The following is a 72,089-nucleotide window of genomic DNA, read 5'->3' as shown; positions in this document are numbered from 1 at the left end:
GAGGAGCCTGATGTGGGGCTAGATCCCAGAACACCGGGATCACGCCCTGAGCCGAAGGCAGACGCTTAATGACTGCACCACCCAGGCGCCCCTAATTTTTTTTTAAGCAGTCTCCTGCCTAGCATGGACCCCAACACAGGGCTTGAACTCATGACCCTGCAATCAAGAGTCAGATGCTTAGCTAGCTCACCACCCAGGAACCCCACGGAAGCTTTCAATGGAGGGAATCTTCAGGCTCTTGGGGATGTAATTCCTTCTTTTCAAGAGACTGAATAAACGCAAAGTTATTTTTCATGTTTTCTCTTTCTTATTTATTTTAAGAGATGTATTTATGTGTCTTTTTTGAGGAGATAGCAAAAAAGCGCAGTTAACATTAATAAATGTTAACATTTAAATCCTCTTCGTCCTATTTAATTCCTCTGCATTGACATCTACTTGGTCTGAAATGTGATTCTTTTCATGGAAGCCCTGTGTTCTTGTAGTCTCTTGACAGCTCCAGACCCTTTTCTGGGTGATGTCTCTGTTTCAGAGAGCTGCCGTTACCCCGGAGATTCAGGATGCTGTTCAATTTCTGCTGCAATCTAACATTTCTTATTGCACTGGTGTCTTGTTTCACTTGGCTCAATCTCACATGAAAGGAAATCTATCCACACTCTGGACACAGGTGAAACTTTCACTGCTGCCTGGTTCGGTGACTCCATAAGCGGATAGAGGTCTTAAAAATTACAAGCCTGCATCACAGTGCTGCCGCCCACTACACAGACTCTAGCTCTGGCATGGGGTAAACCGCAGCCACTTAGCCTTTTCCCCAGCTGTGTTTTGGCAAATGCATGTGCCACATGTTTTTTAAAAGAGGTGCACAGGAGTGCGGCAAGGGACACTGTCTGAACAAGGGACAAGTGTTTGAAGTTCTGTAATTGCTATGGACCTCAGTGTGCTATAGCACATCAATGGATGGTCTTTCTAAACATTTTTTTTTCAATCTAGAAAGTTCAAGGTATTGCAAATGAAAAGCCGCGTGGCCCTCCAATCTCACTGATGAATCAGCTCTAGTGAGGTTATAGTTGATTGAAAAACTTCCATGATTCTAAAAATAGTTTGACTGTGATTCTTCATTGTTTGATATTATGAATTCTCTGTGCCTTCCTAAGTAGTTCAGTGGGTCTTCAGAAGAGAATACACTGGGTCCACCGAGACAGCATTTGAAGTGGTCTCCTTGATGATTTGTTTACATATCACCCTCCCGCCAAATAGAAAACAAATCTATGGAGGGCAGACATTGTGTCTTAATTTTCCTGGTGTTCCAGCACCTATAACAATACGTGGCATAGAGAACATATTTGATAAATGTCATTTTAAGTATACACACAATGTACTCACCAGCAGATTTCAGAACCAAACTTTTTGTTCTCATTTCCTCATCTTCCTCTTCTCGCTACTGCCTGACCTTGTCTTTGCCTCCCAAATGCCAGGGCTCTGAAAGCACCAAACACCTCCCTCCTTGCCAAACCGAGTACCCTCTTTTCAGTTCTCGGCCACATGAACTGTGATGACTGCAGTTGATGGCCCTTCCCTCTTCCTTCCAATGACCTTCCTTTGGTTTCTGACACCACTTTTGCTTGGTTCTTTTTTTGCCTCCTCCTCTTTCCTCAACAGTATCTCCACTGTTCAATCAATTAATTTGAGGGCTTCCCAGGGTTCCATGCACAGTGCTCTGCTCCTCCCGCTCTCCTTTCTGTCCAACACTCTTTGCCCAAGTGTTTTCTTCCCATCACTTCTGCTCTTATTTAAGAGAGATCCCAATGGATCCTGATGTTCCTTCCGATCTTTATGACCTCTGCCTCTATCCAGAACTCCAAGTTTGTATTTCCCACAGATTTTTTTTAACCTGGATGCTTCATTGGAACGGCATGCTCGATATGTCCAAAACCAAATGTAATCACTCTCCCCAGGACCCCCAACTTTTCCAGGGCACCCTTTCCTCCAATGTTTAAAATGTAGTTCACATCATTTCTCAATTCCCATAGGTTTATGAATCAGACCTCAAGATTATCCTTGGTTCTTCTGTCTTCTACTATCATCGCCACATCCAATTTCTTACTAAACTTAGTTAAGTACACCAGACTCTCCTCCGATGTGCCCTCTCATTTCCATTCCAACACCGCTGCTTTCCTTCAAACCCACATCCTTTCTCTTTCTGTATAATATGTGGCTCTCTCCATCACATCCACTTTATATGCCATCAAAATCATAATTCTGATCACGGTGTATTCGCTCCTATAGCATATAGTCCAAAACTTCTAGCATGACACCAAAAACTCTTTATAACCTTTTGCAGATCTTACCAACTGACCCACACCATCCACGCTGTTGGTGTGCAGCCTTACCCTTCTCTGACCATTTTGTGGTCAGCTACCTAATGCTGTTCCCTCTACCTAAAATGACTTGTTCTTGCCCTTCCCTCCCTCTACTAACTCACATACCCAATCTGAAATTCTTCTATAACTTTAGCCTTGGACCTTCCTCATAATTCATGATTTCACCACATCCCACTATCTTTTTTTAAAGTTGCTGACTAAGATTTCAACATAAGTCTGTATATCCAGCGTGGCATTGCAACAGTCATCATTCTGTGGCTATCCCTCAAATGCTGTGGGTACGTGAGAAAGTGAAGGAAGCATTCTCAAGATTTCAACACAGTTGAGTTTTTCTAATAAGATTTGCCAAAGCTCTGCACCTTAATTTGCTGATTGGACCTCCTTTCAGCAAATGGGTAGAGGATAAAATAATGTTTAATGGAAATCACAACAGTTATTTCCTTAGAATTTTTAGCCTAACAACTCTTATGCAAAGTGAGAAAGTAAGCTCCATTGGAAACACTGGAATCCAGACCAAGATTTGCCCTAATGTGGGCTCAGGGTCTTCATCTAAAGAAAGAATGATAATGAATCTCTTGTTTGCCTCCACATGGAATTGTTTGAGGAAATATTTAGCTTACATACAAAAGGGTTTTTTCTTATAATATACATATGGGTACTATAATTCATTAATTCAAATACAAAGGGAATTACATTTCATATCTATATCTGATATACCAAAATTACAAACACATACTCATAAGGTTTTCAAGAAGCTATTCAAAACTCCCCAAATCGATCATAAATCCTAAAATCAATTGTAAGGGTACCTATGACATATAAGTATTGAAGATTTTTTAAAGGTAGGATAATTTCAAAAAGACTTTAAATGCAACTAACCTGGAAATAATAGTTTATTAATTTCATGTTAACTTTCACATAGCTGGTTTTAGATATTTCAAGTGACACATATTAATACAAAATGACCAAGAATGTGGGAGAGATTAGGGTCTTTGATATGGGTAGCGCTTATCCCATGGAAGGGAAATCAGGAGATTTAGTAAAAAGTAAAAGTAAAAAATTACTTTTTAAATTTAATTTTTAATTTTTATTTTTTTAAAGAGAGAGAGAGCGTATGAGGACATGCACACACAGCAAGGAGCGGGGGAAGAAGGAGAGGGAGAGAGAGAATCTGAAGCAGGCTCCATGCCTAGCTGGGAACTGACTCAGGGCTCAAATCTCACCACCCTGAGATCATGACCTGAGCCGAAATCAAGAGTCAGACGCTCAACTGACTGAGCCACCCAGGTGCCCCAGGGGAGTATACTTTTATGTGAAGAACTTCTGCCGCAGACCTAGCTACGACACAGAGCCACAGGTTTGACCCACAGGGCATAAACTCTAGGTGACTGGAAAGATTCCGCTGCATTCCAGGCCTTGACCACATCATCATATGCTAAGTTGAGGCTTGTGAGTAAGAATTCCTTCCTTGTACAGACTTATTGTGCTCACAACTTCACATGCGTGGCTAATGGGACTCTGCAATTCTGACACTGGCTGGACCACACCAGTATCGCTCAATTGAATTCCAAGTGGAAATCTAGAAAGTATCCACTAAGGAAGGAAAAGACTCCAATCTTTTAAGTGTTTTATCATATTATATAATATTCAGTACATATTATATCCTGATCGACTTACGGCTGAGCTCCAGGCTTAGATAATACTTTGATTCAAATATCTTTAAATTTTTGCTCAGACTCAAAGTTCTAGTTTTGGAACTCTTAATAGTAGTACAAAAGTGTCCTCTTTGCCCATAAAAAGGTGACTCTAAAACTAAAATGGGGGACTTATATGATAACTCATTATCCACAAGGAAAATCTAACTTTTCTTACCTTAGGATTTAATTTGAATTCTGACTCCTGCAGAGAGTTAAAATAAGGGAGGGTCTCGAGGTTTGATCAGAGTTCACTCCATACCTTCAGTTATTTGCTCAACACTGATTTTGGAAGCACTGAAGCAATTTGCAATCAGAGGGCATCAAATTAGTAAATTGGCTAAAATTTCAGATCAGTCCATGTGTGTCATAGATCTGTTGGTGAACTCCACGCTTGAAACATCTGTCTTGTCTCTACATTAAAGTTATTTACTCCACTTGCCTTATGTTAAGTAAGGAGAGCAAAGAAGACCTGGGCTTAAGAAAATCTCCCCTGAAAAATCTCACCATGTGAGGCTGATTTAATCCGTATTTAACTGAAATCTTAGTGGTAATAGTTCCTATCCCGCAAAGGTAAAGTGCATGCAGGTAATCTTTCTACCACTTTCCTTGTATCTGTACATGTTGGTGAGGACTCAGCCAGCACCTTTGCTTAGAGTTTTATGGGATTTCAATCACTTCTTCATCTCCTTTCAATGACACAGTTGACTCGTAACTAGGATTTCATACACTCAAAGACATCTGTGGCACTTCGTTAAGGTTGTAAAATGGTTCACTCATTTTCCTAAATTTTAAAAACAGTTCCAAAGAGCTATAGTCCAACAGCCATCAGTCAAATAACATGAATACATTCTATATTGAAAAAAAAAAAAGCAAAGTCAAATTGATGCTACACTTTTGAAGTAAAAACTACAAAAGCACAACTCATCAACAGAATGTTCTTTTTTTTCTGTCTTCGTACTAGCACAAAGGAAACAGTTCTCCATGAACTGAAACCAATGCATAATTTTTGTAAAGAAACACTTTTACACAAATCATTAAAAATGAGTTCGTGGGTAATCCTCTGCGTTCGGTTGCAAAATAATATAAAGAATAAGGTACTTTCATGACTACTGAATACTCATTTTCTCCTCACAGTTTCTTTTCCCATCAGCCATCTATGGAAATCCCTCATCTAGTCACCAGAATGACTAAACATAAGTAAAGTGTGACTCATCTCAGATCTAGTCAATAGCTATGTGACAGAGTAACTCATTAGTCAGTAAGTGTAATCCACGCTCAATTGAGACACATGAGTCTCAGGTTCTAGTGGGCTTCCCCACTGATTACCTGGATGATCTCTGATAAGCCACTTAAATTCTCTGGGCTTCATCATAAAATAAAGAGTTAAGTCTAATCAGTGACTGTATCATCCTATGTATTACTCAGGGAGATTTTAAATATATGCATATCCAAAAATAAACACATCGATAGAATAAATAAAGGGTACATGAACAGACCCAAATAACTGCATGCATTTATTTTATGAAACAAAGTAGTACTGCAAAACAATGGGGAAAAGACAATATTTAATACATTATGTTTGGGTGATCAATACTCTTAAAAAAAACTTAATTGCATCCCTAACTTACTTATTAGGTCAAAATAAATTTCCTGATGATCCACAAATGTCAATTTTTAAAAAACATAAAATTTAAGGAGAAAATATAGAAAATGGTTTCATCATATCTGTGTGGGGAAACCTTTTCTAAGTAAGCCACAAAATTTTTTGGCTTTATAGAAGGACATATTGATGCATTTGATACATAATAATTCAGCAATGCCTGAATAAAACCACAGATAAAGTCAGAAGACAAATAGAAAACCAACATAAATATTTGCAATACTTATCTCATAGGGTTATTACCACATAAGATTCCTTTAAAAGTCTTTTTTTTTAAATTTAAGTAATGTCTCCGCCCAACCCCGAGATGAAGAGACACATGGTCCTTCAATTGAGTCAGCCGGATTCCTGTAGGGTTTTCTTTAACATGTAAAGAGAGTGACAAATCAATAAGTAAAAGATGTTATTTTTAAGCAGTTAATTAAAAAGGTTCAGTACACAGAAAAGACCATATGAATGGCTTTTAAAATATGAGATATACCCAATCTCCCTCAAATTTCAGATAACACTTATGGAGTTAAGAATTGAAACACTGTCATCTGAGTCCTTTTGGTTTTTAAAGAAATTCTGTTAATTGATAGTAGGTTGAAAACCTCTGAATTAGCTATTGCCTAAAATCCACTAATCTCAGAAGTGATGTGTGGTTCGGCTTTGCCTGTCTGTGATCTGACCGATTCTACTCTGCCCTTCTCCCCACCTGACCTACAAACATCCAACACTATAGCCATCACATAAGCACCCCTCTCGATTTCTTTAACCAGGGAAGGACATGGCTGGAGGAAAAACAGTCATGAATTGGGATTAAGGTTCATTCAAATTGGTGCTTTCCAAATCTGTGGCCTCAATTACACTCTTCAAGATTTTTTTTTTTCTTTTTGGACTTTCCCTCTCACATTCACTTCAGCTTTTTAGCCTGAAAGATTTCCACTTCCTTATTCCTCCTACTCAGACTGCGGCTTCTTCGTTTTTACTGGATGACCTTATCTCCTTAACTCGCAAAGGAAACGGAGTCATCCCTTCATCTCCTGACCAGCATTCCTTCTCCGAATGCAAATTTCCTAACATCCTTATGCTCTTTTTCTCCTTCATTGGTGTCAGAGGAAAATGTGTCTCTTCTGCACAAAGGACACATCTTTATCTATGTTCTAAAGCCCAGAGCCTCCTTCTATCTCAGTGGATTCTGCATTATTTTTTTTCTCTTCTCTCCATTATATGGCCAATCTTCTCCACTGCCTTCTCTTCTAACCCAGTGGTTCTCAGCAGGGAATAATTTTGCCTCCCGGCATCCAGCATGCAGAGATCATGGACACGGCTGAACATCCTACGACACGCAGAACCTTCCACCCCTACCCCCACCACACCTGCACTCAGTGCAGTGTTACCTGGCCCAAGATAGTGTCAAAACTGATAGATCCTGTAGCCTCTAGATGTATTTGCTCTCCCTTCCTTCCTTCCTTCCTTCCTTCCTTCCTTCCTTCCTTCCTCTTCGCTTCCTTATGTCCTTCCTTCCTTCTTTTCTTCCTCTCTCACACACATATGCACACAACTACATTTTATTTTTTTAAAGCATATATTTTTTTAAATTTTTTATTTATTCGACAGAGAGAGAGACAGCCAGCGAGAGAGGGAACACAAGCAGGGGGAGTGGGAGAGGAAGAAGCAGGCTCATAGCGGAGGAGCCTGTTGTGGGGCTCGATCCCAGAACTCCAGGATCACGCCCTGAGCCGAAGGCAGACGCTTAACCGCTGTGCCACCCAGGCGCCCCTTCACACACAACTACATTTTAAACACATTCCTACTTCACTCTTCACCCCCCTCTAACTATTTTTATCTTTCTCTTCCTTTTTTCTCAGCCAAACAGTTTTGAAAAAAAATGGCCAAAATCCATTGATGCCACCTGCTTATATATCCACCACTTGAGGCAATCTGGCTTCACTGCAATCATTCTAGCAAAGGTCACTGATGACTCAGCGTTGCCAAATCCTAAAACAAGTCTCAACTTATCTCCGAATACTTCTCTGAGGCCCTCAGCTTTTGTTCTCTCTCTCTTTTTGACATCTCCCTCTAAAATTCTCTTATTATTCTATGTGTTGTCATACCTTACATTCCCAGGTCTTGGTATGAGAACATTTTCATTCTCCTTTTTTGATTCTACATCTTGTTTTTGGCACAAAGATAGTCTTTATTCTTCTGTCTCTTATAGTCTTCTCTTCTAAGGCTGTATTTTCTATTTCAAGCATATTGTATCTACCACCAAAAAGCTGATGGCATGTAAATATGCAACTATAAACAAAGCATTTCTATGGAACTCAGGCAATCATCTGTTAGGGTCTCATCCTGTATATCCCAAGGCACTTCAAATTTTATATATGAAAATATATATATAGAAGAAATACATATTTTTACACTTACAAAAAATGTCCATTTTCCTATACATCCTATCTCATTATAAACATCACTATCCAACCAATTTTCCGAGCAAGAAGCCATACACCTGGGAGTCATCAATGACTTCATTCACTATCACTCCTTACAATCTAATCAGTGACAAGTATTATTGAATTTACATCATCAATGTCTCAGATATGTCCTTCAAAACATGCCATTGCTAGTGCCTTGGTTTAGGCTTCTATCATTTCTCACTTGGATAATTGTAATAGCTATTAATTGATCTCCTTACCTCTGGCCTCTCTACATTGCTCCAAAGGTCAGGTATTAAGTGTTTGTTTTATCATGGCTCTCTCCTTTCTGAAACCTTCTCGTCGTTCTCCACTGCCTGAACCAGACTCTGGAGTCATTTTATAACGGACATAGAGTGTTACTAATCTGAGCCTTGCCAAGCTCTTAAACCTTATATCTTTCAACTTGGCTCCTTCTACTTCATGTTCCAACAATACCAACTGCTTACACTCTCCCACACTCATGAAATTGTTTCCCATCTCCTTGCCTTTGAAATTTTTCTTCTTGGTGCTAGAATCAAGTGGCATGTTCCATCTAGAAAACTTCTATTCTGCTTTGAAGACTCAGGTGTCTTTCTAGAAAACATTCTTTTGCATTCTTTGAGAATTAATTGCCGTCTGTCCTTCTCATTGCCTTTTTCTCTGTACTTGGTTTAAATGTTACATTTGTCACAGTTGTATTCCAGTTTTAAAATACACGTTTGCTTCTACTAAATCATGGTTTGTTTAGGAAGGATCTGAGTCTTAGTGGTCACTGATGTAGCACGAGAACTTGGAAAAGTACTGAGGACTGGGCATTCTCTGAATGTTTGTTCAAGAAAGGAAGACAAGTGGTAAGGAATACAATTTTTATGAACAAGCTACAACACACAGTCTAAAAATTGTTTAACTTCGGCTTCAGAAGCATTTATGAAATGTCTACATGCCCTTGGTGGTACGTTAAGCACCATACAAGGCAATTGAACGTAACTAATGAAGTGTGTTTCAGGTAAATATAAAACGAATAACTAATCCTTGATGTTGCTCAGTGTGATGGAAGTCTGTCTCCATGGTAGCACACACAGCGAACCCCACAGCCATAAGCTTTCCCTCTCTCTAGAGTCTCAGCGGACCTTTACTTTCTTCACTGGATTTTGGCTCTTTAAAAACAAATGTCTTAAAGTTTGTTCCAGGGAAACTTGTCCTATGAGACTTCCTCACATAAAAGGATCTTGTGGTCACTCACCTTTGTGCAACACGCATGCCGTATCTTTCTGTCAGAGATGGAGAATATAGCACAACAAAAGCTTGGAGAAAATTTTGTAGGGAGAAAATCTGTGATTTTTTTTAATACAATGTTTTACAAACTTATTTAATTATGGAAACTTTTTCATGCCTTGTCTATAACCAGCTCATGAAACTAGGATTCTGTGCAACAAGCTTTGGGGAACACGGGGTAGAAGGGTAACTGATGAAGTGTTTGAACTCTTTGCCCCATTCCCCAGCCACCATTCCTCCCCTGCTCCATGGGATCAGGTGGGCTCTGGGCTGGGAGTGATGGCTGGGGGGTTAGGGGAGGTGGTATGTATAGCAATTCCCGGAATCCCAAATAAATCCCATATTTATTCAGAATCGGTTAACCTATATTTGTTTAATCACAGCCGAAATTATTCCACACTTGAAAAAAATTAGATATCCCTTTTTCATAACATATCATAGAATGAAAATGATATCATTATTTTGCTATAAAGATTAGTAGGCAAAGGGACGTGTCTTGAAGTTACTTCAAAGGGTATTTTTTAATGTTTTTTTATTATATTATGTTAGTCACCATACAGTACATCCCTGGTAAAGTTCGATGATTCATTAGTTGCATATAACACCCAGTGCACCATGCAATACGTGCCCTCCTTACTACCCATCACCAGCCTATCCCATTCCCCCACCCCCTCCCCTCTGAAGCCCTCAGTTTGTTTCTCAGAGTCCATAGTCTCTCATGCTTCATTCCCCCTTCCGATTACCTCCCCTTTCTTTATCCCTTTCTTCCCCTACCGATCTTCCTAGTTCTTATGTTCCATAGATGAGAGAAATCATATGATAATTGTCTTTCTCTGCTTGACTTATTTCACTTAGCATTATCTCCTCCAGTGCCGTCCATGTTGTAGCAAATGCTGAGAACTCGTTCTTTCTGATAGCTGAGTAATATTCCATTGTATATATGGACCGCAATTTCTTAATCCAGTCATCTTTTGAAGGGCATCTCAGTTCCTTCCACGATTTAGCTATTATGGACAATGCTGCTATGAACATTGGGGTGCATATGGCCCTTCTCTTCACTACATCTGTATCTTTGGGGTAAATACCCAGTAGTGCAATGGCTGGGTCATAGGGTAGCTCAATTTTTAACTTTTTAAGGGACCTCCACACTGTTTTCCAGAGTGGCTGTACCAGCTTGCATTCCCACTAACAATGTAGGAGGGATCCCCTTTCTCCACGTCCTCTCCAACAATTGTTGTTTATTGCCTTGTCTATTTTTGCCATTCTAACTGGTGTAAGGTGGTATCTTAGTATGGTTTTGATTTGAATTTCCCTGATGGCTAATGATTTTGAACATTTTTTCATGTGTGTGTTAGCCATTTGTATGTCTTCATTGGAAAAGTGTCTGTTCATATCTTCTGCCCATTTTATGATTTGTTTATTTGTTCCTTGTGTATTGAGCTTGAGAAGTTCTTTGTAGATCTTGGATACCAGTCTTTTATCTGTAGCATCATTTGCAAATATATTCTCCCATTCCGGGGGCTGCCTTTTAGTTTTTTTGACTGTTTCCTTGGCTGTGCAGAAGATTTTTATCTTGATGAAGTCCCACAAGTTCATTTTATCTTTTGTTTCTCTTGCCTTTGGAGATGTGTCATGGAAAAAGGTTGCTTTGGGCCACGTCATAGAGGTTGCTGCCTATGCTCTCCTCTAGGATTTTGATGGATTCCTGTCTCACATCGAGGTCTTTCGTCCATTTGGACTTTATCTTTGTGTATGGAGTGAGAGAGTGGTCAAGTTTCATTCTTTTGCATGTAGCTGTCCAATTTTCCCAGCACCATTTATTGAAGAGACTGTCTTTTTTCCACCGGATGTTTTTTTCCTGCTTTATCAAAGATTAGTTGCCCAAAGAGCCGAGGGTCCATTTCTGGGTTCTCTATTCTGTTCCATTGGTCTATGTGTCTGTTTTTGTGCCAGTACCATGCTGTCTTTGTGATCACAGCTTTGTAGTACAGCTCAAAATCCGGCGTTGTGGTGCCCCCAGCTTTGTTTTTCCTTTTCACAGTTCCTTGGCGATTCGGGGCCTTTTCTGGTTCCATACAAATTTAAGGACTATTTGTTCCAGTTCTTTGAAAAATGTCATCAGTATTTTGATTGGGATAGCATTGAAAGTGTAGATTGCTCTGGGTAGCATGGACAAGGGTTTTCATCCAGGCCAATTACCTGAAAATAAAGTGGAGAAGAAGCTGAAGGATCCTATCTCATAATTAGGTAGTAGGACATCAGGCTTTTTCTTTCTTTCTTTCTTTCTTTCAGATTTATTTACTTATTTTAGAGAGGTTGAGAGAGCGTACAAAGCTGGGGGAGCGACGGAAGGAGAGTGAATCTCAAGCAGACTTCCTGCTGAGCTGACCCCCAGATCATAACCTGAGCTGAAATCAGGAGTCCGATGGTCACAGACTGAGCCCCCCGGGTGCCCCAGCGGGCTTTTCTATCTCATCAGGAATGTGTACTCTTTAGCCACAAAGAATTATAGTGCTGAAAGGAATTTAGATATCTCTTAACTCAGCCACTTAATTTTACCAGTGAAGATTTTGAGGCCCAGAGAAGATACGTGACTTACCACATATTATTTCTATACTCGGAGGGGTTGAAAACATAGGGCTTGTGACTTGCACTTCAGTGCCTTCCCTACATTCCACTTCCTGCTAATGAATTTAAGCCAAAGGATAGAGTTCAGGGTTGGAATCAAATGAAATGTACCTGGATAGTAACCTGATCCATATTGAGTTTCATGCTGCTTGTAAAATGCTGTCATACTCATTATCGCATTTGACAGCCCCATCTGCCCTGCAAGGTGAGTCAGGCCGTCCTTGCTTCCTTCTACAAAGAATTACAACCTAGCCCTAAGTGAAAAGCTCCCTGGCCCTGGGAGATGATGCCTCATTAAAATGTAGAGGAACTTAGTTGTGCTTTCCAGGGATAGATTCAGGAATAATTCATGTAGACCAAAAACGAGGTGCATACACGTCAGCATAAACTGTGGTTCTAAGAAAATTATGGCAAACCAGCGGTCCCATTAGCCTCTTTTCTGCTCTTGCATAGACAGGAAGAATCTCAAAAGTTCCATGGCTAAAAATACACATTTTCAGAAACCCAACATGTTTAGCTTGAATCAAATCTACAATAAAAGACAAGCAGTCTGGGACACGGGAGCGCTTCTGAAACCACCCTCCAGAAAACAAAGCCAACAAGGTCGGTACTGGAGTGGAACCCTTCTCCAAACAGCTCCCGCCAACTGGAACTGTGGCCTCGCTAAATGCACACGATTAGAGCTTCATGGAAGATTAGAAAACATTCTACTGCAAACAGCACTTCCAGACCCAGAAACCAGGTCACTACTGTGTAAACATTTTGCACCGCTTTGTAAACAGATAAAAATATCAAGTCAGCTTGGTGTAAACAGACTGGGAGAAATCAACATCCTTCTCGGATGGGGTCCTGTGGATGCGCAGAGACTCAGTATTCGCTGATTTGGAATTGCTTTGGACTGTTCTCATTTAAGGGATTACTTTTTTTGAAATCTGGCCCGTTTATAGAGAAGCTGGGGGCAGGAGTAACAATAGATTCAGGGTGGCCCACAGCAAGCTCCAGATAGTCCTTAGGAGTTTCTAGTTCTGTCTCTCTGAAACGGACAACTCCTCATGCTGTGATTTAAAATAGGAGCTGAACGGTGTGGACATGAAAACCACAAACGACTGAGAGCCCTCAAGCAGACAGTGGGGATAAGGAGACAGAAAAATGGGGGAAAACAAAGCCTGGACATGAGCTAATCCCCTTGCGCTGGGGTCAGGACACGTGGCTTACGGAGTATCGAGTATATTTTGGAGAAGTATTTCATTCCCTCCTCCTCTACTACAATATCCTACCCACCCCGCCTTCCTGCCTTTACACTTATCAGAAGCAGAGGCTGGTAGATAACGACAGAGAAGGGCTTCCCCCCTCAAACTGTACTGCATTGAAAGGAATGATTGGATTGGATTCACCTTACCATTCAGTGTCTTTGAAGATCGTTTTCATTTACACCCATGGGTAAATATTTGTTGAGGTCCTTTGATTGCCTGTTCCTGTACTAAGGATAGACATGGTGAAATTAATAAAATGTAGTTCCTGCTCTCAAGGAGGGCACTTTGCATATTCAAATGTATTTGTAAATTGTGGGACATTTAAAAATATATGCCCATTTAGAATCCCTTCATCCCATAACGACAGGCACTAGAAGAAAGGCAGATCAAAGACATATTAAATATAATACAGCACTCACATTCACCCATCAATATGTGACTTGGGTGATTCACCGAGACGGTTTTCAAGAATTACGGATCTGACACCTCTTGTGTCCAAGTTCTCAGGGCCTCACATGCAGCTACAGCTATGGTGACGAGCTCCGTGCGGGCGGCCCCCACCTCTGCTCAGGTGTGGCTGGGCCATGTCTCATCTTAGGCACCCGGTGCTTCTCTCTGGCTCCCTTCCCAGTGTCCTCTCTGACCTTGTGGTGTGGGAAGCCCACAGAAGAGCTGACAGCCTGTGAGACCATCCTCAAAGAATGGAGGAGAGAAACTGACAGCAAGTGCATTTCTTTTTCATCCTTTAGATAAATAGTTCTGAGACGCCTCATAAAGGTTCTCAGAAAGCCACGGTGAAATGGTGCCTCTGTCACAGACAGTGATGACCAGCCCAACAACACACCTTGTACTGACATTTCCTCCTTTGTGCTGCACTCCATCTGTCCCTCACCTGTGCTCCCTGGGAGCACGCTCGCTATAAACGCTCTGCCAACAAGCACCATCTCAGGTCTGCTTTGCGGGAGAGCCAGATTATAACCATTTGAATGCTTCCTCGTCACCTGAGCTGTTTAATGATGTTCAATGCAACTGATTTTTTTTTTTTTTGCATTTTCCTCAGTGATCCCTCCCCTGGACACAGAATTTTAGGAATCTAGAAAAGATGTCATTCAAAGATTATTTACTATCTTCTACAAAGTTTCTCCTTTAATTGACACCTTCATTATTTACATGGAACTAGATCTAAGCACTGATGAAAGAACAAAGGGAGGAGGAAGGAAGGAAGGAAGGGAGGAAGGAAGGAAGAATCAGAACAAGTTTGTTAACCTTTTTACAGAACTGAGAATCCATGGTGTTTTTGAGAAACCATTTCTTATGATTATGTTTTTGCAATAACAGAATTCTAAGATGTTACTTATAACTCAGCTTATTTTTTTTCCATTTACCCCTCTGTCTTCTCGTGTTCCAGTTTCCACCGCTCTTTTGGTCAGCTGTGTGGTGGGAAACACAGCAGAAAATCAGGGCTGGAATGGAGGGAAAGGACAGCAGGCAGGGGACACTCTGAGGAACAGCCCAGACATGCACTAGGCGGCGGTGGTGGCAGAGACAATGTTAGAGGCATGCACCAGAGCTAAAACAAGACTTCCTTTTGTGTTTTTTTAGGAAACTCATAAATGGAACATACTACATATGTTCCTGCAAATTCAATTTCCGCTTGCTGCCCGTAAAAACTACGTATCTATATTCTGTTCTCTTACAAAGCAGCATAAATACTCCACAGTATAATGATGCTACATTTTACTTCGTCCTTTCTCCTACTCGAGGATATAGTTCAGCCTTTTTGGATACACGTCAAACTGACAGTTATGTCTGGGAAGGGACTAGAATTGTCCTGGTAATCAAAGGAAGATTGACCTGCATCCATAAATTTTAATGTCTTACAAGGAGAACTTATTCATGTGTTACTTGAGAAACTTAAACGCAATAACTTTTAAAAACTCTCTTGTCTAGTTGACATAAAAGGCAGGTCAACAAGCGATACAGGAAAATGTCTTCCCTACTTTCATATTCTCCACAGATCACTTGCTGTGCTTTGGGACAACTCTCCCCTTTCTGTACCCCCTTTTATCCCCAACATTTGCATCTTGGTTTTGATGTTAATTATAATCTAATTTCCTGTGTGTACAATGTTAACCTTGCAACGCACCATTGTCTCTACCTGCTCACTCACCGGCCATGTCTGGATCCATGTCTTCCCCTCCATAGTCTGCAAGCCACATGCCCCGCGTGCCCTTCCCGGCTGGCTTCCTGTGCAGTCCTGTCCTTTGAAAGCATGGGCAGCAGATCAGAAAGCAGGAGGAAGAGAGAAGTTTCTGCTTCTGGGCCCTACAGCAGTGGACATTGCTGGCAGCGGTTGGTCGTCGCCATTGGGGCAGAAGGGATGGGCTGGTGGCAACGGCCTCTCCTGGGGTCTGCAGCTCTGGAAAAGACAGGATCTCTAGAGAAAGCTGCAGGTGCAGGTTCAGGGACTCTGACTTGGGAGCACAAGCAGATGCCCGATCTCTGCACCTCACTCCTTCCATAGCACCCCCTTGGCGCCCTCTTCTTTCTCCCTTTTATTTCTCCCTTCCCTCCGAGTCCTTTGTATCCGATCCTCTCTACTTGAAATACTTAGCATGGTTTTGTTTTCCTGACTGGACACTGCCTGATACATTCTTTTTAGCTCTAACAACACCCAAGGTAGTTTTTGGTGTAGAAATATTCACCCAAACTACGTTAATTTCTCCTTTATACCCAACTTCCAGGCTTGACATAGGCAAAGAGCAATACATTCTCGTTTCACTCAACACATGCTATAATACATGAGATCGATCGGAATTTAGAAAGTAATAATGTGGGCCTCAAAGCAGAGAATCCTATTTTATAAATGTAAAGAGTGAGCATGTCAGTAAAATACAAAGACATCAGGATGTCGAGAAAAAGTTTTGTTCTGTCAACCAGATGTTTTATGTCCATGATGCAGAGAATCTAAGAGTTTGCAAACACCTAGATGATGGCCTAAGACTTCCCAGGTAGCTTGACTTTATGTATCCACAGCTTTGGAAGGGACGCAGACAGTTGCAACAGTTTCAGGAACTGTGTTTTTAGCAGATGAGAACAAAGTGCCTAAAACCCAGCATCGTATTCTCATCATGTGAATCTCTATGGCAATCAGCCTATTATGATGCTTTCAGGGAGGACACTGACGAACCCTCTGCGGGTTCAGACATACAAGGTCAGCAGCCCATACTGTCAGAATCACACAGCACCGACGGCAGGCAAATAAAGCATGCTCAGAATACATATATTAATATGCCACAGTTAATATTTCTGCACGGTTTGTTTTCTCAGCAGTATTTTGCTATCTAGGGACCCCCAAAAAAATGTGTTTTGCTTTACAAGTGAGACATGATTGATGCTTTACTAGGAAAGACTTTTCATAACAGAACAGATGTCTCCTGACAAGAAAGTTATTGGTAGAAGCAAACTGCATTATTGCAATAATGTTAATGTTTAGACTTAAGCAAAAGATAGAGTGTGGAGAGGGCACTGGGGAGAGAAAACAAGTACGAATAAGAGAGCGGGATACAGGGTGAGTTGATGTCCTTAACCTGCCGTGTTACCTTCCTCTGTGATCTGTGTGGGCAGCACGGAACTCTCAGGAGGCTAACACATGCAGGCTTTAAAAAGGCCAATCTCTGCACATACTCATTTGTCAACATCTTAGCAACAAGCGCTTTTCTTTTTCCAGAAACTCTTAACTTCAGCATAGCAAAACGTTTTTACTTGCAAATGAAAGGTGGTATTTCTCTCATTCCGTCATGGCAGAGTCATAGAATCCTGCGATGTACAGAATACTGAATCACTTAGAATTTTATTCTCATGTTAATTTACCTCCAATTTTTTTCATTATCAACTTGTATAAAACATAAGGCTAAGAGAATGAAGACAATGGTTTTTAGAACTAACAGGCTGTCTGGATAGAGATGAAGAAGGAAGGTAGAGCTACAGGGCTCCGTAAGAAATGGAAGCCCTGCATTTAAAACAAAGCAAAAAGCCAAGAGCTTTGAGTTTAGGACGTAAGCTGAAGTCACAGATCCGAGTGGAATGAACTTACTTCAAAAACTTGATCACACAGTTTCATGAAAATCTGCTTTTCCTCAGTGGAGTAAAATACCAAAGACAATTACGAAGATCCTTAATATAGAGCGAAACTCCTAGTGGAACATGTCACTGTATGTGTTGTGTATGGTTCCAAAAAGATGATGGTGTTTTCCACTATATGCAAAGTAATGCACGCCTTGGTCTGTGACCTGCTTTCAGAATACTTTTCAACAGGCTAACATTGTTTGCCTCTGTCTGTTAGATTCATGGGCTAAATATGCCCATAAGTCATCTCTCCCTGAGTTCTTTTTTCATATAAGGTTGACTCTTATATGCTACTGTTCTTTCTGCCCCCATTCAATGTTGCTGAGGTTGTATTTTAGGGAAATTGGATAGCATTTCTTCTCCATCCCCTGCTTGTGATCATTGCATTTCTCACACAACAGTGCTTTAGAAACGCCTATGTCCCTTCCTCCTCTGTGGGTGTCCTGTCAGGCCAAGGAGCACATGACAAGGAAGCCCTTCGGTGATGTGTGAATGGTCTTGTCTTGCTGGGTAATACTAGTTCATAATCGTAAATGCCAAGCCAAATGAACCACTTCCAGAGATGCTTCAGTTAGGATTTTGTCAATCAAAACTACACAGTCACTTAATGGATGAAACATGTTCAGTATCGGAGGCCTTCAGTTACCTGGGAAATCGATGCCAATATCCAGGCACCCAATGAACAGGGCATTTGGAATCCATGATGTGTCTTTCAACTTCTTCGTTTATTTGAACAGAATTTTAACACACTTTAATGACGAATTTGGATCTGGTTTCTCTTGTGACAAAACCAGTCCTAGGATTGGCTTCTCTAGTGAATAGAAAAGCTTTTAAAATTGTATTACCTTCTTGAACACAGAATATTAGTATATAACAGATTCTGGTAATCTCTCAAGGAATTTTGATAATAGAGCATATTGAATCTTAAGGATTTCTCTCCAAAGGAATGTAAACATTTATACACTGAAGTATGGATAGGATGAAGACCAGAGCGTGGGGTTTCCTGCAGATGTCCTCCTGTGAACATGAGGCTGGAAGTTGCTTATGACAACAACAACAACAACTGAAATCCTGCACATGTGAAACTTAGAGTCATTTACAGAATGTGCTGAATGAATCAGGTCCCACAGCCAAAGACTGTTCTTGTAGCTCATGTGATATCTAGGGTTAGCTTAGGGTAAAATAGTAACCCTCACTATAATGAGCAAATCATTCAGGAAAAATATTACAAATATAAACAGGGATTTCTCTGAGCCATTGCTACCAGGAGGGATGTTAAATTGTGCAAAAGAAAAAGAATCTTGATATGGTTGGATTTAGACTTTACAAATTGCACTTCAAGCCAAGGGGGAACGCTTCTCATGAGAAATGTAGAGTACAGTGTTCTCTTTGCTACAGGGAGGCAGACAGACACAGAGAGCAGAGAACGAAGCTCGCGGAGGCAGAGACCTTGGAATCCAGCCATTCCCATGATAACGTTCTCCATTTGGCAACCAGCACTCTCCAGAGCACTTTAAATTTGTATGAAAAGTTACTAATAAATGCTTAATATTTGAGGCAAACTGAAATTGCTTCAGCAGAGATGGCGAATCTGAAAATAGTGGTAAGGACACTGGGTGTGAAGAGATGAATATATTGGTTGTGGAGCACAGACAAGAAGCAGAGTGGAAGAGGCCACTGGGCCCAGGCAGCGTCATCTCTCAATCATGATGACAAACTATGACCACAAGTTCCCAGTGAAGAGGAAATGGAGACCCTTACCAGAACCACGTATTGTATCCTTTTGGTTCTCTTTCTAGGGTATAGGAGTAGTCCTTCTCAGTAAATCTTTTTACATATTTTTCTATAGTCCTTTGAGTCAGAAATCTAGAAATACAGATAGATTCTGCATGTCGCCAAGGGTTCTTTATGCCCTTGAGAGCATCTTTAGTAGCTAGGATAGATTTTAATTTGATTTTACAAAGTAATATTTATTTTATTTAAATCAAATTTTCCAATTTATATTTTCCTAAATCTTGAAGTTCAACTAGTAAATCACTTTATTCTATTTAGTAATCTGGTAAATTTTAACAAACATCAAGAAAAGCATTTTAGTAATCATGGTTAATTGGATCTATCAGTTTATTATATTTGATTTTCTTCTGAAATACTTCAAATGCCTCTTATGAACAAAACCTTTTAAGTACTTAAGCATCCTTATAAATCTAATAGATTTGACTTATGAATACAGTTAGCACCAAGTCATTCTAAATTTTTAACACTGTTTATGAACAATAATTTCTCATACTTTTAAAGTCACGAGTCTAAGTCAATTTTCATAAATTGGAAACTTAACAAATCTCCTACATTCTCTAAAATGCCAAAATCTATTACAAATGCTTAAGTATCACATAAACGAAGTTAATTTCCAAACTTAACACACAATTAGGAATGCTTTGAATTTATTTTACTATTTCTATACTTCTATCTGGCTGGAATTAAACCGTATGTCCACTGTATTAATTAGGGAATAAACAGAGTTGATGAATATTCAACTAGAATTCACTGATGCAGAAGAAAGTGTTATTTACCCCTGACCTCTATTCCTACGGTATTAGCATCCATTCTGATTGGTTGGTTCCAGTGGTGTGGTAAACCAGCTTTCCAGAACAGAAAGCCCCTGGTTTGTAGCATTTGCCACTCTCTGTGGTGTAAAGACCCACCAATGGGTGATTTCAAGTACCAAAGACTTAATAACTGGCTGATAGAATTCCTAAATACTTAACAATTGGCTCTCAAGAGCCAGTTTAAGTAGATTTCAGCACAACACTGGTTGTTCCCTATGGTGCATTAGTTTTTAAATATTTGGATTATCACTCAAGGGTAGAAGTTCAATTGTATAAAAAAGACACTTCAAGACACATTATAATATATATAATTATAAATATAATTTATATTAAATTTATAATTATATACAAATACTGTAGCTCCCATTATATTCCAAGTAATACATTCCCTAGGCTGCAAACTGTTCTTGGAATGTATTTCAACAAGCTAACATTGTTTGTCTCCCTGTCTCTTAGATTCATGGTCTAAATATGCTCATAAGTCATCTGTCCCTGATTTCTTTATTCCAGTATATAATTTATGTCATAATTTATTGTGTGTATGTATATATATATATATATATATATATATATATATATATACACACACACATATTACTGGTGGGAATGTAAAAAATGCTATAGTCACTTTGGAAATAGTTTGTCAGTCCCTCAAAATGTTAACCATAGAGTTACTATATGACAGTAATTCTACTCATATATATATATATATATATATCTCTCCAAGAATAATGAAAAACATGTCCACATAAAAACTTGTCAACTAATGTCCATGGTTCACACTAGCCAAAAAGTGGAAACTACCCAAATGCCCATCAACTGACAAACGAAAAAACAAACTATGGTGTATCCATACAGTGGAATATTACTTGGCAATGACATGGAATGAAGTATTGATACATGTTGCAAAATGGATGCATCTCAAGAACATTGTGCTGAATGAAAGTCACAGAAGTCCACATACTGTATAATATCACTCATATGAATGCCCAGAATAGGTGAATCTATACAGACAGAAAATAGGTCAGCGGTTGTGTAGGACAGAGGGGTGTAGCTGAGGGCTTAGGGGTAATGAAAGTATTCTAAATTAAGTCATGGTCTTGGCTGCACAATTCCATAAATATTATACAGTTAAAACAGATGAACCTTATGGTATATCAAATTGTATCTCAATAAAGCTATTTAAAATACATTTGCTTGAACAAGACACTGTTTTATTTCTTTCTCATTAAGAGTTTAGAAGTAGGTGGGTAGTAAAGTGGTTCCTCTATTATGGATTGACTAGACTGATTACTCCATCTCTAAAAAGTGTTTTATATTTTTAAGTAAAGCAGTTGAAACCATCTCCCACCCAGCAGGGAGGGAATAAAAAGCCAGGGTTCTGCACACTCAATTATTTTAATGGAAAGACCAGGAAGGAGTACAACTCACCACTGTTCACATTGTGCTGTCCACAATTTAGTGATACGGTTACAGTTACAAGGGAGTCTGACAAATGTAATCCCTGGATGAGTTTCTGTGAACCCAGTTAAATCTCAGGAGGTCCAGCTCTGAAAAGAAACAGAAAACAGATATTTTGGCTCCCCAGGTGAATCTGTAATACCCACTAATTAAATAATTCTACCTTCTCAATATAACTGGGGTTATTATCCAAAGAACATTGGGGTGATCTTCTCAGCTAACGAGATTTCATACTAACTAGAGAGATGCTTTTTGGGGTCAAGAAAGCTGAAAATGCATATGTCCAATTTTTTGTATGTTCTTAAAGAATGAGCCGAGCCTCTTATGGTCAGCTCAATGCCAATAGGGACTCAAAGCTCATGCCTTCTAAACGGCTGCTCTTGAAGACTTTGTCTTTGGGTTCTAGCAACACATTACCCAATTTTCAAGCCTGACTGGAATCTGCAACCTTCTCACATAAGTCAGTATATAACTAGATTGGATTCAATGAATCTACTTCTTTATTCTATTCTGAATTCTTTCCATATTCTTCCTATCTGGTTGAACTTCAACTTTTAGGTCAATACTTAGATGGCGTTCGATTGTACTTAACTTTTGCTCCTCAATTGAAGCTGCAAAGATCACTCAACTAACAGTGATTATCACAATCAGGATCTTAGCTCCCGATTGTGCAAAACCAGATAAGAAGCGTCTTTTAGTGAATGTGATCTGCGAGCTTATGTTGTCCTCTATAGACCAGGGTCGAGGTCATTCTTGTTTTCAGTAAGGACAAAATGTGTTAAATAACCAAATCGAAATTAGCCATTGCTATTTCATCTGCTCAGGTGGTGCCTTCCTCTACCAACGCTGTGGCCAATAAGCTTGGGAAGTATCTCTGGTTTCTATGAGAATCATTCTTCTATCTCATTAGTGTCTTGAGTTATAAATGAAAAGCATCCTTGTTACTGATCATTCCCTCATTCTTTCTCATAAGGATTATACGCAGTTACTGGACAGCCATGTATATTCTGAGCACCATTAATAACATGTTTGACTTGGTTATTGACCTAATTTCCTTAGGCCTTCTTGGTAAAATGGACAAAAGAAAATATGCCACGGGGTGGTGGTGAGTGGTAAGCAAAAATATAAAACACTTAGGACATGGTAAGTTCTCAAAAATGTTAGCAATTACTATTTTCAAATGACAATTGCATGCTCTGAGACAAATGTCTGCCAAATATGGTGATTTATTACTGAAGAAAAAAAACATGCTCCTTTTGGGGGGAAAAAAAACCCACCTCATCTCAAATTTTTCTTAGTATATATAACAATCTTTCATATATAAGTAAAACATCATATATGTATGTGACAATAGCATCTTCTTTTATTTCGGTTCCTGCCCTTTTTTCTGACATCCCATCCTGTGGGATTCATTTTCTCTGTGTTGAGTGGGATTTTCCTGGTTTTCCTCCAGGGCGTTGGTTTGATAAAAGTGGAAGATGATTAGGACACTATCTTTCTTATGTCTCTCTCATTTGAAGTAACAGTTGGGCCCTGAGCGGGGGTCTGAGGACACAGAGTACGGCAGGATGTCACTCCTGGCCCTTCTGTGTCCAAATACACACGACCCACAGCTGTATTTGGTGCACCAGGAGCAGAGGGCTTGTGCCTTATGACTCACTCTGTAAGTAACAGCACTTCTGAAAAGTAACTTACATATCGATGGAATATTCTTTTGTGGGCTTCTATGTTGAAAAAAGCCATTGTCCTTCATGCATTGCGTAAGCCGGCATCAACCAAGGCAGCCCCATCAACAAGACAAATTATTTGATTCTCCACAAAAATCCATACATTGGGTCTAGAAAATATAAGAATGATCTTAAAGTGTTTCTATCTCTATATACACATATTCCCACATGTAAAATATGTTCTTACAATTGCAAACACGTACAGGCATGGGTAGGTATGTACTTGATGTCTGATTGATAGAGGCAAAATTCAGGAGAAACTGAAAATTTTTAAGGAAATTTAAGGGCTATAGTCTATTACCCAGGGACTGGAATTCAGATGTTTTCTTTCTCTGAAGATTTTATGTGGTGTTTTCACCTTTACCCATTGATTCCATGTGGGTGTCCTTTCCCGGATATACAAAGAGTGAAAATATCAAACTGGTTTCAACTAAAGCAGATTGAAGAACTACCCTGGAACTACAAATTTCTAACTCAAAAACTACCCATTTCCTTTCACCAGCAATAGACTTTGACTCAAATACTTACATTCGAAATGAATTAAAAAACTCATCTCCCCCAGAATTGCCTTATCTCCTGATGTCAGGCCCATGACCTAGTCAGCCAAAGAATGGGTCAGATTAGTGGGAAGTGGAATCCTGTTGGCAGGAGACAGAGGCACACGAACCTCATGCCATTCTTCCAGAGTTCAGGTGTCCAATGTTAGGAAGCGGGTAGGCAATGTCTGCAAGGCATAAGCCAGAAACCGATGGTCAAAGGGGTCATCTAATTCACAATCTCAAAAATGACAGCAAATTATGAATGAAAAATCAAATGCTCTAATCACATACGCCATGATTTTCTTATATCAGAGCTTGTAAGTATCAGAAGGGAAATGAACAAATGTCTAAGACAATGACTACACACACACACAGACAATACAATACTGGTGGAACGTCTAATGCCGAGTAAAATCCATGTCGTAGCCTAGACTTTCCTGATCCACTGCTATGTTCTACGTCTGTGCAAAGAGAAAATTATAACTGAAAAAAAAAAGAAATTAATGTACATAGAGGCAAATTGGGGCAACATCAGTAAGGCAGAACTAACTTTGAACTTGAAATCAGGAGGCCCAAGCTTTGATGTGATCTTCTGGCTAGTGATTGTCCGATTTTGAGAAAAATAGGAAAATTAGTATATATGGATCACTTTTTGCCGGTCCTGAGTAGGATGCTGTATACATTGTTATGCCATTTAATCATCTTAAAACCTCTATGAGTTACATAATGACTGCTATCTTACAGCTGAAAAAACCTTCCACATGGCTATTGTCTGTGTTGGAAGAGAATCAATGAACAGATTTCTCAACCTGTTTCAGTCATTATTTTGGTAGGCAGAAAAGATTTTCATCTGAGTCCTATCACACGAGGGTTAGTTCCGGCATTCCAAGATGCCGTCTTAGATACCATCTCATACTTTGATGCTCGTCTTAATCACGGATTTGCCAAAAGCTTAAAAATCACATGTATTTTGTTTTTTATGTTGAAGCAAAAACTTAATTTGGGAATCCCTAGGCCTCTCAAATAATGGTTCGAAAACCAATGTTTTAGTTCTTTGAGTCAGTGATTCTGTATATAGCAGAAAAATAATAAATGGACTTTTATTTATTTTTTTTAAAGATTTTTTGTTTATTTATTCGACAGAGACAGCCAGCGAGAGAGGGAACACAGCAGGGGGAGTGGGAGAGGAAGAAGCAGGCTCATAGCGGAGGAGCCTGATGTGGGGCTCGATCCCACAACGCCGGGATCACGCCCTGAGCTGAAGGCAGACACTTAACTGCTGTGCCACCCAGGCGCCCCTAAATGGACTTTTAAAATAAGAAAATATGTAAATAGCAATTAGCCTATATACAAGTAAAGCTATCGTTAATATTATTGTAGTGATTTCTTTTCTATGCAATAATAAATATCCTCCAATAATCAATAAGCTTATATTGAATACCTTAGCAAATGAGAGTAAGCATTTATGTGGGTCAGAGTAAGCTCTCTTCTGACCTGAGAATAAGGGAAAATCAAATCTCAGTTATATAAACAATCCTTTAAGATATGATGCCTTGGTCACATTACCAGAAAGCATAATGTCTTATATGTGAGCCGACTCATTTTCTAAGGACCTTCTATGGGTCATAGTTTGTATATGGGTCATAGATGTCGCATTTCAATCAGTTGATTGCAGATAGATTAATATAGACAGAGTTCATTATACAATAATATATGTCAATTGTTTCTCAATAAAACTAGAAAAAATTTTTTTAAAGAGACAAAGTTAAGGCAAATGAGGAACAGTGAACCATCAAAGCTACCACCACTTGACTTGAAGGGGCAAAGGAAGGGAGTGATTGCCAGATACCTGTCAAGAGCTGTGGCCTTATGAGGAGAAATGGAGCTGTGGCCAAACCATGACTTAGCCCAGAGGAAGATTGGAGAATAAATACCTCTACTTTTCTCTTACCTTCCTATTTCTTGTTGTACTTCCTATCGGCCATGCCAACTGGAAGCCAGAGGAAAGAGTGATTGATGTAATCAATAGAAAGCAATTTCTCCAGTCCAGAGCAGTGTGGTGAAGGGTGGAGAGCAAACAGGGTAGCCAAACAAATGCTTTTCTAATAGTAATTCACTTGTTCATTTTTTTTTAAGATTTTATTTATTTATTTGACAGAGAGAGAGACAGCCAGTGACAGAGGGAACACAAGCAGGGGAAGTGGGAGAGGAAGAAGCAGGCTCCCAGCAGAGCAAGGAGCCTGATGCGGGGCTCCATCCCAGCACTCTGGGACCATGACCTGAGCCGAAGGCAGACGTTTAACAACTGAGCCACCCAGGCGCCCTACTTGTTCATTCTTTTATTCTCTCAGTGCATCCACATTTATAAGCACCAATTACGTTCAAGATGTAGAATGTCATGTAAAGGTTGATATGAGAAGAAGATGTAGAAGGAACTGCATAAGTAATTGTCCATGTTCTCAAGGAGTTTGGAAGACAATTAGAAAAGTATATGAAGAATGCAAGGTAAACAATGACAGGCGTAAACTGAGTCTGGAGGTGTTACGGGAATTCAGCGTAAAGGAAGACTGAGTGAAGCAATGAGGAAGGGCTTCATGGAAGGCGTAGCGTTTGAAATTGGTCCTTCAGAACAGGCAGAATATTGATGGAAACAGTTGATGGAGAGCTATCCCATCAACTAGGAAGACAGTGCGAAACCAGGAGGTGGCGGGAGGTAAGCCACGTCCAGGGAAGCCGACTGGAACCGAGTGCTCCTTTGATGAAGCCGTGAGCAATAAAATCAGAAAGAAAGTCAGATAAAACAGAATACCTGCACAGTCCCAGTCTCACAGTTGTGTTCATGTGTAGGCACCCCCGCACATGTATTAAAAACAAGGCTGTATTAGTGCAAAACTTCAGCAAGTCATTTCTGAGGAAAATGCAAATGCAATGCGGTGAAAGTGAATTATATAATCTGATATGAGTGCATCCTCTGCTGGAAGACAAAATCCAACATGCGCCCTGAGCATTCTTTCCTTCATTCTAGCTTTAGTCTAACTTTATTCTAGCATGGGTTCCAGTGCATGATTGCAATTGGGATAACAGCACCATCTAGTGTGTTCTAGTCTTATGTTAAGTTCAAGGACTTCTGATCTGTTTCTAATATTATTACACAGAATCTTTACAAAAGGACCAAAGAACAACAGTAAAAAACCCTCTCATCTATTTTGGGCTTTAAAACTTGCCGCTTCATAAATTGGAATTTGTTAGGATTTATGGTATTTCTAAAGAATCCCCCTAAAAGAAAATCGTCCTATGTCATCAATACCTGAGATGAGGAAAGTCGAAAAAGTAATTTCTCATTATGTTGTGGTTTGCCCAATCTGGCAACTAAAATATAAAAAAAAATATTAATTCATTTTTGGTGGAGAACAAATGACACTTTTATTTCTAGGTACAATTTTAAACATATAAATTAAACAATGCGTATCACATACATTAAATATCAATGATCACCCTTTAATTATAAAATGGAAAATAAAAACTCCAAGGACTATTTATTTTAGTAATCAGAATATGAAGATGAACTTTGAGCCATACATCAGAAACTAATTCTGGAAAATAATCAGGTCACGAACCAGGAAAACCGTCACTAAGGAGAATCTCGATTTCATTTGTCCTGCTGCTCCCTGTGCTAACAGAAGACCAAGAGAATGATGGGAAGTGGTGCAACCAAGGCTCAGACTGAGGAGGAAACAAAGAAGGCAAAGTGGGCAAGAGCAGTGGGAGTTCACAGGAACGAAAGAATGAAAGTCACATTTCTTATCCCCCCATTTCCCATCCTTCAGAAGTCTAAATTTGGACATCAGACCTGCAAGTCCACAAAGCTTTTTTTTTAACTAAGCCAATAATTTATGTGCTTATCATTGTTAAAAATATAACAGAATAGGGGCACCTGGGTGGCTCAGTTAGCTAAGCATCTGTCTTTGGCTCAGGTCATGATCCCAGGGTCCTGGGATCGAGCCCCATTTCTGGCTTTCTGCTCAACAGGGAGACGACTCCTCCCTTTCCCTCTGTGCTCTCTCTTTCTCTCTTTCATATAAATAAATAAATAAATCTTTAAAAAAATAAATAAAATAAAATTTATTTAAAAAATAACAGAATAACCAAAAAGAATATGCTTAAGCAAATACTATTCGACAGAGACAGTGCCCACCCCTCTGCTGGGTATTCTACAATGTACCCAGACAGCATTTAAGGAAAGAACGCGGTTTGCTCTTTGGTGTCTCTCCTAACTATTTTTCTTGATTCATCTGAGAAGAGTTGATACTAGCTCAAATGAAAGCCAGTCCCACATTTCCTGATGGGAATATTTCATGTACCACATATGTAGACCAACTGTTAATAAAGAGCAACGGTATAGAGGCTACATTTCCCAGTGCTTTACTGATCTATGCTCGCAGGGCCACTGCGTGGGCATAGCCTTCCATTAGAGTAGGCGGCTGTTACCCATGCAGGTAATGGCTTGGCTTGGTTATGGCCTCACATAGCCATGTCTTGTTATCAGTTGAATTAGCTGGGGAAAATTTCTAGTTTCTCAATCAAATATATTGGAAGCACATAAACATGCTTTAAAGGTCACAAAAAATACTACTGAACACATTTTCACTATAGGGGGTCAAGTACTCAATGCTTCCCTTCAGTGGACAAGCCAATCGCCTGTAGAGTTTATTAGCAATGCAGAGCCCAGAGCCTCATCTTCAGACCCACGGAATCAGAGTCTCCTCAGGGAAGGTCATGGATTTCGTATTTTCAACAAGCACACCAGGTGATTTTCAGGTGAAAATAGGCTTTTATGAAAGCAGTGTGAATCCCCTGGTTTTGATTTTCTTGACCAATAAAAGGTTGTTCTCTCTTTACTTCATGCAACCATTATCATTTGCTCTTTGAACAAGAGGTCACATATATTGATAGATTAATATTGCATAATTGTTAACAACTATGATTCTTGTAATTTCTGATACATTTACTCTAATTAAGGGTTCAAAGTTCAAAATCTGAAATCTCCCATTTAAAACTGAAAACATTTCTTTTACTAAAAACTAAGTAAGATTTTAACAAAGACATAAATGATTTTATCCAGGGTCCGCTATAAACTTCCACACGATATGCTGTTTTCTTTTCTTTGCCTTCCTACTCTCAGTCACCAAGAACAAGCAGCATTCAACTGTCCTCAAGGGTCATTTCATGCCTCTGCCTCTCTGTTTCTGTTTCTGCCCCCAATAGAACATTCTTTTCTCCTCACACCCATCTGCATAGCAAACTTCCACAATCTTTAAAAACACAGATCAGATGTCACCTTTCTTGTGAATTTCTTCATGAGCTCCATGAAATAAGATTGACCACTTCCACCCCATCCCCTCCTCTGTGCCCCAAACACATACAAAATTGAATTGCATCTATGTGTTATGTGTGTGTCTCTACCAACCAAGCAAGAAGCCCTTTGAGAGAGAATGGTTTCTTAGTCATTTTATAGTCCAGTATCAAGCCCAGGGTAGACAGTCAATAAATGTTCATAAACCATAAATAAGTATTTCTCGATTAAATGTAGAAGTAATTCTAAGCACCTGGTCATCTTGAAATCTGGAGCAAAGTGAATTTCATTCTACAGTAGTAGTTTGAGGGGCGCCTGGGTGGCTCAGTGATTAAGCATCTGCCTTCGGCTCAGGGTGTGATTCCAGGGTCCTGGGATCAAGCCCCGCATCAGGCTCCCTGCTCTGCTGGAAGCCTGCTTCTTCCTCTCCCACTCACCCTGCCTGTGTTCCCTCTCTCTCTGGCTGTCGTTCTCTCTGTCAAATAAATAAATAAAATCTTTAAAAAAAATAAAGTAGTAGTTTGAAATGTTACAGAAATAGTGAAAATACCAAAGTCCTCACTCATTTTGGCCTCAATAGCATTTCTCTGAAAACAGTTCCTTGTTTCTTCAACTATTCCTAATTAAAAAGGATACATATTTGATGTAAATACAAATGTGTGTGACGTGGTAGAGAATAGAGCCAGCATATCTAAACGCCTTCCCTGGTAATACTCATCTGAGATTCTTTGCGATGCTTTATTTTGTTTTCTTTCATGTTTAAATAACAAAGTCGCACAGAGCTGTTGCTATTTGGGTGATAAGAAAATCTATCACACACTCTTCACCATTTCCCAGTTATAGGAACTTCCAGGATTCTTCACAAGAAGAACAAGAAATGTATCAGAAATGAGAGGAGAGATGTCTCCAGAGCATGAGTAGACCTCAAAGTGACAAGGCCACAGAGCACCTTCCACGTCATCTATTCTCAAGATAGTTGCCGAAATAAACCTAAGACACTGATGAAAGTAAAGACATAAAAAAAGTAAAGTAACAAATATGTTATAGGTTAGCATAAAGTAAATATTGTATAGAATTCTATATTGCAAAGTACCATGAGGGCTCTTGACAGTAAATTAGCCACTAATAAAGACTGACCAGATGATAGTCAGCAAAGATGTTCTCTCTGTTTACATTTGCCAGACACTACACAAGACATTTGGTTTAGTAGTTAAGAATCATATTGATTGAAAGAGAGTTTTAAAAAGCACACATACACTGCATTTCATCTTTTAACATGGAAAATTCACATGAGCCTAACAGAGCAGTACAGCTGTTTGCACCTTATATTTTGTCAAGGACAAAACTATGACCACTCCCTAGTCTCAAGAACATGTGGGCGCGATCGTTTATTTATCACTTACATCCTATAACTGCCAATAAAAACACACATCTGAAATGAAGATATGTTTCCCACATGATTTTTTTTTTTTTTTTGCAGTACAGGAAAACATGCTGTAATCACCAGAGGAATTCACAAGCATCCCTGCCAAACAAGCGCTGTAGAGCTTATCTTTATCAATACCGATCAGCCTGAAGCAAGAAAAGATAAAGTTAGTGATTTTATGATGAATACGTTTAGCATTTTCACATTCTTATTATTATCCTTGTGATGTCACTAAAGAAAACTCGTGGGGAAAATATTAACATTTAGGATATATAGCCTATAAAAGTAGTTGGGGTAAAGATTTTTAATCTATTTTTAACGCTCCTTGATTGCGAGCACATTGGGAATATGCTCTACTTATGAAAGAAAGAAAAATTTCAAAGGTTATTTTCTTGAACTCAAAGCATAACAATGATATTTATTTTAGAAACTGAGAATCATAATTCAATAGGTGAAAAGCAACTATAGAGTAGTAAGACCCACGATTTAAAGTTTTATAGCTACCCCTTTACATATATCTCTATCGTGTGTGTGTGTGTGTGTGTGTGTGTGTGTGTGTATTTATAGAGATATCTATAAAACTTGCATATCTCTCCTCATATGCAGAAGATGACATGTCTCCCTTTGGGTACGCTAAAACACGGTATCCTCAGGATTCCTTCAGTTGCCTTCTCATAAAGTACACCACCTGGTGTTCTGTTTGTACAGGGTTATACAATATTTATTTACTTATGTGATCCCAGTGACCTGGAACTTTCTTTTTTTTTTTTAAGATTATTTATTTATTTATTTGACAGATAGACAGCCAGCAAGAGAGGGAACACAAGCAGGGGGAGTGGGAGAGGAAGAAGCAGCCTCTCAGAAGAAGAGCCTGTCGTGGGGCTCGATCCCAGGACCCTGGGATCACGCTCTGAGCCGAAGGCAGACGCTTAACGACTGAGCCACCCAAGCACCCCATGGAACTTTCTGACGTCTCGTGTGTCGATGTTATCTGCTATCAAGCTAAACGTCTGGGTTGGGAATGGTCAAAAACATGCTGCACGTTTGTCTACACAAGCGTGGGATTCAGTGAATGCCCCATTCCCACCCCATGTGATATACCTTGACAGGCAACCGAATTCCTATGCGAGTGTTCTTTTGGTCACTCCAGATTACCTTAAAAATACAGCCCTTGGTTTGTTGGGAAGTTTCCACAAGATTTGATATGGAGTTCATAAGAGCGCTGGTCTAAGCTAACGTTCGTACAACAGCTGCTTGTTGTAGGCTATTATTTTAATTATGAAGGGGGAGGGACATCAAGAGAGGGAGAGACAGTAACTCGGAACAGGAAAATCAGTGATGTCATGTAATTGAGCTCCCACCTCTTCATTTCATGAGTGAAGGGCCTAATCAGACCATGATTTATTGCTACACTACTGTTATTTTATATCCATAGTTATATGTCAATTTCTAATCTGTCATCAGTATAGTATAGGTTTCACTAAAGACTACCTGGTAAGTAATTTGACCTTAATAGAGGGTTATTTGTATAGGTTAATGTTACAATAATCAATACAATACATGGAAGTATTCTTCCAAGCTTGTTCAATAATTGTTTACTGTGAAATAGTCCACTATCACTAAACATCCTCCCCAAATTAGTTCCATATTCATTTATTTTTTAAATACAAATAACAATATCTGTTAGTAAGTATGAAAAGCAATTAGTCAAATTATATTGAAGCAAAATAGCCTCAAAGAGCTTTATAATAAAAATTGAATGAGATCCCATTTTTTATCCAGGATAAATTATATGCAGAGACATAATGAGCTCCAAGAATGCATTCCAGAAAAAAAAAAAAAAAAAGAAGAAAAGAAAAGCAAACAGAAGAGCTTAACTTTAAAACAGACATGTAGTACAAGATAACACTTAAAGTCGTTAATGATCTTGTGACACTCTGGGGTTTAAAAGAATGTATATCCTTTAAAGAAATAGGTCTTTGGATTTATATGACAGTAAATGGCTCAGATTCAAAATCTGTCTGTAGCTCCTCCTTCCAAAGGGTGTTTGTCAATTCACAAACTTGACGGTTTCCAAGTGAACTGTATTATAAAGGTACTTTGCAGCCTAATCCAAACTCAAAATTTCCCATGTAAACAAATTTCTGTTCTTTGCCCTGATCTCATTTTTACAGAGAAATCAATAAATCCACTTTTTAAGAGACATTCACTGTATTGTATACTTGAAAGTTGCTAAGAGGGTAAATCTTAAATGTTCTTACCAAAAAAAAATAAATTATAATTATCTGAGTTGATGGATGTTTCAGCTAATCTTATTGTGGTAACCATTTAGCAATATATGTGTGTATCAAACAATCACATTTTACACCTTAAATGTACACAATGTTATATGTTAACTATATGTCAATAAAGTCGGCAGTGGGGGGGAAGAAATCCACACATGGAAAAGTATAGCCTTCCACAGAAATCAATCATAATGTTTCAAGTACCTCTCTGACAAAGAACTGTTGTCATCCATATCTCACACGGCACAATTTTGAACACATTTCCTAGAAGAACTCGGCTTAAAAGAAAGGGTGAATCAAAAGCCAATATGCTTGAGGTGTTGGAAACGCCAACCCATGTACAACATGGCACAACACTTCACAAGGACAAGAATTCATTATTTATTAAAAATAAAGGTCTTTCATTTAGAAAACTATGTCTTATTTTCAAGATGAACAAGAACAGAGTAAAATATGAAAGGCAGTCACTTGACGTTTTGAGGTAACTGATTTTCCGAAAATTAACATGAATTAAATTCAACCACAATTCATTGAGCGCTAACTTTCAGTTGGCCAGCATGCGAGGGTTAGGAGTATACCAAAATGAAGAAAACAGGCTTCAAGTTTCCTTCATCTAAAAGCACTGTTTTTCTTTTGATCTAGCACTCTTTCAACAAACACAAAAATTCCACATCTTTTTTTTTTTTTAAGATTTTATTTATTTATTTGACAGAGAGAGACAGCCAGCAAGAGAGGGAACACAAGCAGGGAGAGGAAGAAGCAGGCTCCTAGCAGAGAAGCCTGATGTGGGGCTCGATCCCAGAACGCCGGGATCCCGCCCTGAGCCGAAGGCAGACGCTTAATGACTGTGCCACCCAGGCGCCCCCCACATCTTTCTTTCATGTCATTCAAAACCTCAAAATATTTCACATTTTCTAAATTCAACACAAATCCACAACACATTATTTTAATATTTTTAAAATTTTTTAAATAAACATGACTGAGGCATAAATTATACAGAATACAATGGACACATTCTAACTATATAACTGTTGATGACTTTTGACAAATAACTCTATAATCATTACCCCGTTCATGATACCATTTCCATCATCACCAGAAATTTCCTTGTGCCTCTTTGCGATCAATCTACTCCCTTTCCTGCCCCAGGCAGCCACTTTCTGATTAGTCTGTGCAGATTCATTCTAGATATAGGATATTCTAGAAAATCCTATAAATGGAATCATAAAGTAGGTATACTTTTTTACTCTGGCTCTTTTGCTCAGCATAGCCTTTTTACAAATAACCATATCATTACATTTTTTTCCTTTTTATTGTTGAGTAGTATTCCATTATATGTATATACCACACTTTTTAAATCTATTCATCAGTTGGTAGATAATTAAGTTGTTTCCAATTTGGGGCTATTATGAATCAAACTTTCATGAATGGTTCTATACAAGTCTTTTTCATATTTGCTGTGGTTGAGTGTAAGCTTATAACGTTATTATTTATTTTCCCTCTGTCCCTTATGTTTTGGGTTCCTTTCCACCATTCTTTACAGTTGGTCAAATATTTTTAGTGTGTGTTTTATTTTTTCCACGGCTTCTTAGCTACCTACCTTTTCATTATTTTTTAGTTGTTGCTCTAGGGCTAACAGCATGCATCACTTTAATTATTGCCCTATAACTAACAATATCCATCTTATCAATCTTATTTAGGAACAGTGTTATCCCTCCTTATATTTCACATTCTGAACTCTACAACTCCTTCTCCATTGTCCTTCCTAACACACAACACAAACTTACCACTTCCTTCTTCCTGCTCTGGCTTGCCACTTCCGGCTTTCCCCTTGGCAAATGCACTTACCTTTCAAGGTATAATTCTATTTGCCCACCCCCTCCCTTTCTCAGCTTCCTTTATCTTCTACATGTGTTATAAATCTGAGTCTAGAGTGTTATTCGTTTTACTTTAAAGTTTTGTGAAGAAAGAAAACACAGTCATCTCTATTTACCTGCTAATTTGACTAATCTGTCATTTTCAGTTCACTTAATTGTTCTTTATAGATTTGAATTTACAGCTGTTACATTTTCTTTTGACCGAAAGGACATCTTTTAACATTTCTTGTAATCCAAGTCTATTGCTAGTTAATTTTACCTCTTCTGTCTTTTTCTTTCCTTCCCTCCCTTCCTGCCTGCCTTCTTTCTTTCTTTCCTTCCTTCCTTCCTTTTTTTCTTTCTTTTTTTTTTTTTGTATACTTGAAAATGATTTTATTTCATCCTCATTTTTTAAGAATATTTTCATTGGATATGAAATTTTTACTGACAGTCTTATTTTTTCTTTTAGCACCTTAACCATTCCAGGGTGCCTGGGTGGCTGAGTCGTTTAAGCCTCTGACTCTTAATTTCCACTCAGATCATGATCTCACAGTGTTAGACTGAGCCCCACACTGGGCTCTGCGTTGAATGCAGAGCCCGCTTCATATTCTTTCTCCTTCTCCTTCTGACCCTCCTGGCTCTCATGTTCTCAAAAAAATAAACTCTTTTAAAAAATAAAAAAATGTGCCATTCCATTGTCTTCCAGCCTGCATTGTTTCTGAGGAGAAATCAGCAACCTTTATTACCTTGTTCCTTTGTACACAATTTTCTTTTGTATTATGGCTGTTCTCAAGATTTTCTTGTTCTCTTTGTTTTCTGTAGTATGACTATGATGTGTCTCAGTGTGGTTCTCTGATATTTATCCTGCTTGGAAGCTTTTTGTAGTTGCAAGCAAGTTGGTGTTCTCAAATTTGAAAAGTTCTTGGACATTATTTCTTCAAGTACAATTTTCTTTCCCAATCCCAGTCTATTCTTCTGAGATACAAAGTAAGAATAAATTAGACTATTACATATTTTTCCATACCATTCCATTCCATCCTTAAGGATTTGTTTATTTTTCTTCAATGTTTTATCTCTCTGTTGCTGAAATAAAATAATTTCTTTTTACCTGTCATCAACTTCACTGACTCTTTCTTTCTCACCTTGAATGTGCTCTTAATCCCATTAGTAAAATTTTTATTTCTGTTATTGTACTATTCCATTCCAGTATTTCCAGTGGATTTCTTTTCTTATATATAGTTTCCATTCTTCTGCTGAGATTCCCTACCTTTTTGCTCAACAAGACTATATTTACCTTTTTAGGAGAAACTTTTAATAGTTGTTTTCGGGTCTTTCTCTGCTTAAATTCAACAACTGAGCCATCTCAGATTTGTTTTCTTTTTGACTACTTTTTTTCCTTGACTATGGATCAAATTTTCCTGTTTCTTTGAATGTCTTGTGGTTTTTTTAAATAATATATTGGACTTATTCATTAATGTACTGTAGAGACTGGAACATTAAAAATCTTCTTCTAAAATGTGTTCATTCTTATTTTAACATTGTAGTTCAATTACAGACTCTAATGATAAACTTTTGTGGGCTAGAATTTTGGCTTTTTAGTGTAGATTTGCATAAAGCCCAAGATTCCCTCAATTCCTATACTTTAACGGAAGTCAATCTCCAAACTGTTTTCTTTGCAGGTCTTTATAAGGCTTGATCTTAGGCTTTGTTAGGGTAGCTCTGCAATATTACTTGAAGGTTTAGTAAAGATGCTACTTGAGGGGTTAGTCCTTAAACCTAATGGGGAGATTTTATGGGATCCTGGCAGTGCTAGGAAATTATTGTCTTAGCTAAGTGCAAAGAATATCAAGAAGGTAGATATTGAGGTCACTCTAAAATACTTGTCTTCTCCAACACCACACAGTATCTCTTCTAGTACCTCTTTTCTACTCTTAATCCCATAGCACCTTCAATCTCCACATGCACAATCCATCCTTCATTCATAGGCCTGCGACGTTGCTCCACGCAATCTTTTGGATTTCCTCTCTGCATGTCTCCCACTGCCCCACTCCATAGATTTAAGCTGCTTTAGATGTCTTAACCTCTGATCTCTGCCTCCTCATTTCACTGGAGGACCATCATTCTCTCCTCAGTCTCAAGCTCTTTGCAACATAGGAAATTTATTCTTAGAGAAAAAGCTTGGGAAATCATGGGAGCACTGTGGCCTCTCTTCTAGGTCCTTGACGTGGAGAGTAACATTGTTTATTTGAGATATTTCTTCTTTTTTAATCTAGATGTTTAGGGCTGTACACTTTCCTTTCAGTATTGCTTCTGTTATATCCCATAAGTTTTGGTATGTTATGTTTTCATTTGTTTGTCTCAAGATGTATTTGAATTTCCCTTTTCATTTATTCTTTGAGCCATTGGTTGTTCAAGAGTGTTATATAGTTTCCACATATTTGTGACTTTTCCAGTTTTCCTTTTCTGTTGATTTCCAGATTCATTCCATGGTGATCAGAAAAGATACCCAATATGATTGCAATATTCTAGAATTTGTTAAGAGTTGTCATGTGATATAACATGTGCTATATCCTGGAAAATGTCCTGCATGCACTTGAGAAAAATGTGTGTCCTGATGCTCCTGGATGGAACGTTCTGTATATGTCTATGAGACCTATTTGTATATGGTTTTGTTTAAACCTTCTTTTTCTTTGATCCTCTGTCTGAATGTTCTATCCATATTGACAGTGTATTGAAATTGCCTACTTTTATTGTAATGCTATTTATTTCTCCCTTTAGTTCTGTCAATATTTGTTTCATATATTTATGTGCTATGATATTGGTTGCATATATATTTATAATTTTTATAGCTTCCTGGTAAACTGGCCCTTTTATCAATATATAATGTCATTGTTTTGTCTCTTCCAACGGTCTTTACCTAAAATCAATTTTGCCTAATACAATAGAAAGAGTAGAAACAACTGGATATAAAATAAATTTCTCTTTTTTTTGTTTTTCCCTCTTTTTCTAGAGATTTTATATTTAGAAAATAATCAAAATTTTAAATCAAGTAGAGACAAAAAAGAAGTTTATATGTTTACTAGCATTTATGTTTGAAGATGAGTGTTGAAATTAGGATACCGGTATCACAGGAAGAATTATGAGGTGTGATAAATGTTTGAAAATAGAGGTTTAAACAAATTGTGTTTCAACCAAGTGAGTGGAGATTTCATTTATTTTGAAAATGAAGACTACATTAGCCGGCATTCAGGGATTTGGAATGGTTCCAGTACATGACACCAAGGGGCTTTTCTTAATGTTCTCTGTGAGCAGTGCAGCCTATACTGGCACCTTGTTTAAGAAGCCGAGGTGTGTTCAGTGTTATGTAGCCGATAGTCAAGTTTTAATAGAGGTAGAAAAGGAAGCTTCTGTTGATTAACTCCACAGGGCTCACATTTGGCCTAGAACTTCAATAAAACCAAGAAATAAATGAGACTCCGAAATAAAACCGCATGAACACTGGAAAAGTACCTGTCGATTATGTGGCACTAAATAAAGTAGAATTTCTTTTAACGGTACCTGTTTCTACATAAAGTTATAACCAATGACTCATAGGGTGTGAGAGACTGATGCTAATTTCAGAAAACACCTTCCATCTGGACTCTTGCTGTTACTATTCTTGCTATTTTAATTAAAAAATTTTACACTGACTTGTTTACTTATGACAACTAGCAATTGTTTTTCAGATTTAATTTTTAACATCTTCATTGTGCTACTGTGAACGTACTGTCTCCCTGTTTCCCTCTGTTCTTCACAGGTGAGCTTACATGGCACGCTGCCGGGAACGGGCCCTGCATTTCCTTGCACAGTACCATCCGAGTAGAAAAGAGCCAAATAATTATCAAAACATAAACATATTAATTTGGCAAAGGAGCCGAATCCACAATTTAAAACTCCTGAACTAGAATGGTTATTAGAGTTACAAATTCATGTACGTAAGTGCGTCCTCATCGTCGGCTCACTGTTATGACTGTGTCCAAAGAATAGGACGAGGTTTCTGCTCTCAAGGAGCTTACAATGTTGTTGCAGAAATGAACCTATAAGTCACTAAGATGAAGTTAAAAAATGGTGAGGTCGGTAAGAGGAAAACCTGCTAATTAGGCAGAAGGGAAAGGAATTTTAGCTTGTGTCTGCAGCAGCATAGAGAACTTCAAGCTGAGGGATTTTTTTTCTCTTTTTTCAGAAAAGTCATGGGTTTAGGAAAAGCGTGCTGAGGAACAGTGAAGAGTTCACTGTGACTGCAGCCTAAGCGTGTGATGAGGAAAGCAAGTTGTAAGCAGATTACTGAGGACCTGGATGCTGTGCTAGGGACCAAACATGATCTTGTAGCGTATGGAGAACCACCGGAGCATGAAAGCAGCGGAGTGTGGCATGAATAGTTCTGGGATTTAGTAAGAGAAAGCATGTGACAGAATGAATGATGGATTTAAAGGGTGAGAAACTATAAACAAGGCGGCCAGTCAGATGCAATAATCCACATGAGAAAACAAAAGGAAATCAACTAAGGCCATTGCAGCAAAAATAAAGGAGGGGCACATACACAATCAAAAGACAACTCAGAGTTAGAACCAACCCAGCGATGGTGGTGAAATATACACCGGCTGACTTGTCTGCAGCCATTACTGTATGAAGGACTCAACGCGCTCTCATCCATTAAATCTTCCTAACAGCCCTGGGAGCTCTGTTCTGCTTATTATGCCTGTTTTCCAGGTGTGAGAATGGAGGTTCAGGGAGGTGAAGTAGTTTGTTCAAGGTCACATGGTGAAGAAATGGTAGAGCAGGCACTGAACCCAGGTCTGAGTCCAGAGCAGGAGAAATTCCTGTAATACACACCCTCCAACTTGCCCGGGTGACCACGGGAAATACGGAAGTGGGAACAAAAGATGATCACGTTGTTTCTGGCATCAGTGACTTCAAGAACGGGGACCTGATTGGCTGGGGTAAGAAATATATGAAGGAAAGCAGTTTCTGGTAAAAAATACATATATATTTTTTAGTGTTGCACAGTTTACATGATTACCTTGAATATTGAAAATATGTGTATATTCAGTAGGCAGCTGGCAGTTCAGGTTAGGGCTAATGCTCTAGCACCCTGAGTGGCTCTCACAGAGAATGTTGTAGAAACCACAGCAGAGTGCAATGCCACGGTAGCGCACGTGGTTAGTAGACACCAGCCCTCGGGGCAGATGCCTGGGATCCGTTCTTTAAGGATGCATAACAGATGATGGGTCTGAAGAGAGAGGAAAGGAGGTTTTGGAGATACAACCAAGACTCTGGAGAATGCAGGGTTAAGGAAGTCAAGGCAGAAGAGAATTTTGAAAAAGTGATCCCAAAAAATTAAACACACCATTTCAAAAAGCTGAGTCTCAAATATCAAAGGGAGATCACGTTGGAGGGGGAGTGCGGGATGTTTGTTGCATTTGGCGTTTAGGAGATCCCCGTTGACATCTGAGAAGGTGGCTGGGGGAAGGCAGGCATCAGGCACGGTGCACCGTGAGATGCAGTGAGCAGGGCAGCGGAGGAAGAGGAAGAGCTTTCTCTTGAAAAACTGATTTCCTTTCTGGTGACTGTGCTCATCTCTTCCTCAAATCCCACAGAGGAAATACTAGTGTTACAAAGCAATAGCTACACTTTTACAAGAACATTCAACACATGTGTAGTCTATGAGAGGTGTTTTTCTCCTTCCAGCCTGAGAGAGAGCCTGAATTTTTTTTGTTTAAAGAGAACACTTCTACACTTTATTCCTCTCGAGGGTATTCCATTAGTGAAACCAGCGCTAGCTTGCTTCTGCCCCTTTACAGACTCAAACAGCTCAGTGAAATGTCTGCGGGGCACGCTCAGCTTCCTTCCATCTCTGTCTTTGGGAACCAGCGGCTGGGCAGAAAGGGCACAATCGCAGCAGCTTTTTTCCGGGCAGGTCCCCTATCATCATGGGGCCCTGCAGTTTTGAGGGAGAACCTTAAGGACATTTGGTGTATTGGCTGGAAACTGAGAAATGCGATGCAAGGCGACAAAGCTGAGGAGAAGAAGGAAGTAAATGCCCAGAGAGACTTAACTGGGGCTAAGACGTATGGTTTGGAATCTTCACCCTAAGTTGTGCAGTGAATACTTGGAGGTTTGTAATGGCTTCTACTGGACTGTTTTCAACTATTGAGGCATGAGCCAGTCCCTTTAGGCTCAGGGCACATCTGGCTCTATAAATGCAGATTATGGTGTCTTTCTCTTTGGGAAAGCACCTTCCTATGGAGGTAAATCTAGAGGGGCCTCGACAAAGATGTACAAGACAGTGAAAGGTGTCAGCAGACACGGGCAGTTTAGAACCAAAGTTATGGCTTCCTGACCTTGAAATACACTTGCATATAATATACACATGCAAAAACCACAACAGATGGGAGCCACTGCAGAGCCCTCAGGGCTCCGGGACAGCTGAGGCAAGAATGAAGTTATAGAGACAACCGGAGTTTTTCTGTAAATTTGTTGACCTGGATACAGTAGCTTTATTTTATTTTTTTTAAGATGTATTTATTTATTTGAGAGAGAGCAGAGGAGGGAGGGACAGAGGGAGAGAGAGAAGCTCAAGGAAGCTCCACGACAGTGGGGAGCCCGATGCGGGCTTGATCCCAAGACCCTGAGATCATGACCTGAGCTGAAATCAAGAGTTGGATGCTTGACCGACTGAGCCACCCGGGCGCCCCTGATATGGATGCTTTTAAACTACGAAGCAGCTAAGTGTCACATATGCTGTGGAGTACTTCTGGGGTTCTATCTTCACACTGTTGGTGGCAGGCTTTGGTGAGCAGCAATAGATCAATGATCAATTGCCCTGAATTAGTCTCTCTAGTCAGGACCAAGAAAAGGACCTTGGATGTATGAGGATGTCCACAGGCTCAAATGGAAACTACTCAGAACAACAGAGGATAGGTTTCAAGGTGACATAGTCACTGTAGGGGGCTTTCAATGGTCTCACTATAGTATGTGGGAACCTGACTGAGAAACTTCCAGAGTCCACAAGCAGAGGAAAAGATGGTATCCTGAGGAGCATATGGCAAAGCCTTCAGAAACATCCACAGGAGTTTCATCTCAGGAAAATGTTGCATGTATTTTTCTGGTTGAAATAAATATGGGGACAAGATGAAAGCCATCACTAAAAGCGAATTTCTTGGGCTTAACTCCATCGCAAGAGGCAAGAGCATTAGCCACTGTGGCGCAGTATTAAAACTGTATTTCTACAAGCTACATAGTAGCTGTATGACCAGAGTTCATTGTCTATGCAACACTGAAGTGCCAAGAACACAGCACTCGAAGCCTAGGCAGATTTCTCTACCAGAAATGGTAAGTGCAGTGTATTAAACCTTTTTGCTGGAGATTTACCCTTATTAAATTTAAATTAACAAGTCATAGATTCTACTGACTTTGTATGGACTGACCAGTGGTATCTTGGCGAGAATAAAAATTAAGAATTTTTATTTCTATCACTTGTTTTGGGGAGCCAGGCCCCAAGATGGCCCCCAATGTTCCCTACCTCCTAGTATTAAAACCTTTGTGTAATATTCTCTATTGAGGTCATTCTTGTACTGAGTCACTCATTGTTTTTTTAAGATTTATGTAGTTATTTGAGAGAGAGAGAGAGAAAGTATGTGCATGGGGGGAGGGGCAGAGGGAGACAAGGAATCTTAAGCAGACTCCCCCCAGAGCATGGAGCCAAGGAAGGGCTCCATCCCATGACCCATGAGATCATGACCTGAACCAAAACCAAGAGTCGGACACAGCCAACTGAGCCACCCAGGCGCCCAAGTGACTCATTTCTAAGGAATAGAATAAGACAGAAGATACAGTGCATGACTCAGGAGTTAGGACGAAATGAAAGCACAATTTCACACTTCCTTTTTCTCTTTCCCAGGCCACTGGCTCTGAGGGAAGCCATCTGCCATGTTCTGAGGACACTCTGGCAGCCTTTGGAGGGGCTCCCATGGTACAAAATTGAGGCGTTCGGCCAACGGCTGCTGAGAAGCTATAGGCTGCCTGCTCCCACCTGAGTGGGTTTGGAAATGCTGACTACAGCCCTGGAGGACAGCTGGACGCACCTTCCTGAGGGCCTCTGAGAAAGACCCAACCAGAGAAAGTGCTCTTGGATTCCTGAACCACAGAAACTGTGGGATTATATGTTTGTTGTTTTAAGCTACTAAGTTTTGGGGTGATTTATCACATAGCAATAGATTAACTAATATGCCTCCTTCCATTTAGAAATAACTGAGATTTTACCACAATTTTAGTTAATATTACATAATGAGTTCAAGAGATTTTTACTTGGGAAAACGTTCTAGGACCCAAGGGTTGCCCACTTTTCTTTAAGTTGGTATATACAGGCGCAGGGTAGTTACAGGCCTGCATGCCCTATTAACTCTTTGGACTCTAGAAAGAGAGACATATCAGATACCTTGTGTTAAATTAATAAAATATATGAGGTCCTGAAGAAATACCCCCCATTCTCATGTATCCAGATAAATTAAGAAAAAGCCTCTAGCAGAATTAAAAAGAAAAATTATTTTAAATTCTAACTTTTAACTCATCAAGAAAATTAAATTTTAAACATTACTTTCTTTTAAGTTTAGTAGCTGTGGCCTTTCATTTCCCTCTGTGAATTTGACAGCAGAAGAGGGCTTCTACTGAACTTTTCTGGTATTTTATTATTAGCATTTGTATATTTTATTCTTAATAATGTCATTAAACGTCCTTGTAGAACCAGTGACACATTATCTTGGAAAGCACGGTTGGACATAATTTAGGATGGAAAATAAAAATAGTGAGTAAATTTTCAACCTTACCTAGAGTAACCCTGGAGTAGGTTAACTAACAAAGTAGCAAACTCGTTTCAGAGCTTTCTGGAGTGGTGCCCAGAGGATACTGACGGAGCAGTGACTGGTCTTCCAGAAAGAGTAAGGAATGGCCTCGCGCGTGTGGCAGCAGCCGTGCTAGAATGCTCATCTCCTGGACAGAGGACTCCCCCTAAGCACACGCAGGCTGAGCAGGTAAGCCAGTGAGGAAGGAGAAACCAAACAAACAAATCTGTTACAGGGAATGCTATGTTTTCCTCCTCTGAAGGTAATTCTATTACTATAAAACCAATCTCCTGTCTGCCCCTTTACTCTGCCCTGTGGGGATGGAGTGGTTGATCTGATTGATAGATTTCTAAAGAAAGAACTGGGCATGCAAAACTAGCCCAACATTTTCTCTCTTGAGAGCCATTAGCTCCCAGCTGTAGACTTTCTCTATTGCTCAGGAGGGCCAGCCTTCCCCTAAAACTGGTGGTCCCTAATGCCTTGACTGGGTGGGTAAGTCTAATTCTGGGTTCACTTACCAGGCTTATTTAGCCCTTGTAAGTTGTTGGGGGATTTTTGTTTTGTTTTGTTTTTTTGCTGGGGGGGGGGCACGGGGGCTAGCAACATTTTCATTTTCCATATACATTACTCTTTATCTTATTTCTCAATTTGCTTAAAGCCTGGATGAGAAAGAAGGCCGTTATAGAAGGGAAACCAACACTTCCATCAAAATTAAAGTCATTGAAAGAATTTACCCTGAAGTATTCAAAGGTAATGATACAAAATTTCCTTTCAATTGTATGCTTTTAGCACAATCTAATAATATATGATTCAAGGGTTCATAGGATGCCCCCTTAGAATATATATTTTCCTTGTTTATGTAACAATGAGTAACATGGGGGGAAAGCAGAATGAAGAGCCATACCTATCCTGTGCTCAAAGCTCAAGTTTTGGACTTCGAATCCGAGGTCTGGTGAATCACAGAACCTGCCTGAGTCTGGTTCTTCTCTGCATCTGCACCTTCATCTGTGCAGCGAGGAGTCGCAGCTGCTCTGGGGGGTTGACGTGAGGACCAGAGGTGACAGCGCACACCAAACCAAGCTAAATGCCCTACCTGACATGCAGCGCGCACCCGGCATACGGGAGCTGTGATTAGTGGGTCCTAAAGTCTTCTCTATTTTACTGTATAATAACTCATTAGGGGCAAAATCTCATACCATTTTTTTTTTACTGAGGATTTTTACATCATAAAGAAATTTCTTGAAATTGTAATTTCCTTATAGTATTTTTATTCTCGCAAACACTTTCTCTGTTAAGCTTGCAATTAGTGAATCTGCTACTTTAGGCAAATGTTAGTTCATCTTCCCTCCTTCTGCTTTAAATTCATAATGTGTCATTTTAAGGTAATTCAAACATTTTGTCAGCTTTCACCACTTAATTTGTATGAATTTTAGATCTAGGGGCAAAGTGAGGTCAAGGAATAAAAGTCCCCGTGGACATTGCTGGAAAAAAAAAAAAACCCTTTAGTACTTTTAATATTAGATTTGCTTATAGAATGTCCATGGTACAATTTAATAAATTCTGGTTTTGTTGCCTCAGTAAAAAGTTTCTTATATCAGTCCTTCAGGAATGTTTTGGATAAATTCCTTCCTTGGTTAAATTATCCCATTAGCTGAACTGTCCACTGTTGAGACACTCTGTCATGAAAATGAGACTTTTGTAACTTTGAATGTCTAAAATTGATCTCTTTCCCAGAGTATAGACCTACTGCTGCCGAGTTGTAAAAGAATCCTTACCTCATATCTTGTGCCCAAGGGGAATCTTCTGGGCTCAACTTTCCAAATTGGCTCATAGATGCTCTCTAACATACTTTAACTTGGGCTCCTGTGTTTGCACTGTCTGAATTTACAGACTTAAATTTTCAGACATTTCCTAGCTTCCAGCTTATTCTCCTTCTCCCCACAGGTCTCTACGTCTCTTTGTTCTGTGCCCCAAATCCACTGGCAACAGGAACCATTCTCAAGACTGGTCCCTCTTACAGAGTTCCCCAGGACCATGCTCTGTGTGAAGGAGGAATAGCTCATGGAAACCATAAAAACAGTTATTTAGTGAGAGATGGTCCTATTTCTATCAATGCAATTGCAGCATAATGCCATTAAAAATGATAAATAACAGGGGCGTCTGGGTGGCGCAGTCGTTAAACGTCTGCCTTCGGCTCAGGGCGTGATCTCAGCGTTCTGGGATCGAGCCCCACATCAGGCTCCTCCGCTGGGAGCCTGCTTCTTCCTCTCCCACTCCCCCTGCTTCTGTTCCCTCTCTCGCTGGCTGTCTCTGTCAAATAAATAATCTTTAAAAAATAAAATAAAATAAAGTAAAAATGATAAATAACAGTATTCAAACCTAGACTCCATTTTAGTGCAGTATCTTATTTGTGTTTGCATTTGTTTCGTTTCAAATCTTTTGTTACATGGAGTACAACAATAGTCAGATTTATAACTTTAGGAGATGAATGTTCCCTTTCAAAGAAAGAAACTCAAACAAAAGATTTCCTCATTAAACGTTAAAGAGAATATATAAAAGGGAACATACATACCTGAGTCCTAGAACCGTAATGTATTTCTTAAATTCTTTTAGTTATTGTAACATAGAACACATTTAATAGTTCCCTAGCAGAATACACAAAATCTTTTCACCTACTGACAATGAGTCCTTGCCAGAGGTAAACTTATTCAATGGTGGAAAGTGGGTATCGAATTATGTCTAAACGTTTAATGGAAGACTTTCTTTACAGAGCTGAGAATACGTTAGTTTAAACTTAATAACTCGAATAAGACAGAATCACGGATATTAATACCAAGGATATGCCAATCACACAAGTTCTCCCCTCCACCTCCTCTTTTTTTAAACATACCTGGTGAATCCAAACAACAGAAATAGTACGTGAGAGAGTGAGAAAGAATCGTGGGTCCAGTCTTACCTTTCTGCTTAATAACTGTGTGACCACAAACTTACAACCACTTCACAGTTTCCTCATTGCTACACGAGAATTAAAAATAGTTTCTACCTGTTTGGGTTGCTGTGAAGTTAAATAAGAAAATGTGTAATGTAATTAGCACAATATAGTAAATGCTCAATAAATATTAGCTCTTAGCATCATAGAAAGGGAATGTATACTTATTTAGAAACAATTTTATGATGCAGACACTGAACAAGAGGTTTTTATAAACTATCTAATCTAGTCGTGTATTGGCCATATTGAAACCAATTTTTTTTCAGTTTCATTTCCTTTGAACACAGTTGTTCTACAAGCTCAAACATGTACATCGAATTCTTCCTGACATTTCATTTACTATTACATTCCTTGGGCTAACAGCAGGTTTTTAATCTCAAACAGATTTTCATGCCTCAATCATCTTAAAATATTTGCTGAAACTGGTATTAAAAGAAACTAATGTAGCAATGCCAACATGCTTTAGAGAGAGGCTTTCATTCCACACAGTATGGGAAACAATTTTCGATCAGACCATTTTCAACCTAGGTAAATTTGGAACCAAATTGATTTATTTGGGGGCTCTCTTAACAGCCTCCTTGATAACAAATTCAATCTGTGCCCAGTTTCTAAAGTTAATCAGAGGCAGTATCATTCTTCCCCTGGTACTTATTTTTTTTTTCTTATTTTTTTACTGTTCAAGATCTTAGGTCTCACAGGGAAAAAAAAATTGCTTCCATTTCAACCAAGTACTCTTTATTCCCAGTAGACTAGATATCTCACTTAATTTCCATATTCTTCTGTGGTATCCTCATGCTAGAATCTTTTAACTTCATAAAAGAAGTCCTGTTTATGTTCTTTCTTTTGAATTGTTAAATAATCAAAACCACCGTTGTCACCGCTTTCCAAAGACTCATTCATGAGTCTGTTCTTTCACTTGCAAGTAGACACAAGTTACTTTGTGAGGTCTTGTCTTTGTCATTGACATCCTTGCCGCTGTAGAAGCTGGTCCTTTCCTCTTAGATCCCCCTCGGCCTTCCGTTCTTCAACAATCTTCCAGTTGACTCTCCACTTAATTTCTAAGGGAAAATAATTGCTATTGCTTTATATACTTCTTCAGTGCTTCATTGAAATCTCTAATTATGCTCTTAACACGTATACGGGCTTGGTATTACAGTTGGCTGGACTCGAGTTAACCCGCCCATCGAAGTATAGTCCTCTTCAGTATATCCTTAGAATCACTATACTTCTTAGAGCCCCTAGCACAGAATTTGAACACAATAGGCACTTACTTAATGTTGTTTGAATTGAATACCTTCATTGAAATGAATGTTACTGATTCTGCCACTTGTATTTCCTGGCCGCACGTTCCGCAGCACCCACCCAGTGCTAGGGCAGCGCCCACCCAGTGCTAGGGCAGCGCTCTGGTACAGCTCACGCTCTACAGCGACGTTTACAGGAGTCAACGAAACAAGCATGAGTATGGGTCTCATGGAGGTTAGTGGGCGTCTGCTCTGGGCCCATCTTTATCCAAAACATTATTGCAATTTTTGTAAGTACCTCTAAGATCATTAAAATACATTCTATAAGGGGTTATACAGTCCAATTTTGCTTGTGCCAAAAATGTTCCACTCTAATTCCCAGTCTCCTTTGGAGCTAGGCTCGGTCATTTGGTACAGTTCCAGACAGGACACATGTTGATGGATGCAAGGGAGCTTCTCGGAAATCTTTCATTTATTTATTTAACTTTTTTATGAAAGGGGCATCAGTGACACATTCCTTTCCCCCACAACCAGCCTTGAACAAAGACACAATATCTGGAGCTGTGGCAGCCACCTTATCATGGGAAGGAAAGGACGCCAGATGCCCAGGGCAGCTAGTCCTGTCATCCCTGGAATGCTGAGTCATTGCCCACGATTGCCTAACTCCTGCTTTCTAGCTGTTAGAAGAGAAAACCCTTCTATGTTTATGTTGCTCTTCTTGAATCTCATCCTCATGTCACAGAAAGGCATTGTTACCCTCTTTTCTCAAAAAAGGAAACAGTGACTCAGAGAGGCTTATGTATCTAAGGCTGTGCACTTGTTATGTGACATACTAGGGCAAAGGTTAATAATGAATGCAAAACCTGACTTGTATACAACCTCGATTCAAGTGTTTCGGATGATAAGCTAGGCAACTTGAACACTCTGTATTCATTTGTACTCGTTGCAACATTTTGTAGCCGAAGGGCTTCAAGCTCCACATTGCCCAATCTTATCTTTGAATCTTTCACTTGTGCTATAATTTGTTTCATAATAATTTTCAAATAATGTGGTTAAGCAAGGAAGGTTAGAAATACATTTTTTCCACTTTATATATAGTCTGTCCTACTTAAAATAAAAGCATATTGGAAATTGACCCACTAATGAAAAATCAGAATGCCTCATCTAGAAACTTCCCTTCAAAATGGTAGAAACCAGGGCACTTGCATGGCTCAGTTATTGGGTGTCTGCCTTCACCTTGGATCGTGATCCCAGGGTCCTGGGATCTAGTCCCACATAGGGATCGCTGCTCAGCTGGGAGTCTGCTTCTCCCTCTCCCTCTGCCCCTCCCCTGTGCTTGCTCTCTCTCGAATAAATAAATAATTAAAAAAAAAACTGTTAATTTTTTTTTAAATGGTAGAAACCAATGTCATAAAACTGGGTGGGCATTATTCCCATAGATAAGGCTCTACGATACGAAATGCTGTGTACAAATTTATCTACGGCCAAATGTTGGTTTTCCCTCATGAAAATATTGCCTCCAAATTCCAATCATTCTGAAAAACAATTCACCTGTCAAGTTTAAAGATTTTGTTCATAATTTGGACTGTATCCTGCCATTGACATTTATTTTAATCTCCTACTGATTTCTGTGGGAATTCTTCTTGTAGAATTTAGGCAGGATATAGCCCCAAAGGAATTTCTGCAAAGAAGCTTCCCACTTTCAACTCTTTGTGTTTGATTTGTATTAAGTGTAGGTCATGACGCTGTACATCTAAAAATAGGTCTACAGGCTAAACCTCTGATAAAGTCTTCTGTTTTTAGATTCAGGCTGAAAGGTCAATGAGAATGCTAAAATCTCACAGGAACAACTACATTATAAATGATTTTTAACCACATGTTTTTGGTTCAGTTTTTTAGAAATGGGAATATATTATTTGAAAATGCCTTTTTTACCTTATATGTCCCCAGATGTCTATCTGCCATGAAATTCATTTTTAAAATGCCCATTTAAACCATGTTTAAAACATTTTAAAACACTAGCTATAATAGTAGGCTGTCATTAAAAATTATAGTAATGGGGGTGCCTGGGTGGCTTAGTCACTAAGGGTCCAACTCTTGGTTTCAGCTCAGGTCATGATCTCGAGTCATGGGATCGAGCCCCATGCACTCCATGGGGAGTCTGCTTCAAACTTTTTTTTCCTTCTCCCTCCCCCCACCCCACCTCTCTCCACTCACGCGCACACGCTCTCTCTCTCTAAAATAAATAAATACAATCTTAAAAAGAAAACTATAGTATTGATGATTATAGAATTATAGATCTTAAAAATGCTTTGAAACAGTGTAAAGTTTTAAAAAAAGAAAAGTAAAAAATTACATTTACACGTATTTGCAGTAATGTAAAAATGTACCTAAATAAAGATCGGATGATAATAGAAATTTAAAATCTGTATTGTAATTGGTGAATTTTATCTCTTATCAAATTTTCTAATCTTTTGTATTTTATATATTAAGGTTAGAATTCGAGTGCCAACAAATAATATCATTTACATTTAAATTCATCAAATTCATATAAACTTAAAGTCATGACAAAAGCTGAAAAAAGTGAGAGTAATGTCACTAAGAATATGCTGGTGAGCACAGCTTAATGTGAAGACAAATCACTATGTCATACGCCTGAAACCAGTGTGCCTTGTGTGTCAAAAAGATGAAAAGAATGTGCTGGTACTTCAGTTTTTAATTAGTAGACCCTGGACCACTTCTAGAGCAGCTAAGGGCCCCTGTGGTCATGTGGTAATCTTTTCTTTTAATTTTCTCATGTCATGAAAATATCTTTAGAGGTTATGGGATACCCATAAAATTTGACCAAGAGAATTTTTGACACTGTTCTGTCTACTTGATAGGGTTATTCTGTGGGCCAAATGAGATGCTGTTTATCTAAGCACTTTGAAAAGTACACATGAAAAGTAGCATCGTAGTATTCCATATTACTCCACATCTTTTCCAGATTAGATCCATAATTTGATCTCAATTGTATGATGGAGAAATAAGATGAAATGAAACAAATATCTGAAGTGTCACTGTAACATGGACTCACATTGCGCTTTGTACCTTACGAAGAAACTGAAGCTAAAATGATTTATTATTTTGAAGCCACTATGCCAGCAAGCTCTCATGCTGGAGAAGCAGTGTTCGGCTCCATTATACAAACTGCAGACCAACCTCATTCCCACATTTCACTACTTGAATTCATATGGAACATGTGTGGAAGAAGTGGGGCTGAATCTCTCAGATCCTTTTTTAATACGGGATTCAGTTTGAAGAATGTGGTTAGCAGACAGCGTTTGCACCAAGGTCACACTCTTTTCAGGATGGTCCCATATGATGACTGATGACAGAGCAAGGCTGAGGTACAAAGCCCTCATCAGACCTGGCTCTGGACCTCCCCACTGGCAGCGCTGAGATTTTGTCAGGCACATCAAGGCCTTACAGCTCCTTCAGGACAACCTTGCTTCCTCCCTTTTCCTCTCACAAAAGCCCTCTGTAGTTCTGTCTCCATCCCAGTGTCTGCTTCCCAAGAACCCAACAGACTCCAAGAGTAGTCCAAGACAGCTGGCAGGATAGGTATGGTTCCAAGACTGGCTCACCAATGACCTGTCTGATGACAAGGACACCATCCCAGTGGTGTGTGAGCCATGAATAGACCCCTGGCACAAAGAGGCAGCCCAATTACTAAAGAGTCACTGACGTGACTAGGGAGACTATTCTTGCAGAAGGAAATGTCACGACTGGTGAATCTAACAGGAACAGGAAACAGTATACAGAAGAACAGTGGAATGGTTGGTGGCCATTAAGTCAGTGCAATGTTCTTCCCAATGAGAAGCTGACACTATTTAACAAATGACTGAGAGTCAAGTGTAAAGACCAATGTCCTCGTTGGTAGCCTTAAAAAAGCCAATTTTCTTTCTTGGGAGAGGAGAGAAGGCCTAAGACAAAACCGAGGACTAACATGATAGTCACTCATCTTCAAAGACAATTGAAGTCTTGGCCAAAGCAGGTCTGTCCTAGCAAGCTTGGGGCCCTGCTAGGTGGCCCTGGAATGCTGACCCTGAGATGAGGGCATCTGGATAGATGTCTCTTGAGATTTAGGTTCCCAAGCCTTTTTTTTTTTTTAATTCTTAAACTTCATTTTTTAGAGCACTTTTAGGTTCACAGAAAAATTGAGTGGAAAGTATAGAATGTTCCCATGCATGCACAGCCTCCCCCATCAACATCCAGAGTCTTTTGAACCCTCCGAGCCTACAGCGGTGAGCCACCCCCCCTCCCCCGGTCAAGAACTAGTCCTACCCCCGTGGAGAAAGAAAGCACAGAGCTGCTCCCCTGCAGATCCTCAATGGTTCTTTCAGGATACTGCCTATCACTATAGTTAAGGCACAGCATAACCCAGCCACGAATATGCTAGCTCCTAAAAGGATAAAGAGCCTTCACCACAAAAGAAGACTTAACCAGCACATGCCGGCAGCAGTCTGGGATGGCAAGCGTCAGAGCAGTCCTTGAGGGATTGGATTCAGAGGTTTCTTGATCAAGGGGACTGGAAAAGAAGACAAGGGAGAGTCGATTGACTTAGGGCATCCTCTTATGATATGGGACTTACTACCCTGCCAAGGACCCCAGGGGATGATGCACACCTGCTTCTGGGATGGCTCCTAGCAGCCTGGAGACAGCAATGGTGCACGATGAACACAACTGAAATTACTGAATTGCTATGGTGGATTGTAGAGAAGTGACAAAAAGGCTCAGAAATGTGACCATGCTTGAGTGAGGCCAGCAAACCATTCATTTTTGTCCCCTCCTTCCTCTCCTCCAACGGAGGAATTCTCAGAGGACACAGGAGAATCAGAGGCTCAAGAATTAGGTGATCACACTGGTATCAGCCTCACTAAGAGTCAGTAGTGAGTGCCCTATGCAGGCCGGGCTGAGAGAGGAGAAGCTATAATAGAACTTGCCTCATTGAAAGCCACAGAGATGTGAAGGCCTAAAGCAATGAAGCTAGTGGCTTTTAAATACCAGAATCTGGGAGGCAGGGATTCACCGTGATCAAAACAACCATCCAGGTCAGAGTGGCAGCTGATGGGGTTTGCTTCATGGGGAGGTATGGAGATGATGAACAGAACACGGGTTCCTTAGCAGAAAAATACACGTGCGACCCATGAGAGTGTTATTTCATATATAATCAAAAGAAAGCAAGAATGGATGAGCAGGAGATAGCAGGTTGTCACTCCTTGTAAAAAGCCACAATCCCAAGACAGTTTTCAAAGCCAGGAGCCATTAACTGAAGAGGTAACTGTGTCCACAGGAGGCAAGACCCTACAACAACACGGGAAATGTATGCTGTAACCAATCCTCCACTTGTTCCCCAGAAGAACCTAAAACAATTTACTCACGTAACTGTTCACTGAGAAAAGGGCAATAGTAGTCATTTCAAGGACTATTAGACACAGGTCTGAGTTGATATGGATACCCAGATAACTAAATTATCCCCTTGGCCCCCCTATTATCATAGGAACATATGGGGTCCTGGTAATAAGTGGACTCCCAGAATAAATCCAACCTAAATTGAGACTATGGGTCTATAAATCCACCCAAAGATCTTTTCTAAAGTTCCCAAGTATATAAATATATTTGACTTGCTTGAAAATCAGAGTAACCTTCACAATGGGCTCTTATCCTGTGTAGTAGGAGCTATGATAGTGGGAAAATCTCTGACATTGGCCCCCGCCCCAGTCAAGAGTGTAAATGGAAAGAATATACCAGGAAGGTAACAGAATAGTGCCACCTTTCCAGATCTAAAGACAGAGAGGTGCCGATGTCTACTACAACTCCATTTTATTTGTCAGGCTGGCTCCTGCAGGAAATGGATGGATCCTGGAGAATGATTATAGACCTCAAGTAGTAGGCTGACCAGCTGCCATGATAGCAGTAGCATCATTGCTAGAGCCGATGAATATGGCCTCAGCCACATGGCATGTAGCTAGTGACTTAACTAATACAGAAGTTCTTTCCCAATCAACAGAGAAGAGCAGGAACCATTAGCTTTCTCTTGGAAAAAATGCAGTTGTACATTCGCAGTTTTCTCTAAGGCTTTCTTGACAATCCCACCCTGCCATAATATGGTCTGTAGAGATCTAGATTTTTGGATATTCCACAAAATATCACACGGATCCATTTGGCCAGTGACATCAGGCTAATCTGGCAGAATGAGCAAGGAGAGCTTGTGGAGACACTTGTGCTCCAGAGGACAGGAGAGTGACCCTGTGAACATTCAGAGACATGTCACTCCAGTAAAGATTTGGGGGCTCCAGTGGTCAAGAACATGTCAGGATATTCCCTTCATAGGAGAAGGCAAACTCTTGCATTTTGAATTGGAACAAATCACAGCCCGTGGTAGGTGTTCTCATTCTGGAGGCAACACATTCCATACCTGGGAGTACCACTCTGCCCATACGTGGGGTGAGCAAGACGTTAACGAGGAAGGTGCTGCACAAGCACTGGAATTAACAGCTGCAGGCATTGCAGCACGAGCTCAGGAGCAATACTCTGTGAGGACGGGATCCCATCTTCCAGGACAAGTTACATACACCGAATTTGAAACCTTTATATGGTGCTGTGGTCCCCTCTGTGAAGAACACATTGGTTTGGGTGCAAGAGTGAACCATCATCATTCCTAATGACTCATCCTTACAACTCTGGGCTCTAGTGGGTGACAGGTCCCATTCCTCAAAGGAGAACAATAACCATAACAGTTAGTATTTAATAAGCCCTTATTATGTGCCAGACACTGTTGTTTGTAGTCTTACAAACCATTTAATCCCAACAAAACATTGTGGAGTATTTACTATCACCAACTGCTGGCTAATGTGGAACCCAAAGCACTAAAAGGAAACTTGCCCAAGTTCACATATTTATTAAGTGTAAAACTCAACCACTATGAATACCAAAATTTATGACACGGTGAGTCAGAGAACATTCGGCCAATATTGAGCAGCCATCTCAATGGTCCTATGAGATGTTATAGTCAGGCCTTCACCATGTAGTAGGGTTCAGAGGCAAGTCAAGAGCTATTTATTTATAGCAAAGGCATGATGAGTCTCCAAAATAATCAGAGCTCCCTCTATTGCCCTCAGCACAGGGTCTATGCAGCATCTGTAGGACCCACTGAGCCATAAGGGCCAGAAGTAAGGGTTGCTTGCATTGCAGTCTCCACCAGTAGGGGAGCATTCTAGTTCTTTGGGCCAAACCAGCAGTTGTTTAGGGCCACTGTATATGGATCAGTACAGCTCACAGATTTATGGTTTATTTTTCTTTCAAAATCAAAGAGGAACTGCCTTAGGTCAAAGGACTCTTGTACACCTTATGGAAGTGAAAGATCCTTGCACTTTTGTGGCATTTATTTTCCGGGTTGGGTACTCATGTATCTTACAAGGTAATAGGGATCCTGCTAGGTTTTCTATATGTCAGTAGGGTGATGGCCGGTATGATGTCTTGAGCACTGATGGGGTAATTACTTATCCTTGCAGAATGACTTGAGACACAGAACCAGAAAGGTAATATAACCTTGTGACAAGGCAGTGAAGATGTACAGCTGTCTCTATCAAATGAAAACAAAGTTCTGCTATTTACTGCTTTTGGAGATAGAGAAAAAAAGCATTTGTCAAATCAATGGGTGCTTAGGAAGGGCCATATTGATTTGTTCCAATGAAGAGACCACATCTTGTACAAAATTGCAATATTGAATCCCCACTTGATTAAACTTCTGATAAGCTATAGTCATTCTCTGTGATCAATCTGTCTTTTTTACTAGCTGAACTGGACAGCTAACTATGAAAGTGATGAGAATCTCTACTCCCACATCTTTCAAGCCTTAAATGATATTGCAAATATTTGTAATTTCACCAGGTCTGTGGTAATGCCTTTGATTTATTCCCACTGGGGGCAGGAACAACTCCAAAAGCTTCCACTTAGCTATTCCTAACAATGATAATAGCACTGCATTAGTGAATACTGAATCATTGCTCCTAGGGGAAATATGTGTGTGTGTGTGTGTGTGTGTGTGTACATATGTATATATATATATATATATACACACACATATGTATATATATATATATATATATATACACACACACACCTTTATATATATATATATATACACACACATATATATACACATTTATGTATTTTACATATATATTTTTACATATATATATACATGTATATATTATATGTATGTGTATATATATATATAAATGTGTGTTTATATATATACAAGGGTGAAGGATCTAAGACTATATACACCAGGTCTTTGGAGACACCATTCACTAGAGAAACTCAAAGGGTAAAAGCAACAGCAAGTGTGTGATCTTCTGTGGCCCGTGAATTCTGGAATAGCAGAGATAGATCTTACAGGACCCAACAAATGATATTAGGAAAGGTACGCTGGCTTTCAGACTTTGAGCCTTTTAGTCTCCATGATTGGAAAAGTACCAACGTCTCCCCTGGCAGGATCAAAGGCTCTTGTTCAAGCCTTAGAGTGTAACAAAGCAGATCACTGTTCCCCAAGTTCCTACCCTTGTGTGATCAGGGGCCTGGGGTCTAGAACATGCAGCCTGAGTCCACTTCCTCAGTACCTCCCAGCCTTGACTGCTGTAAACATGTGGCTAAAGCAATATCCAAAGAGAGTCACAGGAGGCTAGCCCACAAGGAATCAGTGCTATGTTGACCATAAAGTTGTAGGTATCTCCCTTTTCCTTCTTCTGGTTATTCTTAAAATAACCATAGAGTCCCTTGAGAAAGACTAATCAGGAGACTCAAAAAATATTATTGGGTTGCTATTGCAAAGCTTTTCTTATGCACTCTTGGCTTCTTCAGTCAAAGGACTTTGAGTATGGAATCAAAGGAAGAGTTGACATTATGATCATGTCCAAGCCAGAGCTTTGCTCACTTGACCTGTCCTTGCTCAGGTATACGAATCAAGCAGGACCTCAATGGGTTCACCATCTGTTTTCATTCTCAGAATCTCAGATTATCCACCAACATCACGGACCTTGCAGACCAGAGCAGAACACTCTGCTGACCAACCACGCAATGCCTGATGCTTATTATGGTAAGCACATCCATCTTACTTTGGGAGACGAGGTGTGACAACTTGGCTTCTGTCACCCCAGGAAATTTCCTTGTCCATTGAAATCAGGGAGTCATTTCAATTGTGGTGTCTTCCTCCAGCGAACTCTAGCCTGCTGGCTCTGCAGTCTGCAGAGCAGCTACCAAGGCGCTGACGGAGGCTCTGTCTTCAGAGCCCTCTCTGGACAAAGGGAGGTAAGGAGAAGTTAGCCACATATGTTAAATTTACTCCAACGTATTTTCTCTCCCAATACCTTTGGATTTCTTTACTGATTTCATTCCAAACATTTTCTGCCTTCTCAGTTTGATTTAGCAAGAGCCACCTGAGACTTCATTTTATCACTCAACCAAACCATTATCATTACTTCCAGCTGTTAAAGCCACACTGAATCCAGAATTCTGGCACTCCTAGGGATAAATCCAGCTGAATCTGAAACTATATTTTCCCCCTTTGTTCAAGCTAGCATAGATGCATTCCCCAGACTCTTCCTGATATGAGTTAGGAAAATGCTCCAGTTCTTGTGGTGGGTAAATGACATCCTACTGGTCTTGACTATGTAATCCCTCCTCCTCGTCCTCTGCCCCCAGTGTGATGGAATCTAATTTAGTTGTAGATTTAGACATAATACAGTGTGATGATGAGGTTAACTGGCTTCCCATTGAAATATAATTCCCTCCAGCCAGTGAGATTCTAAGTCTTGAAACAAGGCAGGAACAAACTCTTATAAAGTAGAAAGGAGTGACTTCACCTGGTATGGAAAGGTCGTTGGAGCTCCATGCCTGAATTCCTTTACTCCTCTAAATCCATCCCAGATAACCCCATTGTGGTGCTAGTAGTTCTATTACTATCAACCATGGCCCTGGCTCTCTCATCAGATTTCTTCAAAGGTTGTAAAGCACACTGGTGTGGAAATCCACAAGTGCAGAAACACATACCACGTTTGCTTTTCAGCTATTTCCACACTCAGGGAAAGATGAGAGATTCATTCGGCCATTGGAGGAAGCCCCGGAGATTTAGTCTATACATTGAGTCATGAATTTGAATAATTGAGATCATCATTGTCCTTCATCTTTAATCTTTTCTGCGTCAATAAAAGCATGATACGAATGCTGTTTCTTGGCAGTGGCAACTCGGCCCCTCAAATCCTCACCTTTGATGGGTACTTCAGATGATATTTGATTAAGCTGTTTACCCCTGCGTCCCATGGACAGGCACGTTCCCATAACTATGTAGATGCCACTGCCTTCAACACTGGATGACCAAATAAGCCCATGCCAAATAATTTCCAGTTCCTGGGGACTCCTAACTATAACTCTAATGTGAATTTTTAAGTCCATTCACTATTTGTATCTGGAAAAAGCAGAAACCCCTACAACACTAGTGTACCTTCTGTAGGATCTCCAATAAGAGGACATCCATGAGGGGTGCAGGCTTCAGAAGCATTTAACCCCACAAAACAGGGATGGCAACCAGGCCTCAGATTTTTTGTTTCTTCTCTCTACTCTGCACAGTGCTGGATTCATCTTAAGGCTATTTCACCTGAAGGCTCTAGGAAGTATGCCAGTAGCAATCAATGCAGGTCATGTGGGAGAAAAGAGTGGCTTTCCTTGGCTCTATGTGATGAACTGAGAAGCACTGGAGCCAAAACCTAGATCCAACGGAATTTCCTCATGTCTTTCTGCCATGCGAATGAGTTAAATTCTTCAATGTGCGTTCATCATTGTGGATTCTGCTTAAAAGTCATCTTTTATATTTGAAACAGCTCTTTCCTCTCCGGATTCTTTACTTTGTTACTACAATGAGGCCAGGCTGGTGTGAGCTCTGTTAAGGCAGGCACTTAATTTTATAATTTTTTGCACTGTGCTCAATAAGTAGTCGATAGCATATGTACAATGAATGAGAATGAATACTCTCTGAGAAATCTTCCCTGTAGCACGTGGAGATGCCTACAGATGGACAATCCTAGCTGATATCTGCTATGCTCTGGATTGTGGAGTATAAAATAATCCCTTTCCCTCGGTGTAATTTTTGTTAGGTTTATTTTCCTTTGCCTCTTGTGATCTGAGTGGCCTATTAGTGGCCAGGGTTTGGATGTGTTTAAAAAGGAATGAGTAAATAAGGCCTATTTTTAGCCTAGACTCCCTTAATCGGTCTAGTCTATACAAATGAAGTCACCCCGGCTGCTACGTTTCCAGCAAATGCGAGATTGATCTTATGCAGGAGTTGCATTAAGACGGGACTCCAAGAGTACTGAAATCCCCTGATTCCTGCCTTGGCTAGGCACGCTTCCTTCTCAAAAGGCCCTGTAGGTACAATTGCGGCAACATAGGAAACACGGTACTCTCTTATTAACTAGGATTTTGTGCCAGAGTAGAACCCCAGTGAGTAAAGTTGAATCGTGTGGAAGTATTTTATTTTTCCTATACTAGTCAGGTCTAAATATTCCTGAATCAAGGAGGCTCTCAAGCCTGCTCTTTTGCTCCCGTCTCAGAACTCACTAAAGCAATGAAATACAAAGCCCCATCTGCCCAAATGACAAATGGACAAAAGGCCGTATTTGCTTCACCGATGAGTCACTACCCCTAGTGGCTTTGATGGACAGCCTGCAGTCGGAACAATTCAAATCCTTGCCTTTCCTCCTCAGGAAGAAGGTGAGAATGGAGAGGACAGAGCCGGCACCAACCAGCTCACAGAAACTGAGCCGTCAACACGGAGGACTTGAAGCCGAAGACTTACATTAGTCAACGCCACACTTGGTTTGTGGTTTCTCTTCTCCCCGTCTTCTGTGTGCGCCCAAGCGACAAGGGGCAGCTGATGGAGGAGCCGCGGGGTCGGGATGAGGGCCATACAGACTTTTCTTCTTTCCTTGGAGTCGCATCAAATAGGAGAGAGAAAGTCCCATTAAAATGTGTGCAAACACTTATTGCTCTGTATTTGGAAATAGAATGACATAACGTCAGGTGATTTTAAGTGCTATGTAGTCTGTCTCCCTGCCCCTGAGGGAACAGCCCATGAGTCATTTTGAAAACATTATTATATATTATTTCCTTAAGGTTCTGGAGCAGAGGGGATTTTGGGGTTTGGGGAGTTTGCTAGAAACAGATGCTGACGTAGGGATCATGGTTGATCTGGGACGTGATCTCAGGAAGGGACTGTAGGGCACAGAGAAGTGAGGCAGAAAGGGGAAGGTGTTAACACAGAGCGTGGTAAGAAGCCCGTTACTGCTAGGACCTTCGGGGAGATGGTGCAGATACACACAGAAGTCCTTCTCCGTAAGAGGTGTTATTTGTCCCCCAGTTCCTATCCATCATGGCCATAAGCTGCTCCAGGAGGATCAGCTTCTCGAGTCTAGGCATGCCAGAAAAAGCTCCCTGGCAGAGATCTCCATGAGATTCTGGAAGGAAGGCTCACTCCTCAGAAGGAAGGTGAGGCCTGGGAATGTGGATAGGAGTCCCCATAACTCCTATTACAATATATAGACTACCATTGGTAAAGTTATCTTGGATTAAGACTCTTAACCAGATCACCTCCCTAAAATCTCATTTAAATCCTTTTTAAAGTCTTGGGGCGCCTGGGTGGCACAGCGGTTAAGCATCTGCCTTCGGCTCAGGGCATGATCCCGGCGTTATGGGATCGAGCCCCACATCAGGCTCTTCCGCTATGAGCCTGCTTCTTCCTCTCCCACTCCCCATGCTTGTGTTCCGTCTCTCTCTGGCTGTCTCTATCTCTATCGAATAAATAAATAAATAAAATCTTTAAAAATAAATAAATAAAAAATAAATCCTTTTTAAAGTCTTCATAAGATTATAAAATCATAGTTGAATTTTTCAATCTTCATTGATAGAATAACATCTGCGTATGTATATTTCTTACAGATTATCATGTCTCTCCTCACCCGTTATGGAAACAGATTTATAAAGTTGTAATAAAAACCATCTTTGTCATGAACCTGTATTATTGTTCAAAACATTTGAATACACTGCATTTCTGTTCCCTCTCCTGACACAAAGTAATATTAGATAATATTTGTTAGAAGTTTACTGTGTCCCAGGCACTGTTTTAAAGTGCACACGTGATTTAAACCACTAAATCCTCACACTCAACCTGGGAAGGAGGTCCCTTTGTTGTGCCCAGTTTACAGATGAGGAAAACAAGGAGATGAGGGGCTAGTTCATAGAGCAGGAAAGAGCCCACCCAGGCAGGCTGTCTTCAAAGCCTCGCGTGATCATCATTCTGGCCGATGCTGCCAGCAGAAGTGGAGCACCGCGGATTTTGTATCCTATTCTTTATATATTTCATGTTGCAATATGGTTCTTATATTTTCCTGAGCTCTATTGCTGTTTCCATGAGTCACGGCCACAGACTGGCATCTCTGTGACTGAAAGTCAGCCCTGTCACCTATGGTACCCGAGCAGCTTAATGCATAGTAAGGGACCTCCCCCTTGGTCCTTATGAGCTATGTTCTGTTTATGTTTGCCAAGGTCACCAACATCTCTGTTAGTTGGTTTTGGTTGTTTTTTCTTTTTAAACATGTTATGTATTAGGTCTCCCTGTTCTGTGACAATACAAAACTAACCAAAGAATTGGAGAAGCCTCTCTCACTGTATTCGGTGCTCTTAGGATGCATAGGGTTCCTATCTGGGGCCGTTCCATTTTGATGATAAGAGGGGTGGAATATTTGTCAAATTGCTATTTATTTCTTATGGCTAAATCTCTAGGATTAGAACTGGATTAAGAGACTTATGGGAAATGATAAGCATTCTAAATCCCCACATTTAAAGGAAGATAATTGCTACTAGAAGTAATGGCGTGATATAAAAAGTTTTTGAACTATCGCACATAAAAAGCAGACAATAACGTATCTCAGGAGTCAGATGCTCATTATATTCCGTAACATTTATTAATTTTTTCCTTGATTCCATTACCTACACTATACTGAAAAACAGAGCTGCATGTTGGTTTTTTGAGAAATCGGGTTTAACTTAAAATGTATGTGATGCTATTCAGTAACCTATTTCTACATTCTGGTAACAAAATGTGTAAATATTTTGGGACGCCCCAGGGGTTTTCAAATTTCAGTGATGCCTTGAAGCATTTTAAAATAACAAACACTATCAGCATCCTGTTAGCTCCAAATGTTTTTGATTTATTCCCACTTTCAGACCAAAGGAACTTATTAAAACCTGGCAATTCTTTTACTTTTGACTTTTTTAAACAAATTTTTAAAGTTTCCGTGGTTAATAGAAAAGAACAACAGTGCAGATATTTTACCTTTTGTGGCCATTTTCTAAGTATAACCAGAATCAAAGTCTCCTCATTATAGAGAAGATAATGTGTCAAGAAACAGTTACTGTTTATTTTGGGGAAAAATCAAGTAAAAAATTTTAAAATATGGCAGCAGCTGTATTTTCATAATGAACAATCCAGTTTCTAGTCAATTTCATTCAGAAACCTTCCAAGAAACTCTCTGGCCCTTCAGTCCACTTTGATGAAACCAGTAAAAGAGAGCTCGGTTTATACACTGAGGTGAGGGATTCTCCAAGGTGCAACCTACTGGCTGATCAGTGTAGGTGTGGTGTTTGTTTCCGACACAAGTTTCTTCCACGTCGTTCACATCCTTTCAAGTACCAGCAATTCGTCAGCCGTTCACCAACCATGTAATCCACATCATTTATGATGTCGGAATTGTCCCCTGTTCTATTTCTAGGACACAGTTCCAGTATTTTTCATTTTTTATTTTGCCACTTGAACAATTTGTAGTATATAAAATGACAAAATCAGGGGCACCTGGGTGGCTCAGTCGTTAAGCGTCTGCCTTCGGCTCAGGGCGTGATCCTGGAGTTCTGGGATCGAGCCCCACGTCAGGCTCTTCCCATGGGAGCCTGCTTCTTCCTCTCCCACTCCCCCTGCTTGTGTTCCCTCTCTCGCTGGCTGTCTCTCTCTCTGTCAAATAAATAAATAAAATCTTTAAAAATAAAAAAAAATAAAATAAAATGACAAAATCATTTTTAGATTATTCGCGCTGGTATGATTTCTACGAGGCAGGCAAAGTCTGGAAGAAAATTCGGGACAGTCAGTAATGACCCTCCAAATGCCAAGAAGATCAGCAAGTGGAGAGTATTTATTACTACATCTGGAAGTGAACGGGGACCTCCGCCTACTAGTGTGTGGCAGCCGGGGGCCATCCGACAAAGGGAAAACCCTCTGGGGTCATCTTTGTTACCAACCCGTGAACTCTGATGACATGACATGGTTTATAACCCTGACAAGCAAGGAACTTGAGAAGTCAAACAAGAGCAGAGATCCCTCCCTTCTCCACTTTGATCATCCTGTAAATATTTTTGTCTAATCTTCACACGCTGTTTACTTTCTTTCTCTACCCAGAGGATAAGAAGGTATTTTGTAACTTTAGATCTTGTTCATGGCAAATATCAAGACCTCAGTAATTAATTTAGACTCTAACGGCATATAGGGAAAAGGCTACCTTTTCCTCTTGATAATCCTTCTCGGTAACAATAAACTGACTCGTCTACCTGACAGCCTGCCTTGTTTAGCACTTTATTGCCACATCGTTCTCAGCATTTTTTTCCAACCAAAAAAAAAAGACCTTTTTCCAACCCACCAACATTTTTTAAATTAGTTTTAGATTTCTTTCAGGGCAGAAGATAGGTTGGTTTTCTTACTTTCAGGTTTTATGATTTTGTAAGACATTGCTTAGTTCCAGAGTCAAAGTAACATAAAAACGTTCCGAGAATGTTAACTCCCACTGCTGCTCCCCCTTCCTGCATCCTCCCTCTTCACATAGGTGAATATGCTCATTCGTTTTTGGATTAACTTTCCATTGTTTCTTTCTGAAAATATAAGCAAGTGTTCACACACATGTGCACACACACGCATGCGCACACACACACTCATTGTATCATAAACAGTCTTCTGAACCCTGTTTTTTGTTTAATAGTACATGCTGGGATTACACATAGCCACATATAAAGATATTCTGGATTCCATTTTACAGCTGCACACACATCACCGTGTGGATGAGGCATCCTTTATTCAACCAGTCCCAGAGGGACAGATATTTGGGCTGTTTCTTTTATTTTGCTATTACAAATAATACTACAATGCCCTGTGCGCACATCATTTTTTGGTTAATTTCCTGCCAGTTCTAACCAACCTACACGTATAATCCATGTGATTTGTAATTTAGCCATCAGATGATCCACACAAACCTAGTGGACCCATTTCAGAGAGTTCAAGGTGGGGATTTTTTATCAAGCTTCAGAGAGCTGATCCCACATGAGAAAAACAGAAGTGAACCAAATACAGAAAAGCAACCAAGACTTAGCATGATCTTTCTTATGGGAAAATAAACCTTATGAAAATGTGTCGTCCATAGCAGGCTGAATATTTCACACAGCTAATAAGCCTTAAGTAATAAATATGACAACACATGTTTAGAAAATTGTATTGTACTGTGATCCTTTATAATCCACCTCACAGCAATAATTGGGATTGCAAACTGTGGTTTCTCTCCTGTACTAAAAACTAGACTGGCAGAATGTGTTTAGGGAAAGTCCTGGTGATTTTTCGGACAGACTTTTAGCAGATCCATGTCATCGTCTTATCTCATTTTCACTCACTACCACGTAAAATCGCATTTCTAATAAAAGAACATGAACCTCAGTGCTGCTGAGGGTTCCATGTTTGGTGTTTACAAAGAATAAAACTTTTTGATTTAGTGTGAGACCTCAGATGTACTAAAGGAACTGAGATTTTTAAATGTTGAGCTGCATCTAATAACTTACTTTTCAACGCGGTGGAAAGCTCCGCAAGCCGTTCTTTCCACTCCACTTCCTGCTTCCTTTATTGTCATGTGCTTGTCCTCCAAGCAGGGACAACTTACACTTGTGAAATAACGGCACACGATGCAAGCTGAAGATCTATTAAAAAAAAATTTAAAAAAAAAAGCGAGGCAGTTCTAGTCGGTTCATGGATGAGCCGATCTGTCCCCTATTTCTGTGCATCCGTACACGGGGAAAGTCAATCAGAGTGTGGGCTTTGGCATATCAGTGCCTGAAGTCACGAGGTGGTGATGCCAGTCACAATTTGAGTGGCCTTTGGAAAGTTACTTCGCATCTTGGTACCTCGGTTTCCTCCTCTGTAAAATGGAAATAACGGTTGGGGGCTCTGGATGGTGCAGTGGGTTAAACATCTGACTTCAGCTCAGGTCATGATCTCAGGGTTGTAAGACTGAGCCCCACGTAGGGCTCTGTGCTTATAGCAGGGTCTGCTGGAGATTCTCTGTCTCTCTCCCTCTGCCCCTCCCGCTTGTTCTCTCTCTCGCTCATTCTTAAATAAATAAATCAATCGTTAAAAAAAGAGAAAATAATGTTAGTGCTCATCTTACATGATTGTTGTGACAATTAAATGAGATACTATTTAAAGCATTTGCTCTTGGAACAGATCAAGCGCTCCATAAATTTTCACTATTGTGAATCCTAAATTATTATTATGCTTAGGCCCATCTAGGATGGGAAACTGGTGGACCCCACTATAAACTGGGTGGCTAACCAGCTCTCAGCATGGCAGAGTGGGAACAATGACCTTCCACAGTAATACAGGCATCAGGATGTCTAAAGACAAAGCCAGAAATTTCCCCAGGAAACACTAAGAGAACACATGGTGCTTGGGGAGGGAAAAAAAGGTATTCCAGAATCTCCTAAGTTCTTCAACACACAAGATGGCCACAATTATTTTGAACCAAGAAATCATTAGATACTGGTTTTGAGTCACAGAGAATTCACATGAAACTGCTATAAGAAATTAATTTTAGAACCTTCAGATTCAATATCCTTTGGTAATATCATTTCTGTTATCTCCCTGCACACCCCTTTCACAAACCTAATTTCGGTGTTTCTACTATGTAGAAACATCGGTGCATATATGATGTTTATTCTGTTTACATCAATGCTCTGGTGATGCTCTATTTTTATTTCTTATTCTTCTTTTGGGGGATTTAAAGATTCATGAGGGTAAGAATATTTCTTCTGTTCACCCCTATTTTCTTTGTTCCTATTACTGAGGACATTGTTAAAAAAAATGACTTGACTTGACATAAACCAATTCAACTTTGGAGAATATTTGAGAAAGAAGGTGAGTTGTAAAATAATTCATATTTAAATATTTTTCTTTGACAATATTTAGATACTAAGACCAATTTTATTTTGTGATCTATCTGGGTTTGAGATGATAAAATTATATCATCAGAATAATGGACAACATAATTAAATGCCAGCTCTCTGTGGCAAGAACATACGTACAAAAAATTTGAGCAAGGCTTCTAATCATTAATATGATTTCATAAAATGGAGGAATCAGAACTTTTTACATCAAATCTGTTGTCCAATCACTAAGGGAATTCCTCCTGTCCACCATGATTCTTGTAGTGATATTAAAATACATAATTCATGTTGAACCCATGGGGTTGACACATGACATCATCTTCAGAGTAAAAGAGGGAATTCTAGAAAGGTCAAATAAGCCACAAAAAAACCATCTGCAAATAACTAGAAATATATAGAATTCTCTCATATGAACCAATTTTGACACAAAATTGTAGTTTAAAATAATGTTAAATAATGTGACTATTCCTGAAGCAGCCCCGCTTTTAATGCAAAATAGGCTGAGACAACAAGCCCCACAAAGAATTGATGTAATAGGTATTACATGAGACTTTTCCTGTCTTAGAAGTGCCGCTGAAGAAAACATATCAAGTTCATGTATAATCTTATGAGGACATAAGGTTATAGACATATCTGTCGGATTTTCTTAAAAAGAGAAGAAACATTACATCATCTATCCCCTATCTCTAGGGTAGGTGCCATTACCTCCATTAGAAATGGATCTGAAGCGAGGAAGAGAATTATCAGATTAGTAGTGGAAATGTTCACGTTTGCCTCCATTCCCCGTGTGAGGAGAGTTTCAGTAGAATCCCTCACAGACAGAGGGTTTGCTGCCACAGGAGAGGAGGGCGTTTCAGCGCCCTGGGAGCACACTGGGCTGAACCATGGAAGCTAGCCCGCTGGCTTGGGCTGCTACAGAAGCCGAGAGCGCTGAGTTCTCGTCTTTCTTTCCAGTGGGAGTTGTCCCTATGAGAGAGCCCAAAGCTAAGAAGTCAATGTGTTTACTCTTGATCGTCAGGGTCAAGATGAAGCAGGCACCAAACATGTTTGAAATGACACTGATTTCCCTAAGGGGCAGGAGTTGTGTCTTTCCCAACTCCTCTGTTGAAGGTTCAGAGTATCTGGAGGATGGCAGGTGTCTTCAGCTTCCAAGAGGAGAGATGGGAAAACAGGAAATTACAGGGTTCTTTTATCTTCAAGGTAAGGTAAAAGGGATCCTTTCTACCAAAATAGTTCCCCCCAAACCATTTGGAGTTCAATTCTGTAAGATTTGAAGAAACAACATGCAACTTCCTAGTGACATTTTTTGAAGGTCAGATGTGTCTCCCTTCCTTAACAACTGAGAGACAGAACCTTTCGTAAGGAAGGATAATACTGAAGTACAGAGCAGCTCAAGAGGACAACCACGGGACAAAATGAGGGTCCCGGGTACTAAAGGGCCAAGCAAAGGACAGTGGGAGGTATCCACTGCAAACCAGGCAGGATGTTTCTAATTTCGCCTCAACTTGGACTTCCCTCTTTTTCCCAAGACTAGAAAGGAAGGATCCATCCACAGGTACAAGTAGTTACTCTGTTTTCATTTTAGGGCCTTACCCTGTCCTAGGCAGAAAGGAGGCTAAAACTGGAGTCCATATAGGTGTCATGCTGCCGGACTTTCAATCTATACCTGTAAGGAGGCTTGTGGGTGATGCTGAACCAATTGTCTCCGATGTGTGAGAGAAATTTTATCACTGGAATTTATAAAAAGCTCCCTGGAATTAACAGTTTGCTACTACCAGCCTCTGAGGCTGATTTATAGCTCGCAGAAATCCACACGCACAGACACACAGACACACAGACACACATACTCATAGCTGCGGGACCCTGTGTGACTTACCACTACCCGTCAGCGAAGAGTGTTGCTTCGTTCTGATGTCCTCCATCTGCAGCTCCTCTCCTTGGTGACAGAACAGCTTTTACTTTGTACACCTCATGGCCTTCTTGTTGTCTATACTAAGCCTAGGATAATCTTGCTTTCTGACTCTCTTTTCGCTGTGTCTTGCATTCAGGAAGACTGCTAGGAAGGTGTCAGTGTGGTCTCACGCCTCAAACTTGGACAGACACCAGGAAAAAAGGAGAAGCAGGATGCTGGCCAGAATTCCTCAAATATTTGGGGCACCTGGTGGTTCGGTTGGTTAAGCATCTGCTTTTGGCTCAGGTCACGATCCCGGAGTCCTGGGATGGAGCCTCGCATCAGGCTCCCAGCTCAGTGGGGGGCCTGCTTCTCCCTCTGCCCCTCTCCCCTGCTCATGTTGTCTCTCTTTCTCTCTCAAATAAATAAACAAAATCTTTTTAAAAATTCCTCAGATAGTCCCTTCTGAAGAATAAAGATATAAAGAATATAAATACAAATAAAGAATAAAAAGGAAGACAAAGGAAAACATACGGTGTTTTAATGAGGGAAGGAGAAAAATGTGTTAATGGCAAAAAAGAATTTGCTAGTGATTGGTCTAGGTATTATATGTAGCATTTTATTCCCAAATATAGAATTCATGGTTGATGCTCTTTGGGAATTTAATTAAAAAGACAATGATTCATGCACTTTGGGGTGTTCTTAATCCAGTTGAAAGTCAAGTTTTAGATAGAAGCAATTCGCAGAAATACACTCAAATCACCAAGAAGTCAAATCCGTGAGCACTGCTGAGAACGAAACAAGTTCAGAAATATTAAATCAAGGAAAACTTCCTGGAAAAGGTAAACTTCACATGGCTCCAGAAAAGAATGGCAGAGTGCTTTGGACACAATTTCAAGGTGGCGGGAAACTTGTGAGTGCAGAAACTCTGACTTTCATCATCTCTTGCTCTCCTGCAGACTTTCCCTCCGTGCCCGTGTCTATGCACACACCACCCCCTGGCTGTGGGGAGAGCAAGGGAAGGTGCAATCATTTTCCTCTTTCCTCCTCTGAGAACATTATGACTCTGTATTCAGAGAACTGGAGATGATTATTACTTACATGTTCTGTCTCTCAAGTTCTGCATTTGTTTTTCATCTGGCCTTCGGAAGACGGTGCCTTTGTCCATTAAGGCAAGTCTACTGGAAGGACTGGAGGCCCTGGGTCAGGCAGAGGCTGCAGGGTGGCAAGATAGAGTGCACTGCACATTTTACCTCTTGCCTGTACACGGTCAGCCCGTGAGCTTATGACTGTGTACGAACAGGCAAGTAAAACAACATGCTTTTACTGAAAATCAAAGCCAACGGTTAAGTGACTATTAAAGTGAACGTTAACTTATCACCCTTTGAAAAATGGAGAAAATAAACAAAGTAAAAGAATTAGATTATCTCAACTCCTTTCCCACATGTTTAAAAAAAATATCCTGTTGGAACATTGCATTTTAAACTGTAATAGGCATGAATATTAGATGAGAGTGACTATTTCTCTCAGGACACAGAGGGCAGCCCCTTGTTATCACTCACCTACTAACAAAAGAAGACTTTTCACCTCTACCATGATAAGAACCCAGAAGTAAGACACCCCATTTCCTAGCAAGGTCATGTACCCTTTGGATTAACTTGATCAACTCACATGAATTTAATCTTGCAGAAAGCCAAATCTTCTTACTATTAAAATTCAATTTTGCTTACTTTTATTTCATTTCAATTGAATTTACTTTTAGAGTTTTTATCCTCAAAAGTTTGTTTAGGGAGGGGCTCCTCGGTGGCTCAGTCATTAAGCGTCTGCCTTCGGCTCAGGGCGTGATCCTGGCGTTGTGGGATCGAGCCCCACATCAGGCTCCTCCACTGGGAGCCTGCTTCTTCCTCTCCCACTCCCCCTGCTTGTGTTCCCTCTCTCGCTGGCTGTCTCTCTCTCTGTCAAATAAATAAATAAAATCTTTAAAAAAAAATTTGTTTAGGGAAGTTGTTTTGACCGTATCATATCATATAGTGTGACTGAGGCTACTGCAATATGAGTATAGACGTAACGTATCATCATATAATGATGCATTATTTAAACTCAGAGGAGTTCCAAAGCCATATCCCTTCACAGTGACAGGTCAGAGTTGATCCAAAGTGTGGTGGAAAATACTGAAGAACTGGTCAGATGTTTACCTGCTGCCCTGATATAACCTCCCTAGTTAAATTAATCCCACTGGTAAGGTGGTCTCACAATGCTCTGTGGAGTTTCTGAGTATCAGATATCTGTTATAATTTGGAATCATGTTTCTAAGCATATAAACTTAAATTTTCTTTCACTTGGGTTTAGAGGATGTACATACTCAGATGAAACTTTTTTAAAATCTCACCATATGATATAATCATCTCAAGCTAGGATTCAATTTATTTATTTATTTTTGTTAAGGAGGTTTGCATCTATGTTCATGATGAATACCGGTGTTTTTCTTGCAATGTGTTAATCAGGTTTTGAGATCAGAAGTACACTGGCTCCATAAATTGGTCAATGTTCTCTTTTCCTCTAAGAGTTCGTGTAGGATGGGTACTATTTTCTCCTAACATGTTTGATAGAATTCACTAGTGAAGCTATTGTGGTGTGAAGTTTCCTTGTGGAAATATCTTTATGAATGAATTCAATGTATTTCAAAGGGTAGGGTTCATCCGATTTCCCATTTCTTCCTGCCACGATTTTGGCAATTTTTGTCTCAAAGAATTTGTCCATTTCTTCGAAGTTGTCAAATTTGTGGACATGAAGTTATTTATAGCATTCCCTTTTCTCCTTCCCTAGAATTGGTATTATGTACTGCTGCATAGACAAAACACTTAGAAGCTTAAAACAAATATTTAAAATCTCACACAGGTTCCTGGATTCTGGGTCAGGAATTCCAAAGTGTGGTAGCTGGGTGGCTGTGGCTCAGAGTCGCTCGTGAGGTCGCGGGCTGTCAGATGCCGGCTGAGGCCATAGCCATTGGAAGGGTTGACTGGCAATGCAGGATTTGCCTTCGGGGCGGCTCACACAGGAGTCTGACAGATTAGGACTGTTTGTTGGCAGGAGTTCTTTGTCACGTGAACCTTGCCACTAGGCTTCGTATCTTAGTCACAACACGACAGATGGCTGCTCCCAGAGTGATCCAATGACAAACAAGGTGGAAGACATAATGTCTTCAAGGCCTGGCCGTGGGAGTCACACTTGGAAAGTTCCACGGTATCTTTTGGTCATGCTTGTTAGCTCTATTAATGTAGAATTGCTCCCCAGAAGTACGATTAGCAGGAGGTGGGGTGGTTGGGCCATCTCAGAGCTGACTAATGAAGATCTGTTACTCAATATCCATCATTCCCGGTATTTGTAATTTGTGCCCTCGTATTCTTTTTATTTTTTTCCCTTAATTGGTCTAGATAAATGTTTCTTTAATTTTATTGATATTTTCAAAGAATCACTTTTTGGCTTTAAGTTTCTTGATTAGGCATCTGTTTTCTATTTCACTCATTTCTGTTCATTATTTTTTTCCTTTTATTTTCTTTTATTTAGCTTCTTTATCTCACTTTTTAAGGTGAAAGTTTCCATCACTGATTTTAGAATTTTCTTCTTTCCAAATATACACATTGAAAGCCCTAAATTTCCTGGGGTGCCTGGGTGGTTCAGCCAGTTGAGTGTCTAACTTTTTTTTTAAGATATTATTTATTCATTTATTTGACACAGAGAGAGAACACAAGCAGGGGGAGGGGCAGAGGGAGAAGCAGACTCTCCACTGAGCAGGGAGCTCGATGCTAGTATCAATCCTAGGACCTGAGATCAAGACCTGAGCCAAAGGCAGACGCTTAACCCACTGAGCCACCCAAGCGCCCCAAGTGTCTGACTCTTGATTTAGGCTCAGGTCATGATCTCAGGGTCGTGAGATCGAGCCCCGCCCGCATCAGGTTCCACGAGCTCAGCAGGGAGCCTGCCTGAATTCTCTCCCTCTCCCTTTCTCTTTGCCCCCCTTCCACTCACATGCT

General features: G+C 40.0%; 1 long non-coding RNA gene across 2 annotated transcripts; it reads left to right on the top strand.

The window, feature by feature from the left end:
• The first annotated feature begins 43,505 nt into the window (after positions 1 to 43,505).
• On the top strand, positions 43,506 to 59,876 carry LOC103679360. Of its 2 annotated transcripts, XR_572917.2 has the most exons (4): positions 43,506 to 43,781; positions 44,251 to 44,342; positions 56,875 to 56,964; positions 59,627 to 59,876. It is a non-coding gene; the product is annotated as an uncharacterized LOC103679360 (long non-coding RNA). The 2 variants fall into 2 exon arrangements; XR_572916.2 differs by lacking the exons at positions 56,875 to 56,964; positions 59,627 to 59,876 and adding an exon at positions 45,537 to 45,768.
• Positions 59,877 to 72,089: the final 12,213 nt, after the last annotated feature.

Source organism: Ursus maritimus, unplaced genomic scaffold (genome assembly GCF_017311325.1).
Source record: "Ursus maritimus isolate PB19 unplaced genomic scaffold, ASM1731132v1 scaffold_28, whole genome shotgun sequence".
Lineage (NCBI taxonomy): Eukaryota > Metazoa > Chordata > Mammalia > Carnivora > Ursidae > Ursus > Ursus maritimus.
The sequence above is the reverse complement of the archived record's forward strand: the minus strand, read 5'-3'. Positions and strand labels throughout refer to the sequence as shown.